At 31.4% G+C, this 60,736-nt stretch overlaps 4 protein-coding genes across 6 annotated transcripts in view; 1 reads left to right on the top strand and 3 right to left on the bottom strand.

The window, feature by feature from the left end:
- The window catches only part of Mp (collagen XV/XVIII-type protein multiplexin), a 335,627-nt gene extending 315,604 nt beyond the window's left edge, over nt 1–20,023 (top strand). The window contains exons 10-24 of the mRNA XM_070300508.1: nt 1,136–1,333; nt 11,066–11,095; nt 11,295–11,664; nt 12,258–12,649; nt 14,235–14,246; nt 14,529–14,633; nt 16,457–16,712; nt 17,006–17,080; nt 17,187–17,281; nt 17,365–17,457; nt 17,561–17,683; nt 17,778–17,792; nt 18,019–18,213; nt 18,308–18,423; nt 18,612–20,023. Coding sequence (XP_070156609.1) covers nt 1,136–1,333; nt 11,066–11,095; nt 11,295–11,664; nt 12,258–12,649; nt 14,235–14,246; nt 14,529–14,633; nt 16,457–16,712; nt 17,006–17,080; nt 17,187–17,281; nt 17,365–17,457; nt 17,561–17,683; nt 17,778–17,792; nt 18,019–18,213; nt 18,308–18,423; nt 18,612–18,909 — 2,373 coding nt within the window. The 3' untranslated portion in view covers nt 18,910–20,023. The remainder of the gene's footprint in view (nt 1–1,135; nt 1,334–11,065; nt 11,096–11,294; nt 11,665–12,257; nt 12,650–14,234; nt 14,247–14,528; nt 14,634–16,456; nt 16,713–17,005; nt 17,081–17,186; nt 17,282–17,364; nt 17,458–17,560; nt 17,684–17,777; nt 17,793–18,018; nt 18,214–18,307; nt 18,424–18,611) is intronic.
- A 3,595-nt stretch (nt 20,024–23,618) lies between these two features.
- On the bottom strand, nt 23,619–26,663 carry Hpr1 (THO complex 1-like protein Hpr1). 2 transcript variants are annotated; one of them, XM_070300491.1, is made up of 9 exons: nt 26,430–26,663; nt 25,630–26,322; nt 25,305–25,552; nt 25,136–25,162; nt 24,760–25,059; nt 24,518–24,667; nt 24,293–24,440; nt 23,987–24,220; nt 23,619–23,893 (listed from the first exon to the last, which is right to left on the bottom strand). In XM_070300491.1, the coding sequence occupies exons 1-9, from the start codon at nt 26,463–26,465 to the stop codon at nt 23,738–23,740; spliced, it is 1,992 nt and encodes a 663-aa protein (XP_070156592.1). In that variant the 5' UTR covers nt 26,466–26,663; the 3' UTR covers nt 23,619–23,737. The 2 variants fall into 2 exon arrangements, with proteins under 2 accessions (XP_070156592.1, XP_070156593.1); XM_070300492.1 differs by lacking the exon at nt 25,136–25,162 and having other exon boundaries at nt 23,620–23,893.
- Nucleotides 26,664–30,949: 4,286 nt separating this feature from the next.
- On the bottom strand, nt 30,950–37,666 carry Smurf (SMAD specific E3 ubiquitin protein ligase). 2 transcript variants are annotated; one of them, XM_070299881.1, is made up of 12 exons: nt 37,393–37,666; nt 36,258–36,296; nt 36,072–36,180; nt 35,859–35,992; nt 35,303–35,567; nt 34,739–35,223; nt 34,349–34,598; nt 34,063–34,223; nt 33,487–33,677; nt 32,950–33,347; nt 32,374–32,834; nt 30,950–32,280 (listed from the first exon to the last, which is right to left on the bottom strand). In XM_070299881.1, the coding sequence occupies exons 1-12, from the start codon at nt 37,445–37,447 to the stop codon at nt 32,093–32,095; spliced, it is 2,736 nt and encodes a 911-aa protein (XP_070155982.1). In that variant the 5' UTR covers nt 37,448–37,666; the 3' UTR covers nt 30,950–32,092. The 2 variants fall into 2 exon arrangements, with proteins under 2 accessions (XP_070155982.1, XP_070155981.1); XM_070299880.1 differs by having other exon boundaries at nt 34,063–34,226; nt 37,393–37,664.
- Nucleotides 37,667–40,921: 3,255 nt separating this feature from the next.
- Nucleotides 40,922–50,709, bottom strand: LOC138935381 (protein snakeskin). Its single transcript, XM_070299882.1, has 4 exons — nt 50,605–50,709; nt 47,031–47,085; nt 43,197–43,355; nt 40,922–42,094 (listed from the first exon to the last, which is right to left on the bottom strand). Exons 2-4 carry the CDS (start codon nt 47,073–47,075, stop codon nt 41,909–41,911), a joined length of 390 nt encoding a protein of 129 aa, XP_070155983.1. The 5' UTR covers nt 47,076–47,085; nt 50,605–50,709; the 3' UTR covers nt 40,922–41,908.
- Nucleotides 50,710–60,736: the final 10,027 nt, after the last annotated feature.

Here is a 60,736-nt window from a genome sequence, read left to right as displayed (position 1 = left end):
AAGCAGTGGTATCAACGCAGAGTACTCCATGCTTACGATTCTGCAATAAATTAACAATAAAAATACCACGTTTTCATTGTTAATACTCGAAATTAGTCTTAAAACAAACTTCTCATTATTTTTTATTACTCATTAATTACTTCTCAAGAAACTGCTTTTAGCGTAACCTGCCCTTTAGGCAACTTGAATGGTGCAAAGTACCGAGACATTTTGGACTTTCCATCTGATGGAGTTCCTCTAAGTATCCCTCCAAAATTTTGTCCATTTAGTGCCAAAGTCACAAGTGTTTATGTATTTTTTTAACATTTGTACTCTGATAAAATTCTGGTAAAATGGCAAATTATACGCCTACAGAAGTAGTCGATATTCTTATAACCTTTGGCGAATGTGGTAGAAATTGCAGACTTACTGCCCGTACTTATGCGGAGCGATTCGCTAAAAGCAGTTTCTTGAGAAGTAATTAATGAGTAATAAAAAATAATGAGAAGTTTGTTTTAAGACTAATTTCGAGTATTAACAATGAAAACGTGGTATTTTTATTGTTAATTTATTGCAGAATCGTAAGCATGGGTTCTCAGTAAGAGAAATCGAAGAAATTGAATTTCGTCGATTACAGCGCCATCTATCATGAATCGAGAAAAATGTTTCAGACAAATTGTATGTGTTTTTAGCCAAAGATTCCGAATATGCAATAAAAAATAGGGGTTCCCATTTAAGATTTCAAACTTGCCCCCCCTCACCGCCCAGGGGAAGGGGTGGGGGGGCTCATTTTAACGTCATTGTACGTCCCCCTCGAAATGACAAAATTTTGATTCTAAACATTTTTTCGTAGTGTGCTTATTTTTCGAGTTATTTGGCTGCCTAAGTTAAAATGGGTCACCCTGTATATTGTAATATCTCTACATCATAGAAAACAAACATAATGCAGCGATTACTATTATTATATAAGATTAGTACGAATCATTTATTATATTCAAATTCTAGAATTTCTCAAATTTTTTTTCTCTTTTCCGTCTTCTCGCGTTAAATTTAATGTGATTTCGGTTTAAAACTACATTAATCTCTGGCGCTTCAATTCTTCGCGGATATGCCATATCGTTTTGCTTAATTGCGAGGTTTAACATCCCGATTTCAGGGTGTGGCAGGACAGCCAGGGGAAAGAGGGCTGCCCGGCCCGTCCGGGGCGAAAGGTGACAAGGGTGATATTGGGATACCGGGGCCGGAAGGTCCCCAAGGTGAGAAGGGCGAACCGGGTCGGGACGGAATTCCCGGTGAAAAGGGCGCGCAGGGTCCGCCGGGACCGCCTGGGAAAGGAGAATTCTCTAGTTACGACGTAAGTAGATTACCATGCCTGAATGTGATCTGTCATGCCAAGGCTGAAAGCCGAGTTAAAATATTTTCCCAGACGCTTCCTCCGCGGCTCGCGCCGACTATTTCTGCTTACCCCGCGAGATTTTCTTTATACCCATTATTTCCAGCGACAAGTTGCAATCTGCATAAAACTTTCGTCGAGATTCTTTTTCTTTTATTATCTGCTTTCTATTATCATCAATTTACCAATGGCGCGCGCGGGCTGTTGTTAACGGAAATGAGAACGTGGCGATAATGATTGTTTATGAAAAGATTTTTTTAACAATGTGTCTCTAGCTGATATTGAATAACTTGTGTGTGAATTTTATACAACGAAATATCTACGTTTAGCAACGGAGCGAATATATTGTCATTATTATAAAATTAAAAACTTGATTAAATTCCATTATAATTGTCTAATGATAAAGCAGCAAGATAACGAAAGCAAACTGAATGTTCGGTTAAATGGCGATTTCTGCTAAATATAGCAGCGATATAAAAATGAAAATAGGAAAAGTGAAGAGTGATGCGATCAAATGTTAACACGAGGGATATGACATTGAAGAATCCTCGCTAAGAGAAGAACATTTATTGTGTACGCGATTTTAGCGAAATGGCGGAAATTCAAGTGCGCCCGACCGTACGAAGTCGTCGCAGATAACAAGCAGATAAGTATCTCCATTCGAGAAATTTTCATTATCCGCGTATGAATCTAGCTCAGTCGTATTATTCCCTATTTTCCCGAAACGGACACGCGGCGACGAGAAACTCGGAGGGAAATGGAGACCGTATCTTTTCCCACGGAATCGTCGGGCTTATTATCAAAAATATGCTATTTAAATATCGCATTTGGTACTATTTATTGTGCATGAACTCAGCAAATTATCCCAATTAATTAGAAAAAAAAACAAGCCTTCTTTTTTGTCATTTTTTTTTTTTCCAGATATTTAACATCTTTATATTTTGATTATTGCAGATTTATTATTCATTATTTTTAACTTTTTAGATGATAGATTTGAATTAACCATTATTATTTTTAAATATAGCTCGCATTCCAATTGATTATATAATATATAGTTATGTAATTACTATTTTTAATTAATAAAAATTGTTATTATACATCTAATTGAAAATTATCCGAATCATGTCGAGTTTGACATAATTTGCCGCAAAAGCCTCATAATTAAAATTACATTAAAAAAAAAAATTAATTAAAAATATGAAAACTTTAGCTTTTTTATTATATTAATAGAAAAAATGTAAGGAAAAGTAATATTATTTTTTTTTAAATAATAAAAAGATATAAAATTTGTTTTTCTTTTCTTTTTCGATAAGAAAAAAAAGATTTTCTTACATCTCTAATTGTATGTAATATAAAAATTACTTGGATGAATATCCTTTCAAATATTTGTGAACATTTATACACAAGAGAAAATATGTGCTGAATTTTGAAATAATTTTTTTTCTAACACTCTAATTGTGGGGTTTCGTACGATAAAAATTCAATCTGTTTATTAATTAAATCGAAAAGTGCGATGACAATAATAATTATGTCAATTAGGTATACAGGGTGTCCCATTTAAAAGGACCCACTCAAATATCTCAGAAACACTGCGTTAAATCGAAAAATGTTTCAAACAAAAGTTGTGTGGCTTCAAGGGGGCCGTAAGATGGTGACAATGATTTGACCTTGGTAAAGGTCATTTGAAGGCCATGTGAAGGTCAACTTTAAAATCTTAAATGGAAACTCCCATTTTTTATTTAGTATTCTTGTAGCTGACATCGAGAGCTTTCCAAAACACTATAATAAAGTATTTTTTCATTAAGTACTTTTTGAGTTATTTTATATTTTAATCTGACATATTTTGATATAAAAAATTAAATATTTCGTAAAATATTCAGTTTTCGATAATTTTACCGTAATACTTCTATGTACAGAATAATAAGACAAATTAATTATAGTGTTTTGGAAAGCTCTCGATGTCAGCTACAAGAATATTAAATAAAAAATGGGGGTTTCCATTTAAGATTTTAAAGTTGACCTTCACATAACCTTCAAATGATTTTCCAAGGTCAAATCATTGTCACCATCTTATGGCCCCCCTGAAGCCACACAACTTTTGTTTGAAACATTTTTCGATTTAACGCAGTGTTTCTGAGATATTTGAGTGGGTCCTTTAAAATGGGACACCCTGTATATACGTCGTTTTATCAGACAGACATCAGATATTTATAACACTAAGCATGTATAAAGTCCCGATATTCTCATAAAAGAATGCAAGTATCCAATTTATGTCCGGTTATCGAGAAGATGGCAGTATTATTGCAGTATCATCCACACTATCACACGTTTCGAAGTGCATGAAAATGCATTGCTCCCTCGTGCAGCCGCTTTTACGTATACCGGAACGACGACTACCAGCGACCCTATACTTCCTCTCCGTCTGTCGTACAGGACGACGCGACAAGAAATTCGTTGAATGGAAATGGAACCGCGTATCGTCCCGCGGGGAATAAGAAACCGTGCACGTAATAACGGCCGAGTTGTAAGTCCGATCCTCAACTTCCTCCCTTTTCTCGTCCACGTACTCTCGTTTCCCGGTTGCGCCTTCTTTCTCCCTCTCCCTCTCATTCTCGTCGCAATTTGCTCTGATCAATTCTTAACAACGCGGTGAGTCTCGTTCATCTTTTTTGCCAGCCACAAAAAGTAGTTATGAATCGCGCTGACGGGCCTACGATATTAAAATAGTGTAACGCATGTAGGTGCATCTGCAAGTGCACGCGCGATATCGATGGCGGTAAAAATTTTAGCGGCAACTCTCCGTATGAGTGATGCGCTTCGCAGGGATGCCGCATAGCACGAGAAATTCCTGAATTTTTCCCGTTTTTCCGATAAATAAACTCTTCTCTCTCTCTCTCTCTCTCTCTCTCTCTCTCTCTCTCTCTCTCTCTCTCTCCCCGACCTTACATAACGGAGCGTAGTCGCAGCATTTCCGCTTTTCTTCGTTTTCTACAACGTTTCAAGGAGTACGAAAGAAAACTCGATTGATAAGGAAAAAGTAAAAAAAAAATAATAATAATACATATATAAAAAAGTAAATAACTATATGACATTGGAACATTGATGTAAATATATTGCTTAGTAAATGATTTTTAAAAATTTTTAATCCTTACTTTTCCGACATTCCGTGATTTTCGGTGTCCCGATTATCTTTCGCGATGTTTCCGATTTTTCGTAACAACTCTTTCGTACAGACACACTCTCCCCATTTCAGCAACGCAGCAGCTATCTCGCGAAACGAGTTAAATCCATTTAAGATTGATATTCCACGCTGTCAAAGTCAGTGGGGAGGTCCAATTTCTGAAACGCTCTTCCGGCCACGGGTGGGAAAAGAAATCTCCGTGCTGTCGCGGGAACGTAACGATCCTGTCGCTTCCTCAAATCGTCAATTTACCCCCCGAGATACGGTCGTTTTTCACCTTGTTCTCTTGTTATGCGGCTCTCTCGTGGAGGTAAAGGGCATCGCATCGTTGCGTTTATCGGACCGCATCGTCCCGTTTTATCCACGACATGCACTCGTGTGATGCAGATGCGTCCGTATACCGTTGGAAAAGATCGGTTCGGTGACGCAATATTTATCCCGCTCTCATACTCGGCTACGAGACAGATCGTAGAAAAAAAAAGAAAAGGGAGAAGATGCAGAGAAGTTGCCTCCTTGCGTTACAATTTTCTGTTTTCGCGCCAGTGACGCGTCTCCAAATGTTACACCGGCGGGAAAAAAAGAAATTAACTCAGCCCGGCAATTGCCGAGGCGTTTCGCAAAACGGTGGTAAGATGTCTCGTTACTTTCCAATTTGAGAGCGCGAAAAACACCGGAAACTCCCTGCCGCTACAATCGTAGATTGTACGAAATGATAGTAGAATTAAAATATACATTTTGACTTTACAATATACTGTGACGCGTAAATCCAAGAAAATATAAAAACGCTAGCACGCCATCAAAGTTTTTCGATTAAAATGTATCGTTTTTTACGAGCGTCGATTTGATATGTCCAATATCATCCACGACGTTTTCAAATTTTTTTTTTTTTTTTAGAAACCCAAAGGATAATATGGATATGCCGAGGTATGATGCTCTCGAAAAGGATTTTATTTAATTGCTTCTGGTTTAAACAAATCTTAGGAAAATGGATATTGATCTTTTTACATTGGATGGAAAATTATTAGGTGTACAACTTTGCTTCCGCCGTTTTTTTCCGAAATTCGAGGCTTTATTGTTAAAAACTGGTTATACATTTATGATTCAAAGTATTGTCCACTCCCAATGATCGTGCCAATTCTTTTTGACTTTGACTCGGGTCTTCATTAAGTAATGCCTCCAATTCTGCATCTTCGAAGACCTTCTCTCTTCCACCGCTATGCCGGTCTTCGACGTGAAAATCACCGTTCTTGAAGCGTTGAAACCACTCACGACACGTTCTTTCACTAATAGCGGCTTCACCATAAGTATTTGAGAGCATTCGATGAGTCTCAGCCGCGGATTTCTTCATATTGAAGCAGAAAATTAAAACCTCCCGCAAATGACGAGAATTTGGCTCGTAAACTGACATTTTCAATCGAGAATAACTTTATGACGCAGACACAAATCGACTAATGTTTCTATGGGGTTATGTTGACAGATGCCCAAGTTTATTGCATGACGTCTATGATCTATTTATTTCGACCACTACTTACCGCTAAAGCCATCTATAGGAAAACAGCGGAAGTAAAGTTGTACACCTAATATATAAAGATACTTTAAACGTTTTGTATATATTAATACTTTGCGTCTACAAATCTTTTCCACTGTACGCAGGATGTTTCAGAATTAAATGTCCTAACTTAGAATATAAATTTAGGACAAAAAAAAAATTTTCCTCTGGAGATATGTCCTTAAACGCTTCGTTTATGAGATATTGACATGTATAAAGTTACGGATAGGAATAATAAATTTATTGTATAACTGCTAATACACATACTTGTTTCCGTAACTAAACATGTCAATATTGATATTATAAAATCGGTACACAAATATCATAATATAAAATTATTTCTTTTTTTATTTTTTATAAATTAAAAAAAAAATAAAGTAAGAGAAATTATAATTGTGTTAAAATTTTCATATTTTCTAATAATAAAGTAATTGAAACACACTATTAATTTATTTGTTATAATCTGATAATAAATTCATAAAATTTTATAAGAAAAATGTTTAGATGTCAATATCTCTTAAACGAAGCGCTTACGGGCATACCTCCAAAAAGAAATGTTTTCTTGTTTTGAGATTTTAAATTCATACTTTAAGTTAGAAAATTTAATCCTGAAACACATTGTATAATTTACCACGCTGCAGCATGTTACAGAAAAAATGATAACTTTTGCGAATTAGATTACGCTGTATACGCAATATATTTCCACGCTGTGGCAATATCGGTCATTCGGATACAAACTAAAGGAAACATACGTCTTTACGAGGTAACAAAATGGTAAGCTTCCAGCTTTTGCTCGGGAGTTGTGGAAAACCATGAATCGCGCGACACGCTACGACCTACATCGTCGGATATGCACGTTGTTGCTTGCAGAGCGAATGAGAATACGCATTGTGACAATAGGGATGCGCCGCTGCTTTAACGCCCGTTAACGCCAGCTGTATTCCATTGATAAAGATCCCCAAGAGACCGCACGGATAGCGTCCAAATCGTTATAATGTCCCAGATTGTCGATTCCAAACGCGACGCTCTCACGTTTTATTAATCTTATTCCGCGACGTCATTAATCCATTTGCCACCGAATGCAAAATAATTTAAGAACATTTTGAAATATTCTAACAGAAAAATAATAATTCTGGATTAACGAAATAGTATTAACTACATTAATCTTATGTACATATATATATGTGGTTAAAGAATAAAAATTATAAGATCGAAGAAATAAATTTACTTGGCTATTCATAAACTATACTCTTTTTTTTTTTTGTATTAAGTGACATTTGTGAGCACGCGTGTAAAAAAATTCAAACATTTTGCTCGGAGTATAAATTTTTTTAGGAAATACAACTTTTATAAAAATTAGATAAGAATACTATATCAACTGTACTATGAATAAAAAAAAAAAAAAAGCTATCTAAATAAATTTTTATAAAAGCCCAATTTTTTTCTGTATCGGTCACGTACTCTTCTGTCGGAAAATTATTTTTCACATTCTCTCCAATGACATTCGCACCCAATTTTATCCATTCGTACCGTTATAATAAAAATACTTTGCAAAACAATTTGCATCTTTCAAGATTTAAATTTTCATAGTGTCGCGAAATTATTAAAATTTCAGAATCACTCATGGTAAAATACCCTTTGAATTGCCCTACAAACTTTTTTTTTTTTTTTGGCTTAACAAAGTATAAAAAAATATTCTAACCTAAAATTCGATATATCAGATTAATGGTTACATTTCATTTCCGTCGTGTTACTTTCAGTAACAGATTCTCTTCTCTCGATAAAAAAAATTTTTCATCTATTTTTGTATGAAAATATCGAAAAGCTAATATCTTTAAATAATTAGAAATAATATATTTTATTAGCTACAAAAACATTTTTATAGTTTGAAGTATTAAATTATCGCGAATCAGCTAAAATATTATTCAAGTCTTTTCTAACAAGCTTGAAAGAGGTCTTATCTCTATATTTTTATATATTATAGTATCTCAATCCATTTGCTTAATATATAATAATTGTATCAATTATTAATATATAATAATTATTTTGATCTTGATTTCGTATTATTTTGACGATGGTGCATCCAGAATCTCCTTTAATATTGCACGGAAGCAGGAAGGAGCATTTACCAATTTAGTCCACAAATAACTTAATCGCAGTATCAAAAACAAGTTCATATTACATACTTCAACGACTGCGCCATCAATCGCGAAGACAAGAAACTAAAATGGAACGATTTCGAACGCGAACACGTATTGGGAAGAACAAGGCAAGAAATATTTCACGTCAAGATCAAAGACCTGTCATCGAAACAGTTCATGCAAAGACAGACACACACACACACACACACACACGCATACTGGCAACGGTTATCTTACCGGTGACCTCTCGCCCTGCCTCACCAGTCCTTCCTCGGATGTGCAAGAGCCCGATTTCCCCAGGGAATACAGAAACCAATTTCTAGGCTGTGCTACTGCATGCATCGACTAGGTCTGCGCTAGGAAGGATGGCTCAGAGATGCGCTCGAGTGTTGCATCCTAGTACGTCGTTGAAAACGAAGCGCTCTCGATAAAGCTCGATCGAGTTGCTCGCGGGTCTCGATGTGCGTTCATCGAGATGTTCACGCGCGCCGATCGGTTCGCGGCAGATGTTTCCCAGCGAATTCATCGCGGCTCGGTATTTGAATGTACAGAAACGGTGTAGAGGAGAGGAAATTCGAGAATCGTATTAAGGCCGGAGAGAAGTGCTTTAAAATAGAAGCGGATTTATAGATAAAGGCGCGCGGAAGCAAAACTAGGTACGAGTGAAAAGCGCCATCGAATTCCAACAAAAAAATATATATTTTATGCTCTTGTTTTATGATTTGAAAAGACTTTTATAAATTTTGCTGTCTCTCTCTCTCTCTCTCTCTCTCTCTCTCTCTCTCTCTCTCTCTCTCTCTATTAAATATTAATTGTATCTGTAAATATCTTGATTGTGTGTACCGTGCATTGAATATATACGCATGATATTAATATTAAATGTGTGTTAATGAATTATGAATCAATTAATGTTGTTGGTATTTGTTGAGTACATAATATGAAATTGTTTTTGATAACGTCCCATTTATTGCAAAATAAGGTAATATAACGCGAAAATAGTTTTGATAAATTTATAAAGATACGAATCCATAGACACGTATATTGATATAATCGAATATAGAAGATGAAAGAGTACCTGTACATATATATATACAGGGTGTCCCATTTTAAAGGACCCACTCAAATATCTTAGAAACACTGCGTTAAATCGAAAAATGTTTCAAACAAAAGTTGTGTGGCTTCAAGGGGGCCATAAGATGGTGAAAATGATTTGACCTTGGAGAATCATTTGAAGGTCATGTGAAGGTCAACTTTAAAATCTTAAATAGAAACCCCCATTTTTTATTTAGTATTCTTATAGCTGACATCGAGAGCTTTCCAAAACACTGTAATAAAGTATTTTATCATTAAGTACTTTTTTGAGTTATTTTATATTTTAATCTGACATCTTTTGATATAAAAAATTAAATATCTCGTAAAATATTTAGTTTTTGATAATCTTACCGTAATACTATTATGTACAGAATAATGAGACAAATCAATTAGTATAAAAAAATAATAGTATAAATATTTAAAAAAATTATTTACGATGTATTTTTTTAAACTTTTTTTTTTTGCACTAATTGATTTATCTCATTATTCTGTACATAAAAGTATTACGGTAAGATTATCGAAAACTGAATATTTTATGAGATATTTAATTTTTTATATCAAAAGATGTCAGATTAAAATATAAAATAACTCAAAAAAGTACTTAATGATAAAATACTTTATTACAGTGTTTTGGAAAGCTCTCGATGTCAGCTACAAGAATACTAAATAAAAAATGGGGGTTTCTATTTAAGATTTTAAAGTTGACTTTCACATGACCTTCAAATGATTTTCCAAGGTCAAATCATTGTCACCATCTTGATGGCCCTCTTGAAGGCACACAACTTTTGTTTGAAACATTTTTCGATTTAACGCAGTGTTTCTGAGATATTTGAGTGGGTCCTTTAAAATGGGACACCCTGTATATATCGCTATTCTGTCAATAGTCGAAGAAGTCTAAAAATTTCAAACTATTTGCAAGAAGCTCTGAATGATATATAGATATACACAGAAATCGCGGCGACATGATTTACAGCGGAATGCCATACTAATGCGAAGAAGAGAATAATTGCTTTTCAGAAAGCAGACGATATATAGAAAGAAAATCTTAAAAAGAAATTATTTTCCGCACAAACGTATTTCTCGCCCGTTTATTTGAAAAACTTGCGCGTTTAATTACTGATCAATAATATAATTAGTCTTTTCCTTTTCTTTTTACAAAATTATCTGAAACATGAGAAAACATATTGTAAAATAAGAGATCTATAAATACCACAGCATATTAAAATTTTTAATACAAGATTATTTTCGAATATTCAGCGTATATGTAATTTTTTTTTTTGGGGATATTTATATTTTTAAAAATATATATATTAATTATTAATAATCACTATTTTTGTCTTCATACACGCATATACATACTACATTCTTTAGAAAATCAAAACGTTTTTTTTTTTTTTTTTTACTCTATAAGAGAACATTTTCTTTTTGGTTTTTTTTTCTGAAAATCAATTTTACGTTTGAAAGGATTCAAATCACAGAGTGAGCATAGGAAACTCGTGCATTTATAAGAATAAAATTTACACTTACGATTCTATCGGCGAGATTCGATTTACGCTGAAGCAATCGTGAATCACGTGCCATTGATGATTGTTCGCGCAACAATCATTCGCTTCTAATCAATGGCAATGTAAACGCGCAGACAGCAATGTCGGGCCGGCCGCGAGGCTCTCAATTTCGCAACGTTATTCCAACAATCTAATAGGGAAATTTCGATTATTATGCGCATGCAGCCTAGTTGGAAACCTCGAAATATTTATAGGGTGAGTACGGACTTGGAGCATTCCCTGATTGCACCGCGAATATCTTTCCCGATACTCGAAATTCCCCTCTCGAATCATAAGATGCCAAGAATAATATTTATGCAACTTTATTAAAATCATTCATTATAAAACTTCATTAAAATTAATTCTCATTATTTAATATAATGCGATCACTTATTTGAATCCTCGTCGGATCTAGACGGAAGGAGGTATCACGATGAGGCCGGGACTCCCAGGACAGAAAGGTGAACCAGGCATCTCAGGAAGTCCTGGCCCTAAAGGTGAGGCTGGAATACCAGGGTCTAAGGGTATCAAGGGCGAGCCAGGGCACAAAGGTGCCAAGGGTGATCATGGGAAGGATGGTCCCAGAGGAATTCAAGGTTTCAAGGGTGAACCAGGCGTAGCCGGTGCACCCGGTCTACCTGGTGCACCTGGCGAGAATGGACGACCGGCGGAGAAGGGCGCTAAGGGCGACACAGGACCCGAAGGCAAACTAGGACCTCCGGGACCACCCGGTCCACACGGTGGACTACCTAACGGTCCCGGTGGGATAAACATAGGGGATCTTGGTGAGCAATCTTAAAAACTTTTCCTCAAAGATATTTCTCTCTTTCATGCACAATAATAAATACAATTTAATATTACATTAATTATTTATTTATTTATTATTTCTCGTTTGTCCGATTTTTTATGTAATCTCTTTTATACATGAAACATTATCCAATCGTTTTATATTAATTATTATTTTATTAATCCTCACCAACTACAATAAAGTCAATTTGGCATTAATAAGACATTAAATGAAATTACCTAAATAAATAGCGCTATAATTCGTGTCAAAAAAGATATTCTATCCTTTCTTATTTATGTTTCTATTATTTATTTTTAATTATATTTTAATAAAAGAGATACTAATTTTTAAAGACGTTAGAAAGACCTAAAAGTCTAAAAAAATTTCAATTTTTCTATTTTCTCTAATATTTTATATAATATCAGAGACATACCATATATGTATTTGTATGTGATTCTCTACACTCTACCGTAACAATTAAGGATTATAGGCCGTTATTAACAATGTCTTTTTACGATGAAGAAATTCAATATCTATTGTGTCAAGATAAAGGATGACAATATGTAATGTTGGAAATGTTATTTAATTAAGGATTCGGCACGAAGGGCGACAAAGGAGATACTGGAGCGCGCGGGTATAAAGGAGATAAGGGCACGAAGGGCGAGAAAGGCGATAAGGGTGATGTCGGTCCAGCTGGTATTCCTGGAATAAATGGTATTCAAGGGCCTCAAGGAGATAAAGGCGAACCTGGCAAAGACGGGATATCAGGATTACCCGGTATACCTGGCTCTAAGGGCGAGAGAGGCGAAAGAGGTCCTCCTGGAGCCACTACCATTGCCAATTCCGGCGACTATATCACTATCAAAGGCGAGAAAGGCGCCGAAGGAAAACGAGGCAGGAGAGGAAGACCTGGACCGCCCGGTCCTGTGGGTCCTCCCGGGAAACCAGGAACGATGGGAGAGATCGGTCTACCAGGATGGATGGTACGCACATCTCAATTTATATTATCTCATTTATATTACGGTAATACTAATTATGCAAAAATAATTACGTGGCAGTATCGATGAATGATTGTTGATAGTAATTAATATTATTTGTATAATATATTGTGTGTCATAAAATAATACGCATTAGCATATGCCATATTATTAGCAAATCTATATCGAGAAAATATACATCATTCATGCAGGGTTGGGAAAGTTACTTTATAAAAGTAACTCGTTACCGTTACCGTTATTTTTTCTAAAAAGTAACGAGTCGTTATAATTTCCGTTACTTTTTTACAATACAAACTAATAAATTATTTGGCATAAGAAAAACTTTTAAAAAATTGTAAGCAAGATTTCATTCAAGGTTTATTACAAAATAAATGATTAAATTTTATCGAAATTCTTTATTAATTTTTAATAAAATTTGTTGCTCCATAGTATCACCATTTAAATGCCCTCTTTGTGGTGTTAATACAGAGCCACCGATGCTAAACATTCTTTCTACAGATGCACTGCTTGGTAGAGCTGTATTATATTTAATAAAAAGTTTTTTAAGTTTTGGATAGTCGTTTAACATTTCTATATTACAATTATTTGATTTTAAAAACCGTTGCAATTCTTCTTGTTCAGATTCATTTTGCACCGTTTTTTGCTCAAAAATGAAAAAATCATCGTGATCGTCAGATTTTCCAGCTTTTGAAGAATTTTCAGTTGATCGGATTCCCAATAAATCCTCCAAGTAATTTTCAGCACGTTTTCTTTTTTCTCCGGTTAACCAGTTTAACTTAAATTTTGGATGTAAACATGCTGCTATTATTAATTCTTTCGTTTCAAATATTGTAAGAAATCTAAAATCAAATATAGTAAATTAAGCGACATTGTTTGTTTTATTGAAATTAATACTTTTGAATCAATAGTTTAAAATAAAATAATATTTTTCAATTAAATCCTTATTTAAAATTAAATAACATATGTATTAATCAAATTAATAAGTTAACTTTTATTTAAACCTTGCTGAATAGCTTCAACTAATGAATGGCAATCTATAAGGTCAGATTTATTGAGATTTTCTAATTTTCGTTGCAAGGTACTTAGAACTGGTAGTAAATGAGAGCTCTGCTTTTCCGAAAAGATAAAGCTCTCATTGGATATCGCGCGTCGCGTCATCGCACTGGTCTGCAAGAGCCATAAGTTGATCAATCACATTCAAGCATTTTTACAACATAATAAGAATGCTAATTGGTCGATTTGCTTACGGCTTTACGGTTAAGATAAAAATTTTATCACGCACAATAGCAAGAATAATATCTTAAATAAATCAAAAAATTTGAAAAAAGTAACGATAAAAGTAACTGTTAAATTCGTTACTCGTTACCGAAAAATGTAACGAACTTACTTTTTCCGTTACAAATAAAATTTGTAACGCCATTACCGTTACAGTTACCGAAAAAAAGTAACTGTAACGGTAACGGCGTTACAAGTAACGCGTTACTTCCCAACACTGCATTCATGTTACATTATCTTGAAATATGTTATCTCTCAACAAGGCTGTTTTTTTCTTTCACAATGCCAACCAAAGAACACGATGAAGGTGAGCCTTATAATAAAAAAAAAAAAAAAACTCCATTAAATCGTATCTATTTTGCATAAATATCATGCAACCTTTTTCATTATTCTTGGAATAAATAATTTTTTTATTGTATTTTCTTATAAGATGAGAAGTAAATTTAATAGTTAAATAATAAATATATATTTATTATAAACGCGCGCAAATAGATTGCTAAGTGTCCGATTGTATTGTTACGATAAAACCGCATCTCTCCGCATTAATTAAAACCTAAACGAGCGATTCATCTGTCACTGTCTTCTGCAGGGCCGTCCTGGGATACCTGGAATTCCGGGAAGTATCGGACCAATGGGACCCAAGGGAGAAAAGGGGGAGCCCGGCGCACCGAGCCCTTACGGTGTTTCCGTCGGTGTAAGTATAACTTGCAGTTTTCCAACTTGGTATCACCGTGTAAATTTCTCGCGCGCGCTAACTTTACATATAAATCTAAGTGCCCGCTAAAAAGTGAAAATCAAGAACGAAAAGTCAAACCGCGAATCGCTTGGAAAGGATTTCTCACGCTAAGTGACTCGTCAGTCGTTCGTCCAGAAACAACAAGAACAAGAAACTCCTCTTCCGTTTCAAACAGAAAAAATGCAAATATAAATAATAATTATTTCGTTTCTCTTGTCCCTCTCGCGTGATTTTAATCTGAGTTATAGCATACATATACATATATAAAGTCTATACAAATAATATATAAAAATGAGAGCAAAATTATGAAAGAGACGTGAGAGGGAAGAGAAAAATGAAAAAATTATTGTTTTTATTTCCGCTGCATTGTTTCTCTTTGAAACGAATATATACCCTTGTAAATGGAACAATAGAAATCTTTGAATAACAGGCGGCGGAATGCGAGTGATGGAAATTAATGTAGAAGTGCATCTGGCGTGCGTGGATGCTTTTTTTCGCGTCTTCGTCGCTGAATTTATTTGTTGCGCCAAACAGAAATTTTCTCCGCTGCGGCGCAGAGTTTCGCGAGCTGTCACACAACTGACAACTGACAAATAACGCATACTGATACGCGCGATATGGCGTCCCGCTTTGCTTGCGAGCTTGTATTTGTTCGCAACGTATTCAACCGGACATATCCGAATAAAATAATCCTTTTAAATGTTACAAATCTTTCGGTATTACAAAGCATGTAAAACAAATCAACAATTACACGCTGAATACAAGAAAAGGAAGAAATGTATATCACAAAATTTTACAGATTTTACAAAATTTCTAAATGAAATAATAATTTAAAAGCAGATTTTTAGTGTCGAACTTGTAAAATTCTTTTTCGAGATAGAAATTTTCAGAAGCCTTATTATAGACAGAAGGATCTAAATCTAATAATATAAATCTCAGAATATAAATGGAAAATGGAACTTTGTTTTTCAATTAAATCTAATTTCGTATAGATCAATTTTATTTGAAGAATAGAAATTTGATCTGGGGATTTAATTTTACGTTGGAAATTAAAAAGAAAAACGTCAAAGCTCATTAAGAAAATCTTAAAATATTTTACGTCTCTAAAATTTCTTTTTTCACGTAGGATTTCTAGTAATACGATAATAAAGAAATCGCAAAAATCGAGTAAATATATAAAAAAAAAATCTTTTTTATGGAAATTTTATAAAATTATAAATAAATATATAATTTCATAAAAACGTATAACTTCATAAAACTATATAATTTCATAAAATTACAAATAAATATATTACATATAAATAGATAACAATAAAAATCGATCATGATATCATTTTTCTAAGGGCGTGATGCAACTTTGATAGATTATTCCTCAAGAAAAAAACGATTACACGGTCAGGAAATAGAAAATTCCGATATCGTCTTCCCACGATCGAGAGGATGTCTCTCGCGCCTCTCCAGCATATAAACCGTCTCGGCTAAACATTCGTGAAGAAGAACGCAACGAAGGAACGTCGACAGAAAGCCGACGTGATACGCCTAAGCGATCGTTGCATCTCATTCTTCAGTATTTCCAATAAATCAACCGTTCCTGCTCCTGGCAATATTTTAATACTTGCTGATTCTCTACAAACTTATTTACTTGTCTGTCAAAGCGATAAGAAGCGTAAGAAGACCGATAATAGCAGCTTCTGAAATATAACGATATGTCTTCATAAGAAACTATCAATTGTTAAAAATATTGTGAATCTATAGATGTGCGTTTAAATATCTTTTTTTAGATTAAAGGTGATAAAGGAGTTGACGGTTTTCCCGGAATTCCTGGCCAACCGGGAAGAGAGGGTCAAAGGGGACCTCCAGGACCACCTGGATCTCCTGGACCACCGTCCCAAGGAAAATACATCCCGGTTCCAGGACCTCCAGGTCCTCCCGGACCCCCTGGTCCGCCTGGATTATCCTTAATCGGACAGAAAGGCGAACCCGGGATCGGTAGAAGTCACGTTTTCGGTGAAAGGGATTATTACGGCTCTAGACAAGGTAAAAATATTAAGAAATTCGATGAAAATTATAATAATTCAATAATATAGATGATAATCTATTGCGAGATATCACTGCTCAAAAATAATTACAACTAATTTTAATTAAGATCATTCGAATATCATATATTTAATATTGCAAATTAACAATCCATTTTGTTAATAACAGAGATACCTATTCTTTAAATCATTTTAATATTATTTCGTCGAGCACACACTTTATTCCTCCCCCTCCCCTCCCTTCCTATCGAATATTTATAAATATAATTAAATTTCACACTCGCATACCATAAGGACCCAGAAGTAGTCTGGACGAATTGAAAGCTCTACGTGAACTCAAGCAATTGAAAGAATTAAAAGAGCAATTAGGTATGTTAGTAATATGAAATTATAATATGCAGCGGCACCAGCGTTCTTTCGAATGCTTTATAAGATAGATTAATATTTAATTAATTTCGATAACATTTTCTTCAAGGGGTTGTCACTGCCGCTACAAGGGGGCCTTTAGAAAGTACAACGAAAATTGTGCCAGGAGCTGTTACATTCCAAAATACAGAAGCCATGACGAAAGTAAAATTTTGTGAATCAACATTTCCTTTCACGTACGTTTGAAATATCAACTTTTTAACACTCTCTTTATTTGTACATTATAGATGTCTAGTGTTAGTCCAGTTGGAACTCTGGCTTACATCATAGACGAACAAGCTTTATTGGTCAGAGTTAACAACGGATGGCAATACATAGCAGTCAGTATTAACATTCATTTATTATTGCAAATTTAACGCGCGCACAATATTTAACATTATACTTTTTTATAAAACTGATTTTTTTTTTTTTTAATTTATGCAGCTCGGATCACTTTTGCCCATCACAACGCCAGCACCGCCAACCACGGCACCGCCACCAGCAAATCCTCCCTTCGAAGCGTCGAACTTGATTAACCAGATACCCGTGAAAGCTGACGGAACGGGGGTAAGTTAAGAACTTGAGTGGATCTTGCGTAAAAAGGATACGTTTGTAGAAATTAATCGTATTAATTTCGAAAATAATTCTTTCCATGCTACAGTGGTATCCGCGAATGGTGAGATTGTACCATATTTAATTGAAATTATTCGTCCAGTTTCCATCCCCAGAATATAATACGTATTCCGCATTTGTTTTAAATTTCAAATCTAATAGAATTAATAATTTTTTAAATTAATATGTTTATAATTGATTGTAAAATTTAATCAATGCGCGTCCGATATTGCAATAAAATTCGATTGTGATTGAAAATCTTTATTTTATACAAATTATATATTTTTCAGTTGAGAATGGCTGCATTGAATGAGCCATTTACTGGAGATATGCACGGTATACGGGGAGCGGACTATGCTTGCTATCGACAAGCTAGACGAGCAGGCTTGAGAGGTACATTCCGCGCTTTTCTCAGCTCTCGAGTTCAAAATGTTGATAGCATCGTCAGATTAGGAGATCGGGATCTTCCTATAGTTAACATAAAGGTAATTACGACGAAAATATAATATTTATTTATTATCGTGTTCGACGCTCCTTATCAAATCGAACATTGTATTAAAAATAATCGAAATTGTTTAGGGCGATGTACTATTCAATTCTTGGAAAGAGATGTTCAACGGAAACGGGGCATATTTCTCTCAGAATCCCAGAATCTACAGTTTCAACGGAAAGAACATTCTTACCGACTTTACGTGGTAAATTATATACAATAATTTACAAAATGACAAACTAATTAAATGATCAGAAATTTACGCGAATAAGGTTACTTATCCGGGAGAGAATGTTATTTCCCCGGGTCTCGGAAATAACATTCTTGCCTTTATCCAAGATAAGCGTTTATTAAGATTGATCATTGAATCGACTTCGTTCCTCCGGATTTCAGGCCTGAGAAAATCGCATGGCACGGCTCTCACAAACTTGGCGATCGTGCGATGGACACTTATTGCGACGCCTGGCACTCGAGCAGTTCAGATCGCTATGGATTGGGCTCACCGTTGACTGGCGGCCGGCTGCTAGAACAAGTGCGATATTCGTGCGACAATAAATTCGCGCTGCTATGCATCGAGGTGACGAGCGAAATGGTGAGGAGACGACGGAGCGTCAACGGTCAACCGGAAAACGACGTCGAGATGACGGAAAAGGACTATGTGGAATACTTGGAAGAACTTATGCAATACTGAACACTCATTATCTCTTTCTCGATTATCACCGTCACTTGTAACGCGAAAACCAAGCCGTCATATCGATATAATACATATCGCGAAATAATAACGCGCGAACAACGACGCATCTCATCTTGTTTCCGAGATCTATATCTTCGAAATTCCAAAAGTATAATTACTTATACTTCCATCACGAGTACACTAACCATCTGCTTCAACCGCATCTCAGTTCTCTCTTCTCTCAATCTTTCTTAAAGATAAAAAGAAGACTGATCGTCTAGATATTTATTCGTCAGTGTTTCGTCGTATCGAGTATTCCTATCGAATATTCAATCTATCAGTCAGTACAGAGAGTTTCAATCAGAGTTTCGAAAATCTCTTTGTGAAGCCATCGCAGTTCAACATTCATTAAGCGTATCCCTTCATCACGATTAAACGTCCAAAAATATTTATAGATCGTTACGTGAACGATGTGATCTCGAACATATACGTGCACGATTCGCTGAGGCGTTTACGACGCGCTTAAGCGTTAAAAAATGTCTGTCTAGTTTTATTTCTTCTCATTAAACGTCACACGACAGGACATCACAATATCCATTCACCAATTTTTAATTCATCAAAAAACTATAAAAATTTAAACGAATAATTTTTACGATTTGATGGTTCGTATCGTTACGAAGATCGAGGACTTGAATTCAAAACAGTATTAACTTTAGAAATCAAATATTTTCGGGAAAGAAAATTAATTTAATATATAATTCATTCTCTTCTATTTTTTTTCTCTTTTGTTTATTATACATATAACTTATATCAGGAAACTCTCGCGTATATTTTTAACAATAAAATATTTTTTTAATTATATTTTTCAAAAAACTACCCAGACAGCACAAAACATCCTCAGGATTATCCTGAATATGTCCAGGATGGTTCAGGACATTTGTAGGATGTTTTAAGATATTATTATAAATATATTTATAAAAGTTTAATATGCATACATAATTATTTTTAGTTGTGTCGGCTATTTTATATAATTTAGAAATCTTAAGGATGTCTGTAGGATATATTTGCCCTGTCTATTATATTGGATGTCTTTTGGATTTTCAGAGGACATATACATGTGCAATTAATTGTTAACGTTAATTTCGTTTAATATTAATAATTGAATTTGATGCGCACATTTTCATATATCCAAAATTATTATTTATTTAATATTTCATGAGAAATGTTACTGTTCGCAACATTCAAAAAACTTTACAAACAATAGTATTCAACCGCTAGTTCGTTTGTTTACCGCTATGCGACACGCGAACTCGTATTTGAGATTTGGTCATGAGAATTATATAAAGCTTGCAAAAAGCAACTGACAGGAAATTACAAGTGTAATTATTTTCTATCAGTTCAATTTCTGATGCAATCCCAACATAGGGAATTCAGATATTGGATTGTTTAGCAAATATTACACAACTCAAACCAGGGAGCCAAATCTAAAATATTCATGCACAGCACGAAAGCCTCAAATATTAAAGAACGGTAAACTATTTTTAATATTAGATTTTTAATATTGGCAGTAAATAACAAAACATAATTTTAATTTATATTTAAATTTTAAAATTTGCTCCTTGAGACATACGAAAAATATCCCTAACATATCCTATAAAAATCCTTAGGATGTTCCACAGGATCTCCCTGGATTCTCCAGAGATTAATATACGGCTATCATTTACTCTTCCTCGGGACATCCAAAGGAGATCTGAGGATTACAATGGGATATCCTGAGGATATCCTACATGTATGTCCTGGATGCCCTTTGGACGTCCTAAGGACATCCTTGTGCTATCTGGATATAAATATGAATATATAATATGATGCATAATTCAGAATTTATAATTGAGAATTTAATCACTTGTAAGAGAATATAATATAATTGAGAATTTAGTTTCTTTTTTGTGTTTTACGTGATATATACAAAAAATTAATTCTCATATAATACTCTTTCACATTAGATCGAAACGATTTAATTTTGATTTCTCTGAATTTAAAATATGGTTTGAATTCAGATCCCAAATTGTTCATGTAAATCTCTCGTTTCTGATATTCTAATACAAAATAACTGACATAATTATACGTGTTCTTAAATGATTAAAATACAAATAAAATCATATTTGGCACACATGCATTACGAATGCTGTACCGTTTATAAACAAAAAATAATTACCTAACATTGCTCTAAATAAACCTAAACAAAGTTCGTACCCGCGCGATCAAGCTGCATTTACATTTTAGCATGATACATATTGAGTGTGTATGTTAGATATAAGACACATCGATTTAAGGAGTTTCAGACGACGGCGAGTCGCTGTCGAAGATTTATGCTCCGTGTATTAACAAATGGATTAACAAAAATAAAAAATTATTTACTCAAATCATACATCGATCGTTTTCGGAATAGTTTCCATGATCGATTAATTTATAAGTCTTGGAAGAAGAATCGTCACAAAGATTTTTGAAAAAATTGGGAACTATTACTTATACAGGGTATCCCACAATTAGACCGACAAACTTCAGATAGATATAAAGAACACCAAAATAAGCCAATTTTGCCAATAAATCCCTATTCGCAAATGAGTCGTTTTGACATTAGAGAATCAAAGACTAATAAGGAAACCTCGCAAACCCGAAAATTCTGATTTACACACATGTAAGAGGGATAAATGGATAAATTTAGAAATTTCCAGTTGCGGCCTAAAAACGATTCTAAGGAGTGAAATCACCCCTTATATATAACGGCTTTTTACTTTTTTTGATATATCTCGAAAATTATTCGAGATATCAATAAATGTTTTACACAAAAGTTTCATGATAATAACACCTCTATTTAACCATATTAATAAAATTTTAGAAAAATAATTTTTTTCAACGATTTTTGTTCTTGTTAGTCTTTGATTCTTTATTGCCAAGACAATCATTTGCGGGTTTATTGGCAAAATTGTCTTGTTTTGATATCGTTTATAACTATCTGAAATTTGTTGGTCTAATTTTGGGATATTCTGTATATACATCAATATGAAAAAAAAAAAAAAAATGAAAACTCGCGACTTCGTCACGATTCTTTTCTTGAAATAAACAGTCATACATGACTTTATCAGTTACCAAATATCCTTAGTGAAATCATCCTTCACGTATGAAATCATCCTTGATGTATGTATATATTAATAATTTTGAGTTCCATATTTGATGCGACATCTCATCCGATCCGTACATATTCCTCATCAGCTACTCTAAAAACATTTAACAAATAAAATTTAGCGAAGGTCTATGATATTGTTGTATAAAAAATGGATATAATAATAATTTATATATCTCTTATTCGCGTACGTTATTCTTTTCTCAATGATGTTGTTTGCGCAGGATTTAAGAATTTCTAGCCCTAATGTTACACCGAGCATAAATCGAATCTAACTAAGTCAGTGTCTATAACTCGAAGGAAAGATATACCTATATCGTTAACGTTAACTTAATTTATTACAATTACATAGAGACCGATCGTGAAACTATCATATGTATACTTAGGTTATCGACATGCTTATTAGCGTGTATATTTCTTACATGTATACGTGAACTTTTTTTAATGTCGTCAGTAGTAATTCGTGGCATCCAGAAACGTGCATACGGGATTATTGCGATGTCTTATTATATGAATTTATGCACAATCGAAGCTATGCATTTTCTCGTGCGCGCCTAATTTCGTATCTTAAGGCATGTACACAATTTCATGTGTGTGCAATCGATTGTCCTTCGATATAGTTTGCACTGAAAATGTTTCGTTTCCAAATTTTGTATTATTTGTACACTTTATTATTGTCTTTCTAAATAAAAGAGGAAAAGGAATCTCTTCTCGAGTTACGTCTCCTTCCTTTGCTTTTTTTAAATATATATAAAAGTAATGTACACAATTGTAGAATTGTAATTGTTATAACTTGAATATTTGATTGATATACAGGATGTCCGAAAATTCGCGCAACATTCTTTAAGAGAAAGTAGAGGGTGTTATTCTGAACGGAAAAGTCTTGTATCATTTTGCGATTTTCTCAATATTTAAAAAAATATTAATTGTAAAAGATCGCACACATAATTCGCGTCCTCCCACTGCTTCGCCGCGGGCCTAGTATCAAATGACAGAGGGACGCGCCTTCACGCCGCAAATTTCTCGCGGCACTTCATTGGCTGATCTTTTACAATTAATATTTTCTTAAATATTGAGAAAGTCGCAAAATTGTATAGGACTTTTCTGTTTAGAATAACATCCTCTACTTTCCCTTAAAGGGTGTTGCGCGAATTTTCAGACCTTCTGTATGTTATTTTGATATATATATATATATATATATATATATATATATATATATATATATATATATATATATATTCGGATACGAATATTTATGTTCAATTTAATAATATATATTATAGATAATTTAATTTTCTTCCAACTATTTTGGAGCTTAGCGCATTTTTTCTGATATCTTTATAATTTTATACGATCTTTTTCCATTTATTACAAAAGCTAAGTAATAAAAAACAGTTGTCGCTTTGCAATCATTATAGTATAATTATTTTTTATTTTTTGCAATCAAATTGATATTGTATATTGTAATAACGCAAATTTAAGCAGTATAATTGCGGAGATTAATGATTTTATTGTATATGTCTAAATTAAAATACATATTTGATGCAAGGATCGACAATTTTATTACAAATGGGAATGTTATCATACAGTTCTTATGAATTGTGCATGGTTTATGATTGTTACAATTATATTTCTATCGTTAAATAAATTAAAAAAGAATATTTAAGATTTGAGCACTGTTAAAGCTTCTGTATATTTTAAACCTTCTAAAATGTAAGCTAAATTCTCGACCGACGCATCTTCATCCTCTTCTGCCCATATTTCGAGCATAGTCTTGCATTGTTCATACGATGTTGATTTGCTTTCAAAAAAAGTAATCTAAAATAGATATCGCATATGTTAAAAAATTGTATTATTAACCCGTTAAATCACATTATAGTATTATAATTAAAAATTAAATTATTTATATACCTCCTCATTTGTATAACCAAATTTCGTCGCTAATTTTTTCCAATCGTTTTTTAGGCTTTCCGATAATTTTCCTACCATCTCTGGTGTAACTTTATTCAATTTTCTGGCTTTTATATCGGCGCTTTCGGAATCCTGCTCACTGTCCTGCTTCAAAACGTCTTCGTTAAATTCCTGATCGTTAGATTCTGATGGTGGAGTTTCTTCGGTTTCCAGTTTTATGTCAGACTGTGTTTGCTATGGAACACAGTAATAAAAAAATCAAGATTAAACATATTTACAGAAAGATAATGAATATTGAATACTTACTGGACGATCTTTGGCAATCTTTTTTATCATTGTCTCAAGATATTCAGGCAATTTATTTATAGGATAATTGCCATGAACGAAGAAGTGTGGGCTTCGTCTTGCTAACAATCTTAATGCTCTCCAACCAAAATTACCATCATTCACTTTCCTGTATAGAAAATATACAAAAATGTTAAGAATTGCTATCAAAGCAGATACATGTAACAAGTATTTACATGTATTTACTTGTATTTATCATCAACCATCGCAGCAGGATCCAGTTCCATAATGGCATCTTCAAAATATGTTTCTAAAGATGGGAGAAAGTCTCTATCCTTTGATTTGCATGCTTCGAGATTGTTAGGACATAGATTCCACAATTTAGTAAGTTCTGGGCTATCGAGAAATAACGTAAATTTAATTATCTAGTTTCAACGCGCGGGAATATTAAAATTCTCTGATTCTTTCATACAGAAATATCTATTTACTTTCCCATATGATATTTGCCAATCGCTTGCGCATCCCTAATTACATCACCAATTCTCCGTTTCGGTCTCTTTGGTTTTCGCGGTTCTTCATCATTACCGATGACGTCCGACACCGGTCTCTTGAACGGCGGACAACCCTCATTTTTCCACGCGTTCCAATGCTCCTCACGTTTTAAGATGTTTTTCACGGTCTCCGTAAACGCGGGTCCATCGGGCGGTGTTTCAATCAATAGAGTGTAGACTTGTTCTGTGATAGTCTTTACCCATTCCACCTGATCTGGTTTGAGTTCATGTGTCTCACTTAAAAACGAGAAACATCATAGTGCTTTGATAACACGGAACATCTCATGGAACATTTAATTTAAGAAAAGCAGACCTTGTCTCATAGCCACTGGCAAGGAAGCTTTGAAAAACAAACATTGTTTTATGACTATTCAGAAATATTGTACTAGTGTCATATTATCGAGCAATTTGTTAATTCAACAAAAGGAGAAAGCTTATGAATACATCAAAATATTTGTTGCATTAGTGCATAAAATACTTACGCCTTGAATTTTACAGTGCTATTCAGATACTGGAAAAGAATGAGAAATTGCAGCAATACGTATCGTCTGAAATTTGAGTCAGACAGCTGCAATTCCAATAATTTCTGATTAGTCAAATATTTTGCAAAGTAATGGGTTTCCTTGTAAGAACCTTCCATTGAAGAATCCATCTTTATACATGTTGTAGGATAACTACGCTGCTCCTCCAATTTAAAAGATGCAAATGCCGATAGCACATTAGATGCATGCTAAAAATGTATATTTTTTAGTAAATCATCTGTAATAAAAATATATATAACTGTTTGCATAGAAGATATAAACTAACAGCTGAAAAAACTTTCCAATGCATTTTATTATAACACTGATTTGGATTCCTGAAAAAGTCTTGTAAAGCCCAAAATTTTCTGTATAAGTTATAATCAATTGGTATTTTATTTTCTGACTTGTTGTCGTCTTTAGTTATTTGTTCCAGATCATCCCCTTCCACTTTTTCTGAACCAAATTCTGTATAATTATCTAGATTAAATTCACTGACGATATTCAAACCCGATCTCTCAGAAAAGGGAAAGAACTTTGCAAGGAATAGCAAAATTCTGCCGCAAAATACAGTCTGTTGTGAACGTGACAATCTCCTCAACAAATCATTGCACATTCTTAATAAATTGTTCTTGCAGGCAGTGAAGAACAGATCCTCCTTCCATACTGTAACATTGTTCTCGACGAAGGTAAACAGTTGTTCGCATTTATCCAAAGTCATCGAATCGAAGATGTCACCCAACAGCATGACTGGCATACTCGCTGTCGCCAGATCTTTTCTGCATAGCTCTATGCAGAAAGTGATGTACAATTCCAGAGAACGAACGTTGCCCGAAACGTTTTCTGTCAAAATTACCAACAGAGTGTCTCGGAGCGCCTGATCGATCGCCGCTTTTCTGTCGCCATCGTTCGCGCAGCGTTCGATGCATTTCTTTTGAAACAACGAAACGTCCGATAGCTTAAAATATTGCTGCAAATAATCCTGAAGAAGAAGGAACAAGATACATTACAAATGCAAGTCTACAACTCTAAATGAGAATATTAGAAAAACAACGTTATACTCATTAATATTAAATGTTTTTCACTCACGCTATAATCTTTTCTCAATATTTCGAACATCGCCATTTTTTATAATTTCATTGCCATGAATTTTAATTGAAAATTGCTTCCGGTTATTACATATTCTCACTGTTTTCAAAATGGTCCAAGAAATCGTAAGATCAAAGCCATAGACATAGTAGATCGAGTGTTGAGAAATGGGAGCCGAGGTGCACGTAGAAAACAATATACTCTGTCTCATGCCCCTTCGTTTTCTCTCGCTTGCACGTAGCATGACGAAAGAGAGCGCTAACCCTGTGCGAGCGAGAGAGAACGCAAGGGGCACGAAAGAGAGTATGTCCTTTTTTACGTGCATCTTTACCCCCACTCCTTAAATAAAGGCAAACGCTCGATCTAGATATACTATGTCTATGGGTGAACCTTTGTCTATTTTTCAAAATTTACCGTTCTTTCAATAATACAAATCCATTGGATTTTTAACTCTTTATCAAATAGAATAATAAATGTAGAATTATTATAAAATATATTAATGGAATTACAAATGTAATAAATAAGATTTATATATACATACATATACATACATATATATATTGTAGTTTTGTAAATATAAATAAAAATATATAATACTGTATTTTCGAGGGTTTTGAATAGAAAGTTATGCGTAAACTTTATAAGTATTATAAAATATTTATTATTTTCCTTATATAAATAGGTTAATTGTAATATTGACGTATTTACAACATTAATTGATCACTAAATAAATATTGACCACGACTGTACATAAACTTATAAAAAAAAAAAATACAATTACAGAAAAACCTAAAAATCTTATTATTTTATGAAAAAAGTATTCAGTATAAGTTGTAATCATCACAGCTACCAAAGTTGCATTATACATCATGACACGATATGTATGTATATATATATACATATATACTTATATATATATATATATATATATATATATATATATAATCAAATATATAAATATTTATGCAAACCATTATATATAATTATATATAGGCCATTTTTTCCCGGGTATTGAGAACATCCAATAGATATCTCATATACATTAATTTCTGTACGAGTAATGACTCGATTATTGTCCCTATATCGATATCTTTTTTGGCTTGAAAATTTTGAACTACTCTCAAAAAAGAAATATCGTGTACATGTGGGCACGGTTCATCTCAAAATAATGTTGGCATCAATCTACAACTAATAATACGAGTTAGCCAAAGATAATAGCACTTATTACGAAGAATCAGAGGTTGACACCGGTTTGACCCGCCTAATCGGTTTTACCCTACTTTTCCCTATATACAAGCAATAATAATTTATTATATATGATGTTATAACGACGAATCAAAAGTCACATAAACATTAAAAAATCTATACTTTGAATATTTTATTAAAATATACATTTCGTCCAGAATACAAAAGGAAAAATTATGTACACTTGTTTTCTGAAAGGCTTGCGCAATAAAATGACCATTAGTAAGAAACATGAGATTTTAGCTGTAATAATAATACATTCGCAGTAATATATATAATATAGTATGCATAATCTCCCAATTACCAGCACGAAGGAGAGAGGATCATTTATAATCTAAAATTATAAATAATAATATATTAATAATATATTAATTTATGATTTATGCAAATTTGTTCACAGAGAGAGAAATACTAAATATAAATCTTAATTTTTAAAAAATACAAATTATTTTCAACTAGCGCAATAAGATTTCTCATATTCTGTCTTTATAATCGATCATTTATAGTCATAAATAGAAAAAAGAATTTCTATAACACAATCCTAAGAGATACTTTAACATTGGCTAATTGACATCAAAAAGAGAGTATCTATAATTGTTACTGCGAAGTTATTTATTATCTTTTTTTTCTTATAGTGTATGTATATGTGTTTTAATTCTTTATCAATATATCTCTTGTTATATTGGTAAAGTTTCAACATATATATACAAAGCTGTATCATTCCTATAAATAGATACATCATTTTTGTGTGCAGATTTTGTCTAACTAATTTTGTTAATCTATAAAACCAGCAGAATTGATAAAGGATTAAAAAGATATTCAAGATCACCGCTATTTCGAATAAAATTGCAGGTTCTAATCATAATGTATTTAAGTTTGTGTATCTCCCTTCTAATTTATAAACTTCTCGGCAATATTTACCTCTTGCAAGCAAGTTTATTTTGTGCAATGTACTAATATGCAATATATTCATTTATACGCATGTTATGTGAATCCTAAATATTCTCTCTTATTTTCTTTTTTACTTCTCTGTTTTTATTCATAATTCCTTTTCTCCCAATATTCAATAAATAACAGAGTAATCATATTTTGTCATTCAATATAATAATTTTGACTAAACATATAATTTTCCTATATACATATATGGTTAAAATTATAATATAATTCACAAAGTATATGTATATTGTATATATACAATATTCTAAAGTATCTAATTTTCGATGTTAAATATCACCCATTTACAATACACATGTATAACATGCAATTCATTTTAGAAAGAGACATTAACGTAATGATAGATTAGAAATTACAATAGATTAAGAAATTGCAAATTATTCATAATATTCTAATTCTTTTGAGATGTACTTAATATATAGATAATTCCTTTTAAATAAAAGATATTTAATTTTTCAAGATATTTCTTTGGCTATTTTTCATATTTGAATTATAATATTATCATTACTCTGTCATTTCTTTTTCATTCACTCATATGACAATCATATCAATTTTATCCTCCTTTCAAAGCAAATCACATCCCAAAATATTGTATAAATACAATTTTTCCCTTTTATCATTAACGCCAACAACAAGGCACGTTCAGGCAAATTCGTTTATTGCTATATACTGACAAGATAATGATCAAAGAAAGCAGCAAGAAAATTATGAGAGAAGTCTATTGGTACTGTTAAAAATCTCTTCTTCTATGTTTAAAACGGTTTTTTAAAATAAAATTTTGATATAAAAAAAATATCTCAGATGTGGAAATAAAAATTCATTATTCTCAATATGCATTGATTCAATCTCAATAAATCTTTGCATTTTTATCAACTTTTTCAATTGCCTGTAGTCTGATGTTAATCTGAAATTTGTCGCAATCTCTAGATATCGAAAATAGTTTCTTTGCTTAATTATGTCATATATTTGGCATAGTTATATATATCTCGTAAAAAATTAGTAGATTTACTTTTTTAGCATATATATATCGCTGATAGAATATGTATTGAAGCATTTACTGTATCCGAGAAACAGACTATGATTCGTGTTGAAATAAAGGCAACAGAATATAGATATCACTAGAGAAATGTCTCAATGTTCATGCGAGCTTTCATAGCGCTCCAAGAGCTATTCATTATTCTACTTGTGAGTCGCAATAATTACGTTTCCCGTTATAATCATGTTCAGTATTATTATATATATATATATATATATATATATATGATATCATGTATACAAAAGTGAAATAACATAAAATTATGCACCAATTCTCAAAATTCGAAAAAGGAGACTTTAGGTGCCTTTCACACTATGGTTTCCATCTATGATATGTTCCATCACAGTTATGTGCATGATACAAGTATATAATAATGTAATAATTATATAAATCAGTGATTTATGCCTGTTGTATGAATTAGAATTTTACAGTTTTAGTATTATATGCTGGACTGAAATAAAGATTTCATATGATAAATAAGAGAGAAGTAGCGTTATATCTTACTAAAAATAGCTTAGTAAGATATATGGATATGTTTCGTAAAGTTCTCAAACACAAAAGTCAGTTCGATCGAAACATTTCAAACTTACATAAACCCGTCGATTGAACTTTTTCCTTAAATAAGTATGCTTTAAAATTAAAGCCAATGTACACGACTGTAAGTGTCAATATTAAAAAATCAGCGTGATTTCATTGCAGAGCCATACGTGCACAACCGGATACGTCCGGTTTACGCGTAAAACGTTACTTTTATTACATATTAGTCTATTATACTAATTTCTAATAAATTATTTACATCTTGTCAATGCACTCGATAATATCAACTCTTAACAAGCAACAAATGATCTTGTTGCGCAACTTACACAGCGATAACATTTGTTGATTGCATCGCAAAATCTCTGAACGAAAATGTTACAATATATTACAATCCTGGAGAGTAAAAATGTAATTAGTTTCAAAACATCAACCTGCGCGCATAAAAAACAGATAGTAATGATGTCAAATAATAATAAAAAAAAATAAAACGTAGGCCAATTTATTTTTGCAAAGAGAGCTATTTGATAAAAAACATATATCATATATTTGTTACCCCAAATTAATGATTCAACACAGAATTGAAAATATACTTTCCAATAATAATATTATTATTGTTTCTATACTCTCCATAAATCACAATAATTTTTTCATTTAAGTTAAACATCTGCGTTCAGAATTATTATTATTATATATATATATATATATATATATATATATATATATATATATATACACACACACACACACAAACTTTCCACTTCTTCTCTAAAACACCAAGGCCGAATAATACATTTCAGAATACTAGATTGCCAGCATTGTGCCTAGTTGATGTCTATCTCTACTAGAAATTCAACGAATTTCATACGTATATATCATTTCCATTTAACACACTAATTCCTATTATTCAATAGATAACTTATATAAAATTAATTGACTGTGCAGTTTGCTAATGTTATTCATGTGTGATAAGAGCGAAAATTAAAAACTTCCAAATATGAATCGCATTGTTAGTTGCGCGAATTGATTCCCTATGTCATTTATTATATTTATAACCGTGAGATTCTTGATGCTATTTTTTTCGTGTTTCAATAAAAAATCTGTACAATATATAAATATCATATAATAATAACTGCAACTTTTCAGGAGATTTTATCTTCCATAAATACTTGCATGCATACTCCTACATTTATATCATAGTTCGATTAATGTGAATCTAATTTTAATAAACTTAACAAAGTTGATGACTTTAATTAATAAAAAATGTAAATCAATAAAAATCTTGATGAATGTACACAGATATAAAAAAACAGATTGATCAAAATATTTGTTATAAAACTGTAATGCTCTTCGCACAACTTGAATTATTGAACCAAATAATATTTAAAAAATAATGATTTTTTAAAAATCGTTACTCAAATTTATGTTTAAAAGTAGACAAATGTCATTGGATATGCAAAGTACCGATCATCATGACTTATAATTGCAAAGTCATTCATATTTGTACAAAAGTCAACAAGATATCATGCTGATATCTTACATAACACCTTCTTTCTATAATTCCCCTAAAGTTCATCTTGTGTGTGTGGTGTTTTATCAATGTAGAATGTAGAGAATAAACATAGTATTTTTTTTTTTTAGAAATGGCAAAATCTGTAGAATGTTACCTATCACGAAAATTCACTTTCACAGATTGCCTAAACATGTTCTAGCATACAGAAATGATCATGGTAAGTCGACAAAGGCTGCGGTCGAGAAGATGCTAGAGATGCTTTGAAGCATTGCATCAACCAATCAGAATAAAGAAATCTTTACTCTTTTTGTGCTGATTGGTCAATCAAACGCTTCGAAGCATTTTTAACGCCTTCCCGACCGCAGCCAAAAACATATCTTATTATTCGACTGCAAAGCCACAAGTTTCTTCAACTGCTTGTGTGAGTTTATCAAGCATTTTTTGATAAGTTGGATAACTTTGCGGTATGTCTATTCTATTGAAACAGGTATGTGCTTTTGGCAGATTTTCGCTCGGTGCATCAACGGCGTGTATTGTGAAAAGTCGAGGACCCGCCGCTCCAGTCGATCCTATGCAATCAAAACACGATACAAAATGTTATACTACAATGCGATATATTTAACGTGAAGTGTCTAAACAGCTGATATTAAGTGAATATTTACCTTGTAAAGCCTTGAATCCTTGTAACGGAACTCTGGAACTGCCGGTAACGAACTGAAGTAATCTTGCCCTCATTTCTTCACCATATGACTCTACTATCTGCCAAAACCATTGAACAACCGGCGTATCGGGCGTGCAATGTTTGAGACGAGTATGCATTTTCCAATCGTTTATGTCAATAGTGCCCAAACCACCAATAACTAATTCTAATTCACGCTCGTCAAACGGTCTTAGTAATAGAGGAGGTATCAATTCATGAAATCCTTTCTGTAATGCTAAAAATTGTTGCTCAATACCTCGCATGAATCGATAGTTTACGTATAAACGGACGTATTCCCTCTTGTTTTCTTCCGTCACCGCAATGTCTTTACCACCTGGTTTTAATTCATGATTTTTCAACACACCAAAACTGCTGTGTTCTACAGAAAATGTGGCATCCAACACGCCATCTATGCTATTTTCCCTAATAACAAAAAATATAAACAAAAATTTTTTAAAATTATCTGACATTTGTTTCCAAAGCAACAATACATAAATTTACATTAAATATTAATAGCTTTCCTAAAAAAAATGCTTACAGCATCCATGTAAGGCTCCTGTGCAGTTCTGGATCGACCCCTTCTATATCATTCAACGTTATACCTTTGTTAAGCAACATTTTATAAAACGGAGTCGTGAAACCACCATCAATGTGATGACCATGAAAAACGGCGATGCCTATAATTCTTCCGGCAAAATGGAAGTATGATAAATGTTCCGGATTTATGCCTGAATCCGGATTAATTTGCAGAGTGTAATTATCATCTCTTGAATATTGAAAGAGTCCGTATTGCGGATTTAGCATCTCATGAGACAACAGATATAACCACTCACGCGCCACGCCACCGTAATCCAGACCTTCTTCACCGCGAAATTTGACCATGAGTCTTTTACGCATATCTTTCGGGCGCATTTTCATTATCAGTCTGTACGATTCCTATTAGAATAAAGCATTGCTTATAAACATAATACTCTTGTAAAAGGAAATAATCTCTCTGAATTTTTTATATTGATAATCAACCGCGCTTTAAAATAAAAAAAAAAGAATATATAAATAATTTTTAAAAATTGCTTACTTCAAATATCTCATTTCTCGATACTTCTAATCTACAATGTCCACTCTGAGGTTGAAGCGCATTCAATTCCGCTCGAAGACATTTTAACTTCGCTACCAAATCACGTTTATATTTTGGAAGAAGTTCGTTATCCATAAGCTCTTTTGGTAATTCTGACACTGTTTGAGCATTTTGAGATGACGTACTTTCCACTAAAATTTAAAAAAAAATGTTTTATGTACGAGTATTAATAACACTAACATGGAATTAAGTTTTAATTTTTACAATAATGTGCTCTGATGAACAAAACTCTCCCAAAATGGAATGGCATTCTGTCCAAAATGACAAAATAACACTGAGACTGATTAACAGCTACACAGACGTATTCATAGATAAGATAAAATTGTAAGACAGCACATGTTCTGTTTTGTTTTTGTTTGAAAATAAGTAGATTACGTGATCTACATTGTGCGAATGTTATCAAATATGTAAAATGTACACAAAGCAAAGACTCAAGTATATGTATATAAGACCCTTAAAAAATTTTTTTTTCTTTCTTTCAATAATTTTTTTTTTTTTTTTAATTTGTGCACTCACTTGTTGGAGAATTATTGTTATTCCCAATTTCATTTCTTGTTGACTGCTGTGATGTGTTAGACTGGATCATTGACAAACTTGTATCCGTTTCAGTACTTTCACCCGTTACAGAACTATTTGCATTATTCGTGGTTTGGTAGTTCATATTATTATTTTGTCTCCTACTATCAACAAAATAATAATTTTATATATATATATATATATATATATATATATATATATATATATATATATATATTGTTGTAATCATAAATATATTCTTTTGTTTAATATGTATTCTATTTACTTTAACAGTTTGCTTATGATTTGACTGGATAGCCTGGGATCGGTAAATTGCGTTGTTCTATTATTGTGATCTACGAAATATACCCGTCCGGTCTGAGTCTGTCTCATTTCCCATCCGCTAGGAAGAGGCCCAAGTTCGTTCGTTAATTCGTTAGCTTGTAAGTCACGTGGAATCCTCGGATCATGCCAGGTAGAGTATGCAGTTGGTACATGATAGAAATATACTTGACCTTGTTGGGTTTTCCTCATTTCTATATATATATATATATATATATATATATATAATAAAAAATTTATACTATATTTAAACTATATTTTCTAAATAATTTGTTGTATTTTATTTAATAATGTATCGTACTTTTAAAAAATTATACTGTCATTTGATTCATACCGTAACCACGAGGTAAGTCCGGCGGTTGCGGAGGATCAGTTCGTCTGTCGCTATTTGACACATTATTTCTATTTCTGTTGCTACGAATAGGCCTTCGCGTTTGACTCCCGCTATTGGGACCACGTTCTATCCTACCGTTTGTGTTTTGATTGCCATTTTGTTCATCGGTTCCTCTAACAACACGCCGATCTCTTACGGACGATGCCGGCGACATCAGGTTTCTCATATGATGATTCTGTTGCTGATTACGATTTTGCTGTTGCTGCTGCATTGGTGTATTTCTCGGGGTATTATGTGCCGAGTTGTCTCGACTAGGTGTTTGATTGGGAGTCCCGTCTCCATTATTCCGTTCAGACGACGTATGTCTTGCAGGACTCTCTTCATTTCTCACATTTGGCGAGCTCGTGCTACTGTTGGGAGACGTTGGCTCTGACGATAGCAACGGAGGAGGTTCCGGTGTTGTCGGTATAATAGCATTATTAGGCCTATAAAAGACATTAATTTGAGAATGAATTTCATACTATACATTGTATTTCAGTAACATTCGTAGATATCAAGTATTACCGAACATTTGGACGGATCCATTGCGTGCTTTTCGTGTAATGATTTACATAATAAAGTCGACCGTTTTCGGTTCTTCTTTCTTCCCATCCATCCGGTAAATCATTTGGACAGCTCAAATCACCAAGCACATCGACCACAGCATTATGACCGATCGTATTACTTACAGCACCATTGTGACCGTCCCGTGACATTAAGGACACTACAATCTGCCCTTTTACAACGTCTGTGTCATCCGAACGAGCCTTGCATAGATCTAAACGTTGATCTAAAAGTATACATTGCAAATAGTAAAAGTAATCTTTAAAAAAAATAATTGCAACATATGTAAAACATTTTCTTCTTATAGAGATATTCGATATTGACTTCAAAAAACAAGTGTAAAAAAGTACTAATATAGAATTATATTGCTTTTTTATTGTAAAAATATCGCTACTTTTGAATTCATGTAAATAAGCCTAAACAATATTTAGACACTTTGGACTTGGATTTTTTTAGAGACAGGAATCAAATATAAATGTAAATAATAATGTATAATATAAAACAAACACAAACATACATCCTGTATCTTTAAGTCTTTGGATGGTATTTGATAATATGCAGACACATCCTAGAAATCCTCCACCCTGTTTTTTATGAAATTTTCTGTAATTCCATACAGATATAGTGATTCCATCATTCTTTCCAATGTATCTGCATAAATAAACAAATGATTTTTTTTCTTAACACTAACACAAAACATATTTTATGTTTAGTTTAAAAAAACACTCACAAATCATAATGTTGATTCCATTTAGGATCAAGCGTAGCTTTACAAGTATCTGTACTGTGACATTGTCCAGAACCATCGACAGTTATCTTAGCAAAAGGATCGGGTAAGCCTACAAGAAAAATCATTCCTGAATTTTTCATTTATATCTTTATATACTAAACACTTTATAAAAAAAAATAAACTTACGAAATAAATCCTTTCTAGCAAGGTTACGGGCGCATAAGACTAAAACATATAAAATCATGAATATATGCTTTTGTAATAAAAACTAAATACATATATATTTTTTAAATTAGTATTTTCATTTCATATATTGTAAATTTGTATAATATATATGTATATATTATAATGATATATTATTATACATATAATTTAATGAATTAAATATATTATTTCCAAATTTTTCCACATTAATATAACATTTAATCGATGAAATTTCAAAAAATTTGATAAGACAGAATTTGATCTAATAGTGATAAGTGATCTAGAACTTGCACTGTCCTTTTATATCTGTTACATATAAGAAGTTATTAATATTCTTTGAGTTACTATAATTGAATATTACTATATCTTCTTTATCATGATGAGAGAAGTCTCAATTTAAGCTTAATATATCAATAATGTTATAACTCGTATAAATTGTTGATAATGGTCTTTATAATATATGAATAGAAGATATAATGCGAGAAATAATACAATATATATAGAATCATAAAAATGTTTAAAAAATAATATCATAAAAATAAGCCTATTCTTCCTGCATATATATATTCTTTCCAATACTTTTAATTTTAAAATATCCTCATTTTATATATATATAGAATCAGAGATTGAATATAGTAGCAGTTGATCATGCTCTGCGTTAAATTCACATAGCACATAATGTCCCACAAAGTTCTTTTCATAAGCCTTGTCAAAGATATTATTGAGATAATGACACATTAGACAGACACTTCGCGACTATTCACAATTAAAGTTTTCATCGGTCTCCCGGAGAGTGCTCGCGGTGGGGTCGCCCCCGCTGCCGGAGAAAGTAAGCACATAACCAAAAGGGCGAGGAAGCCACGACGAAACTTGTTCAGGGTACGCAAGAGGGTCCCGAACATTTTGACGTTTCGCATCGAAGCCTCCCCCGCGGAAGGACACGGCGCACATGGGGCCATATTGAATGATGCCCGAAGAAACACAGGCCGAGCGTAGATAGGTGGGTAGATAAGTAGTAGGTACTGTAGGTAGGTAGATAGGTGTTCTCGTCGTGCGTGCAAACCGCGACTTTCACGCATAACGCCCGATGATGTCGGTATAATTAATCCGCACTCACTCGTCAAACGGATCTTCATGGCTCCATTCCTCCTGCTACCGCCTGGATTCGACATCCTGCACGCACATTTAACGCTACGCACCGCGCATCGGCGCTATAATTGATAAATAAAGTACGGATCTTGCCCTTGCCAAGAACGGCGCGACGGCGACGATACAGCTACTCCGTCGCATCACGCACACATGCGCACACACACATATACGCATGCGCGACAAGCGGCCTCTCATGACGCGCTATACACTACGGTCGCGATTGCTAGAATCGATTGCGATTTCGAGACATCTCGAATCGAGATCTCGCATTGAGATCTCGATTTAAAAATTAAAATTTTTAATGTAAATGGGCAAAGCATTCTTATCGTGCACGTAAACAATAATATAAATATAAAACATATATAATTCCATTTAAAAGATATATACGTATATTTGTATACAGGGTCTTTCAAGTCAAATCAATAAAACTTCAAGGTCTAATAGAAAACTGAGTTTGGAACAAAAAAGTTCCTACGAACATAGGTCGCTTCGTTAAAAGGTTATATACTTTAGGGTATAACCTTTGACTATATAAGTATAGACCGCTAGTAGCTAACTTCACGCCTGTTCCAAGATCTACAGCGATACCAGTATCCAAAAACTAAATAATGTACAGTTTGTGCCATTGGGTTTAAAAATTATAGGTTAGCTGTCAGTCGGTTGTGGGCGTATGATATAACGCAATTTCCTAGCCAAGACACATATAAAATTATATATATAGCAGAGAAAATTTTCAATATCAATAGAATAAACAATACTTTACATAAATAACATATTTTGACCTATTTAATTGTACAAAGTAACGAGAAATCTTTTGATATATGTATATCTAGTATTCTTCTTCAATTTGAAGAACATACAAAAACGTGCGATATTATGGACAAGCATATTTACTTTTTAATTAAATTAATCATTAAAATATTTCTAAAAATTAAACTTTATTATTAAAATATTTAATTTGGATTTATATTCATCGTTTGTAAGACAAAATACTCACAGAAACTATTAATTTCAAAGGTGAATAAAATAAATACAAAAATAAAAAAAAATATATATATATATATATCAAGTTCCATTTTGTTTCTTCACATACACATATTTGTCTTCAAAGATTTTCTTTTGTAATCTATATAAAAATTTATAACCTATATAAAAATATGAAGACTTAAACATAAACATATGATACAACACGTGGATATATTAATGACTATTTGAATTTCGTGCGTTTTTGGGTACTGAGATGTTGGAAAATGTCGGCTCGGAGTCTTGCTATAGTTTATGCATATAGTCAAAGGTTATAACTAATACACTTCGAAAAATCACGTTTCTTTTGATAATTTTTTAAAATAATTTCAGAACCCCTTTATTCATTTGAAAAAAATAATAAATTAAATCTGATAGATAATTAAATAACAAACTAAATTCGCCAATTTCATTTAATTCTGATAAGATATTAAAGAAAAAAACAAGCTCAAAACAACGAAAAAAGCAGAAATTTGAGAAAAAAACCACCTTCCAATGGTCTTTGTGTAAATATTACATTCGTAACGCAACCATTGCAAATGCAAATATAAAAATGTTCTTATTAAATTTTGATCATAACTAATTACTTATATAAAGAATTTATTAGATATAACTTTTTATAAAGAAGCCCATGTTTATATTATATAAGGTTATAAGAACATTTTTGTTCCAAATTTAATTTCCTATAAAATCCTGAAGTTTCATTGACTGATCTGGAACATCCTATATATCCTATATATACAGGGTAGCCCCGAACGTTCCAGCCAGACTTTGATATCTTATAGGAAATTTAATTCTGAACAAAAAATTTCCTACAAACATTTTTCGACCCATGTTTATAGGAAATTTTTTGTTCAGAATTAAATTTCCAATAAAATCTCAAAGTCTGGCTGGAACGTTCGGGGTCACCCTGTATATCACATTCATATATTTTTTTCATTATTAGATTAAGTATCCTGGTGCAGACAATTTTTTTATTTTTATGTTTTATTTATGGTACGATATATTTTTATATGCTAAATGTATATATACATTTATGAATGGATTTAATGCTGAATTTTTAATGCTGAATTTAATAAGACATTTAAATTTCTAACAAGATTAATATAATGTAAATAATTCAAATAATCTGCTATAGAAAAAATGGACATAAAATCATATATGGTATATGTGTGCGTATGTGTGTATGATCATATATATGTTAATTTTTTCTTGAGTTCGCATGGAAATTTTCTAACAAGACAATTATATTACAATGAACTTCTGCCTGACATAGTCAAGAAAATAATTGATATTGATGAGAGCAGATGAACATTTTTATTTTTACTTAAAAATTCTGGATTAGCTCAATAAGAGAGAATTAATAAACGAATGATCGATTAGTCATTTATAGAAGTAATGGATAATCATTAAATGGCCTACTAAAACAGACTGAAATAGTCAAGAAGAGAGTACTGCGTCCTTAAAAAAAAAATGGAATATAATGAAATGTAATACATGTATACACTGTGCTCCAAATAAAAGAGGGAAATTTATAAGAGAGAAATAATGCGATACATATGATTGATTGGATAGAAATCGAAAAGTCAGCTGATCTTAATTGATATTCGACCTATTTCACTATGCTTTTTAAGAATATATATATAATGTGTGTGTGTGTGTGTGTGTGTGTGATGTGTGTTTTGCTCTCTTTTACGATCTACTTTCCCCAATTTATTACAAATCTAAACAGAAAATATTTTAGACTTTCTTGTTAGAGTCAAGCATTCTCTATCCGCATTAAAGCAATTCCATGCTCCATTAAGTCACACGCGATAAAATATACATATATATATATATATATATATATATATATATATATATATATTCAAGATTGTTTTTTTCGAATGCATTATGCAGCGCTCTTGCACACTAGAGTGAAAGTGAAACTTTCTGTGCTTTGTTGTATAACGTCACGTCTGGTTTGTGCAACATGACAAGACCGTGCGAGTTGCATTCAAATATTTTTGTGTTTTGCAACGAAGACGATGGATGAAAGAAAAAAGTGTCAAAGAAATGGTACGGAAACACTACACAGTTGAAAAATTTCTGTTAAACTTAACAAATATCGCATATCCCAAACGGTTCATACAAATTTGTGTGTTAATTTAACGTTATATGGATATGTCAAACGGTGACACTAATACTATGTTAATATTTTAACATAAAACGAACTTCAAAGTAATTTGAAATAAATTTTGTATAAAATCAACATATTTTTAATGATAAAATTAAATTGTTAAAAATGTTATTGACGGTCTGTAGCCACTTTCATTTCTATTGTACAATAAACAATGTTTTCTATAAATTTTAACAGATAAATCCTGTCACTGATAATACGCGACATATTTATTGTGTAAAATTAAAAATATGTGCACATTGTGTGTTATTTTTACACTTTTTTCAGTTGTTTTAATAATTTAACATTTGAAATTCAATTAACACAACGGCGATATGTTTAATTAACATGAATATGTTGAATATTTAACACAAAAATTTTAATATTTTTTAACAAGAAAACACAAATTTTCTAACTGTGCATATATATACATATACATTCTCTCCGTACTCCTGTTCGTATATATATAATCCTTCTTTATTATAGAAATCTTTGCGTAAAAACGTACAGATAAAAGATGAATATCCGCGAATACTCGTGAAAAGACGATGAACGATTCGCCGCGATAAATATTTAGTATCGAAATACACGCAAATGTGTCATATATAAAAACATATCATGATATTTATTGTTTTTCTTCATTTTCTTTTTTCTGTCGCTGCTGCTCTTGTTAGAGTCTAACAATACCATAACTTAAATTTATGAATGTCTAATGTCAGTATATTATTATTAACGATTATGATATCAACTGGCCTGCTTCTACGAAAAGATTGCCCCTTATTAATATTAACATATATATATATATGTATATGAGAAACACGCATATATATCATCTTTGTGATCACTGCACGTTTTGTACTATCATCGGTGTTAGGTACTATCGGAAAAATATATTATTTAAAACTTTGGCTCTTAAAAAATTTCTCCTTATTCACAGAAGAAAACTGCCTAATTAATAATTTAATTTTAAAAAAAATTCTAAAGATTTTCAAACTACAATTCTCTCTAACAAGTCATCGAATTAAATTAAAAAAAAAAAATATATGCGTGTAAAATAAAGAAGATATTAAAGTGATAAAAGGCACGAATCCTGGATTTCGAGAAGTTTGATAATGCCATATGATCCCTGTGTAAATGTTTCCCATATTTGATTACCCGGCTAGAGAAAAAGCTTCTTTCATATATCAGGAAACTTCTTGGCAGTATATCCTTTATAGAAAAGATTTCCGTCGATCGCGGAATGTGGTTAACACCGATAACCGGCCGTGCAGTCCCTCTGTTGTACTTGAAAACTATTCAGATTTCAATTCTCTCCCCGAAACGTAAGGAATGCATCTACGAGGAAAATAGCGCCCTCGATGATACTGAGAGAACCCTTGGCCAAACCGGTATCACGAAACGACGTTTTGACCCGTTTGTCGAAGTAGTTGATGTTGAGCGAGCCCGCGGCGACGAATAGAGCGCATCCAATGAGCGAGAAGAAGAGGTCCTAAGAAATAAAAAAAATCGCATTTGAAAATCATAGTTTTATTGTTATAAACTCTAAACTTGGCGATGTATCTTATATACTGGGTGGCCCATTTTAATCCATCCAGTCGAATATCTCAAAAACCAAGCCCGGAAGAGAAAAATGTTTCAAACAAAAGTTGTGTGGCTTCAAGGGGGCCATAAGATGGTGACAATTATTTGACCTTGGAAAATCATTTGGAAGTCATGTGAAGGTCAACTGTAAAATCTTAAATGGAAACCCCCATTTTTTATTTAGTATTCTTGTAGCTGACATCGAGAGCTTTCCAAAATACTATAATAAAGTATCTTTTATTCAATACTTTTTGAGTTATTTTATATTTTAATCTGACATCTTTTGATATAAAAAATTAAATGTCTCATAAAATATTCAGTTTTCGATAATCTTACCGTAATACTTTTATGTACAGAATAATGAGATAAATCAATTAGTGCAAAAAAAAACAACAAATAATTGTTTAAAAAAATACATCGTAAATAATTTTTTTAAAAACTATTATTTTTTTATACTAACTGATTTGTCTCATTATTCTGTACATAAAAGTATTACGGTAAGATTATCAAAAACTAACTATTTTATGAGATATTTTATTTTTTATATCAAAAGATGTCAGATTAAAATATAAAATAACTCAAAAAGTACTGAATAAAAAAATACTTTATTATAGTGTTTTGGAAAGCTCTTGATATCAGCTACAAGAATACTAAATAAAAAATGGGAGTTTCCATTTAAGATTTTAAAATTGACCTTCACATGACCTTCAAATGATTTTCCAAGGTCAAATCATTGTCAGCATCTTATGGCCTCCTTGAAGCCACACAACTTTTGTTTGAAACATTTTTCTCTTCCGGGCTGGGTTTTTGAGATATTCGACTGGATGGATTAAAATGATCCACCCAGTATATATCTGTATGTCTATGAAATTAAATATACTAATAATTTTTCTTCAATTCTAATTTAATTCTATTCTTAATTCTTCTTCTTCTAGAATAAAATATATATCTTGCAATATCTATCAAAATACAATATTTTATCAATAATATAGATCTGCTCTAACACATACCACACGACGGTTGACCGGGGTTCCCATCACGCTACCGATGAACAAGCCGACCAAGATAATCAAGTATCCGCCGAATGTGCCCATTGTTATCATCATGGTATGTTGATCTTCCATATTGAAAGAGTGGTAGTGCAGTCCGATAAGGATGCACACCAAGAGCTGCGATCAGAGGGAGACAATTAAAAATATAGACAAATACTTTTCCGACTATGCTCTAAAATTTGTCCCATTTTTTTCTATTTATAATCTCACTCATTTTCTATAATTATAATAACAGTTCTTTTTGTTCGCCAAAGTAAAGATGTCGCTCGCGAAACTGGATCGACTCAAAGAGAGTCCGTCGACTCTTTCGCGCGCGATCCCATTATAAATAAAATATTGCCCGCTATTGCCCCAGTTAGCAAACAACTTTTATTTCCAGGCAACAGGTCACAGCTCGTGAATCGAATTATTCGATATAATTCGTCGATTAACACAGTTATAAGCATATGAATAGAATAAACCTTTTCAGTATATTGTTAACTATGATAAGACACAATATGATAAGCTGATCAATATTGATTTCAAAATGTCAAAACCAAAAAGTTTTTCAAAAACTCTTAAAGCATCTACAGTCATATGAAAACATTTTGTACATAATATAATATACAATATATACAGTACAATATATATATATACAGGATGTCCCATTTTAAAGGACCCACTCAAATATCTCAGAAACACTGCGTTAAATCGAAAAATGTTTCAAACAAAAGTTGTGTGGCTTCAAGAGGGCCATAAGATGGTGGTAATGATTTGACCTTGGAAAATGTTATAAAAAAATTTTAGTATAAAAAAATGTTAGTATAAAAAAATAATAGTTTTTAAAAAAATTATTTACGATATATTTTTTGATACAATTATTTGTTTTTTTTGCACTAATTGATTTATCTCATTATTCTGTACATAAAAGTATTACGGTAAGATTATCGAAAATTGAATATTTTATGAGATATTTAATTTTTTATATCAAAAAATGTCAGATTAAAATATAAAATAACTCAAAAAGTACTTAATGAAAAAATACTTTATTATAGTGTTTTGGAAAGCTCTCGATGTCAGCTACAAGAATACTAAATAAAAAATGGGAGTTCCCGTTTAAGATTTTAAAGTTGACCTTCACATGATCTTCAAATGATTTTCCAAGGTCAAATCATTGCCACCATCTTATGGCCCCCTTGAAGCCACACAACTTTTGTTTGAAACATTTTTCGATTTAATGCAGTGTTTCTGAGATATTTGAGTGGGTCCTTTAAAATGGAACATCCTGTATATATATATATATATATATATATATATATATATATATATATATATATATATATATACACACACACACAATATATATATTTAAACTTTTCTTTCAATAAAAAAGGATAAATTTTTATTTTTATAACATGAAACATCTTCTTGCAATTACGTTAATATATAATAATGTTTGAAAAAATAATTAAAAACACATAAGTAGAGTACCATCTTTTTAAATAATTAGCAATCAATAAAAACTGAATAAAAAATTAACTTATCAATTAATATTAAATTAATTATATTAAATTAACTTATAGAGACACTTCATGTCACAATTACATAATTTTCATTTGTAAATCATCTCTATGGCGTCAATATTAAAAATTACATCAATCGTCCTTGACGCAATGAACACATGCCTGAGCCTGAGTGTATCTTAAAAAGCTTGAGGCTAAATCACCCACGTATACATCGATAAACACGCGATACTACACATCGCAATACTATGCGCCGCATTTACCACAGCCAGATTTGTTATTGAAAAGTACCATTATGGTATACATATATATTAGCGATATAAATATATATTCTAGATACGTGCGTTAAGTAAAGAAAGCAGCGCAATAAATTTTTATTTATACGTTTTGATTAGTCAAAATATTAATTCAAGATATACATTTGTATCTTGCTAATTTTTTATCCTACGTAGAATAATTTTTAGAGAGAAAGACAATAATAATGCTTATCCTGTATAAAAATACAGAGAAAAATAAATCATGTTTATTCTTCTAGAGAATATGTATATTTTTTTATTTATGGCTTATCAAAAAAGTCAAACATTCTACTACGGTTTAACTAAAATATGATTGCAGAATGATTGCACTCGTTAAGAAACTTTACGAAGCAATCAAACAAAAGGAGAGAACTGAAATTATATTTAGGAAACATCTGCCGTGGTGCAGTTGAGATATTGCGAGTTTGATGCTAAGAATGAGCGCTAATTCGCCAAAAAAGATAGATAAATATTTGTCAAGATAAATTTTTCTCTATATTAATACTTTTATGTAATAAAAGTAAGATTTTCCAAATTATTAATTCATCCTAGCATTGACTACTTAAAAATTTTACATTTCGAATAATTATATGAATATACTGTTGACAATTTTAATTAATGCGAAATAAAGTATATGATGTATTTCGGTACAATATATAATAAAACTAATTTTTTTTCCTATCGCCAAAAAACACAACTGACAATGAGAAACGCTTACCGCGCGAAAGGCGTTAGTCGTTATGACCCGTAGCCTCAAAGAATTATAACGGAAATTCTCATACAGGTCGACTTCCGGACGACACAGAGCGGACCATAATAAGAGAAGAGAACGCTCTTGTGCGGTAATCAGCGCTGATTATGTCACTCTCCGTTCTCGTCGTCTTACGAATCGCGAAAGATATGCAACGCGGAATGCTGCGACCAACAACAGTGCGACGCGCGCATACTACATCGATCTCAGAAAAGCGCGATCCAGATGTACGCATCTCTAAGTTAGGTCGATCGATCGTAAGGAACAGCGCAGTACCGTTAAAAATAAATTTGAGAGCGCTCTTGATGGAGTTCTTAAGCGTCGTCTACAATACGTGGAGTAAGCCTGCCGTAAGAAGTAAGAGTAGGTGTAAGAGGGCTACTTCCGGTTTAAGTGAGCTGGAGTAAGGGCGTAAAGGAAATAAATTATTTTTATTTCCTACTTCTACTACAGCTCTTTACGGTACGCTCGGCCAATCAGAGCGCAGGAGGAAAATGGTCACTCGAGAAGTACTGCTTGGTTAGGTTAGGTTTCGTTACGTTTACTCTATCGTATTGTGGACGGAGCCCGCGTAAGCAGCTTACGCCAAAAATCTTATTCCTATTCCTACTCTCTTACTTCTACTCTTACTCATATTGTAGACGGGCCTTTAGAGAGGAGTGTTAAACGAGGATACTGTTTCTCTTGCGGCTGGAAATACATATGTGCAAGAAACACCGACAAATTTATGCAGTTTCGAATCGCGTATTTTCTCAAGAATTTTCACATAACTTTAAACGCTGAGAATAAAGGAATTCTTTGAAGAATAATTCCTTTTTATATCGCAACAGTTTACTAGTAAATGTTTATTTTGTGTTTCAGATTATGTTAATTAATATCTTGTAATGTGACATCATAGATCAGCTGTTGAGCTTCTTCATTAAAAAGGAACTTGATTTACGATATTCATAACACTTTTTTAGCTATAACGCTGTAGAATTTGTTATCAAAGTCAGTTAAATAGTCATACAATTTATATTGTGATTTATCATCCTCCCCAAATAATTATGTATATATGTTATGAGTACATGTTAATGTGTATATTAAAAATTTGCATCTTACATAAGAAAAAAAATAATATTATGCTCGAAATTAAAGTATGACAAAATGCCAATTATTAAATTAAAGATACATATGTATGTGTGTGTGTGTGTGATCTTATACATATAACACTAAAGATACTTAAATTTATTAATATACTTACAAGTTCAAAGGATTTTATGATCGACAACCTCGTGATAGTAACCATTTTATCTGATCTACAAAAGTAAAAAAAGAATATAAATTATAATTAATCTCTCATTTCATTTGTTTAAATATGTTTAAAAACACATTTTTGTGTACATTTGTAAAACACGCATCTTGAATTATATAATTAATAACGATTGATGAATATCACGATGGATATGCGTTCTATAAAAAAAAAATATATAGCGACTATAAGCACAGAACGTAAGTCGCATGAAAGCATAATGAATCATAAAGAAGAATGAAGACATGAAAATCGATAACTAAACTAAAGTCATATATAAACGAGACCGGAAATGCGTAGCGTTCGATTAAAGTGAACATTGTTGTGAGCCTCTATGTATGTAGAAAAATACGAGAATATTGCAAGATAATAATGCCCTATTTGATAAGGCATGTTACGCTTTCGTGCTTTAATAATATAAGAAATTTTACACACAATTAATATAATTGAATAGTTGAGTTATAACTACGATTATTTTAATATGCGATGACTGCAGTTATCATATTTTAATATAGCTATGAATTTAAATTCAACTTTCTAATTATCTTTTTCACGTTTACCTTTTTATATATAAAATTTCTTCTCCTATTATCTCTTATGTAATAAAATTCGGTATCATTTTCATGTGACAAAATTTTTACATACAGGGTATCCCATTTTAAAAGTTCCACCCTCATAACTTTTCAGGATCAACGTTTGAAGGAGAACGACTCGGATAAAAGTTGTAGGGAACAAAGGGGGCTATCTAATAGTGACCTTGGATTTGACATTAAAGGTCATTTTCAAGGTCATTTGAAGGTCAACTTCCATTTTTCAAACGGGAACCCCTATTTTTCATTAAATATTCTTATAGCTTATCTCGAGGGCTTTACAAAACACTGTAATAAAGTATTTTTTCATTAAGTACTTTTTGAATTATTTTGTATTTTAATCTGACATATTTTAATATAAAAAATTAAATATCTCGTAAAAAATATTTAGTTTTCGATAATCTTACCGTAATACTTTTATGTACAGAATCGTGACGTTACAATAACGATCAACAAAATTAATACTTTATTTAGATATATGGTATAATTCTCGGGATACGCGTTATTTATAAAGCTCAAAATTTTCTGAATTGTTTCTAAAAGATACACACTCACGATACAATTACGTGTATCGATACGCAATAAATAAAATAATTCGTACTTAATTACGTCAATTGTAAAATAAACTTTACGTCATTTCTTACTGAATGACATATGTGAATCGGCACGACCATGACATACCCAAGATAGATAGAATGCAACGAAACTGATAGAAATAACGATGCGCTCTGCATATCAATCTCGTGATTGAAGAATAAATATTCATCGGTGTGTGTCAAGCAATAAATTTTTTAAATCGTAATTGCTTGAGTCATCAAAGCGAAATTAATATGTTTCAGCTTTGTGCGATAAGAGCAAAATATCTAATAAATTGTCATATAATAAAAAAATTATATCATATATATATATATATATATATATATATATATATATATGTGTGTGTGTGTGTGTGTGTGTGTATGTATATATAGGGTGTCCAATAAAAAGTGGTCACCCCCTTTTATCTTTTAAATTAAAAGAGACCATAACAAATATATATCAAATTAAATGGTTCAAACTGAATTCTATTGTGAGGATAATACTTGCTTACAAAATCTATCTCGGGGAGGGATGTATAATTTTCTTATAACAATGTGGATATGAAAATGAAAAGGTAAACGTCGCCTGCGATATATTTTAAGCCGTTATATAAAATATTTACATTAAATCATACATTGTTTTATTCGTTTCAAACAGCGCTACAACTTTTATCGCGTCGAAATATTCACATACTTCTCCGGTCGTTAACACAGACAGCTTTTGTAAGCAACTAATATGCTCGCAATAGATTTCAATTTGAACCATTTAATTTAACGTTGTATAAATTTGTGTTATGATTTATCTCTTTCAGAGATCTTTTTAAAAGATAAAGGGGAATGGCCGCTTTTGATGAGACACCCTGTATATTTTCAAAATCAATAATTTTCATGTCCCAATTAATCTATATGAAGCTTATCAAATAAGTTATTATTAATAAATAGTATAATAAATATTTTTAATAAAAAATTATTATTAAATAGCTAAAAACGCGCGTATATATAAAAGCTATATATTAATTTTATCATACATCACAAAAGGAATTATCTTCTGTAAAAGAGAATGAATATTAAAATTACATAATATTAAACATATGTAAAAATAATATTTAAACGATTTAAAAATTAATAACATTCTTAATGTCAATTTGAAGCGGCATCGTTCAAGATGAAAATATAGGTCATTCGGATTGTTTGTTCTCTCGCATACGTAATTAAATCGGAAACCTGATATGGGTAACGAGATCTCAAGTTATTATTCTCAATAATCTGCGATTTCGAACACGTGAGTGATGTAAATTAAGCGTTGAGGAGTAAATTGCGATCATATATCGCGTAAGTAAAAAGAACGCATTTCTTATACCCAAAAGGAAGGCGCACTTTCACGTTGCTTGCCATTGCCTTGACTCCATTTTTATAATTTTTTTCAGGGTTCCTCTCTCTCTCTTTCTCTCTCCTGAGCTAGAGTACGTTTTTAAAAATGTATTGAAAAGAATATTCATGATTAAAGGAAATCTTATTAAACTTCTTACAAAAAATGGTAAAATTAATATCTTAACATTTATATATTAATTTTGAATGATATGTATCTTTATGTTATTGAAAATATTCGCTGATAATTATTTTGTAGCAATTAATGGATTATAATATTATCAATTAAGAAACAAAATTGCATAAAAAAAAAAATGCCTCGAAAGTTATAAACAGCAAATTTATGTTTTTATATTATACACACACACAAGCATGCATATATATATTCTTTTTTTTGTGTCTTCTTATTTTTAATTAATAAATATTTTTCTTCATTTTGCAATTATAATATCGGTTAAAAGATATTGTATTGCGCGTACGAATGCACGATTGTAAACTTTTAAACTCGTTCGCTTATTTTCTTCGACGAACTGTGTCATATGACATCATTCACGTAACTCATGACAAAAGATAAGTATTATTAAAGCGAAATAATGTTTTTTTTTTTTTCCCCAATAGCCTATACGTCTCTCTCGGTTCTTCAAGAAATTATCCAAAAGTTATAATTTTTTTGCAAAATATACCATAATTTTTGAACATTTATACGGCGGAGCAACGTTTGTTTTGTTATTCTAATATCTTTACTCCGATCGGTCAAGACCCACGAACCGGCGCACAAAAGGATAGCACGAACAAAGAACCTCGAACGAGACGCGTCGGAAGCGTCTTAAAAGTCTCATGGAATATGACAGCGTATTCGTCAAGTTTCCGATTTGTAAAGATCGTGAGAGAAAGAGAAAATGATTCCGGAGCGCGTTCATTCATTCACGCGTCGGGCGTGTTCGGTGTCATATATATAATATATGTATATATATATAAATATGTACTTACGTGTGTTTGCGCTCTCTATTTATCGGACGATCGTGGCTGCTTCGCGAGACGAAGGTTCAACGACGACTGATGCTGAAGACCGACCACGTATTATGGAGACGCGTTGGGGCTAGCCTCAATTTTTACGATTGACGGAAATACGCCGACTTTTACGTCGTGGGTTTTACGCATCGGACAACCACATTGACACTTTAGTCATAACGCTCATTTTGAATAGAGATTTCTTTTGGCTTTAACAAATGTAGAAAAAAATATTTTATTGTGTGGTTTTTAATATAGAATAATAAAATTGGCAAGTGAACGTGGTTATACGATAACGAAATTGATATAAATATAAAACACACGATTGTCGAAGAAATCGTAACGCAATTGTTATGAATCTATTTACACACACAAATCCTATTTTTGTAAATATTATTATACAATTTAATTAACTTTAATTAATAATTATAGAAGTCTTTTTAAGAAAGAGAAAAAGAATCTAAAAATTAGTACAAAATAAGTAATCTTATTTATAAAAATTTTATAATTTAAAAAAAGTTAAATAAATCAATATTTTGTAAATTATAATATTTTCATAAAGATTATCTTTCTGTATTATTTCTTCAAAGCTTTACATGCTATGTTGAGAATTGCTCTTTATAAAATACTATAAATATTAATATACTGGGTGGCCCATTTTAATCCATTCAGTCGAATATCTCAAAAACCAAGGCCGGAAGAGAAAAATGTTTCAAACAAAAGTTGTGTGGCTTCAAGGGGTCCATAAGATGGTGACAACGATTTGACCTTGGAAAATCATTTGAAGATCATGAAGGTCAACTTTAAAATCTTAAATGGAAACTCCCATTTTTTATTTAGTATTCTTGTAGCTGACATCCAGAGCTTTCCAAAACACTATAATAAAGTATTTTTTTATTCAGTACTTTTTGAGTTATTTTATATTTTAATCTGACATCTTTTGATATAAAAAATTAAATATCTCATAAAATAGTTAGTTTTTGATAATCTTACCATAATACTTTTATGTACAGAATAATGATACAAATCAATTAGTATAAAAAAATAATAGTTTTTAAAAAAATTATTTACGATGTATTTTTTTAAACAATTATTTGTTGTTTTTTTTTGCACTAATTGATTTGTCTCATTATTCTGTACATAAAAGTATTACGGTAAGATTATCAAAAACTGAATATTTTATGAGATATTTAATTTTTTATATCAAAAGATGTCAGATTAAAATATAAAATAACTCAAAAAGTACTTAATAAAAAAAATACTTTATTATAGTATTTTGGAAAGCTCTCGATGTCAGCTACAAGAATACTAAATAAAAAATGGGGGTTTCCATTTAAGATTTTAAAGTTGACCTTCACATGACCTTCAAATGATTTTCCAAGGTCAAATCATTGTCACCATCTTATGGCCCCCTTGAAGCCACACAACTTTTGTTTGAAACATTTTTCGATTTAACGCAGTGTTTCTGAGATATTTGAGTGGGTCCATTAAAATGGGACACCCTGTACATATAATTAATACATTTTTATGTTTTAATAAAATAAATGTTAAAACTAAATAATAAATAATAAATAATAAATGTTAATAAATGTTAAATAAATGTTTAAACTAAATAAATGTTAAAAACACATTCTCCTCTTTTCAAATAACTAAAGTATGTTGGTATAACATAGTATATTTTTTTTTTAGTTCTTATTTTAATAATTACAATATTTTTTATGTCTATTTTTCTCATTTATATATTAATAGTTGCTAAAGTTAATGTTTTAAAAATATTTCTTCAATTAATTTTGCTATCTGTCTTTGCAATTAAATAAACTAATATTATTTTTGTGCGGATAATTATAATATTATTAATTAATTTCAATTGTCTGACTATAAATTAATCATGTATTTATATCATTTTATCTTATCGCAAAAATTTTATTCAATAATTATTTGCTTTGCTATTTCACAATGATAAAATTGTGAATCATTACTACTTGAAGATAAAAGAGAATATCCAGGAATCGGATCGTTTGAGGATTACGTCGATTCTATACCTCGAGCCACCTCTGACATCATATGTTACTCATTACAATCATATGATGATGTCACGTATTGTAACGATCTACATAGAACGTGATGCTGGCTCTTCAAATTTTATGACATATGAATAACTTCCGGTATATTATAAAAGGAGGAATTTATATAACACTCTTGAAAAGTATTCTAACTTTTAAGTGATCAATATCAAGAATTGCAAATCTATTATCTCTCTCGATTGATTATTCTTTCTCAATTGAGGAGCTCGTAAATAAAGATTCTGTGCTGCAGTTCTGTGGTAGAAAAACCATTCCAAATGTTTTTGACACTAGAACTAAAACTATACGAAGTAAAATATGAACATTTGGCATGTTCGGATTTTATAACAAGTAAATTATTTGTTAAATAATAAAATGATTATATACAATATTTATTTAATATATAACATGTTGTAAAATTTTATATAAATATAAGTATGAATAAGAAAGACATTCAAGTAGTCATTCTTACAATCTTTCTTGTTAGTAATATATTAAAATTAAAGTAATAGTAATAGTAAAGTAGTATATTAAAACAGCAACTTATATATTCACATATCGCCAAAGTTTGAACCTTTTTCAAGAAAAGAAAATTTTTTTTTAAGAAAGAAACAAATTTTTAAAATAAATTTCCAAGAATTTTTTGTCAGAAAACATCAAAAGAATTAATATTTGCACAAATATAATTTACGGAAGTATATGTTTTAATGTGATCCAGATATATCATTGACTTCGTCTTGATGATCTCTCATTTCGTACAAATCTTTTTTTGCGTAACTTTTTTTTTTCAAATTATAATATAAATTTTTTTAATTTTAGATAATAAATTTTTTTTTAATATGTTTGTATAAATTGTTATTTTTTAAACTTCTATATTTATAGCGTATGCGTAGAGAGTTGAATATTTTTTTAGAAAACTATTTTAAAAAATCTGATGTTTGCAGAGCCAATCAATTACAATATTATGTATAAAAAGCCTGCGTCACGAGTGAACCCAGGTATGTTTGATAGAGCACGAGATTTTTTTTTTGCGGAGATGCAGAGTGTGCATAGATATGGAAGAAAGTCGTTTTGAGCATCCTCTTCAATAAGATAAGATTAAATATTAGCTGTGTTATCTTTTGCATAAATTATAATAAAAATATAAATTTAAAACAAAAAATAAAAATTATAAAAATATTAAAAACAAAAAAAAATATAAATATAAAAAAGCTCATTTGTGGATCCATGTTTATTAAAATTTTTTGACTTGTTTTTGATCATATTAAATTCAATATAAATTACCTAATATAAATTTAAAATAAATTTTATATATAATAAAATAATTCATAAATGTAATTAAAGATAATACATTTGTAATCATAATTTTCATGTTTCATGATATTTTTTTGTCACAGATAGATTTATTTCTATATTTTAAATATTTAGCTTTTAATATCGCTTTGTATTTTCAATACTGTATTTGATCAATTTTTTTTTTTTTTTTTTTTTTTTTTTATCGATAAATAAGAATAAGATAATTCATTATAGTTGGTAGACAATTGTTTAAAGTTAGTATAGTGTAATGTAAAAATTAAATCTTTGATACGCATTTAAATTATTTGGCGTATATAAATTTCAGTCTTGCAGAATTACATATTATATATAAATAAAATGCTAATAGTAAAAGTATTGGGCAATCTCAAAATTACACAGTAAAATTCAGCTTTCTTTAGATTCAATATTCCTAATCGATAAAAAAAAAAAAATGCGATATGTGTCTGATTTATTCGTAAATTGATGATTATACTTAAAAAAGACATACATTAAAGATATAAATTTAAAAGTTTTTTTCTTACGGTATATTGAAATTTATGCGCACAATATATAGCGCTCTTTTCAGACTTTAATATTATTAAAATTGCCCGATTATTTCTTGCTTTTATTTTTTTTTATCCTACTTCAATATTTATTGATAATAAATGTCTATATAATCTCTTTTAGGAACACGAAGCTTGGAAAAATGTGATGCAACGTGTGCGCTAATTTGTAACACAAATACAAATATGTAAATCCGAAATTAAAAGCTAGAAGAAGTATTTACAGAACTGTAAGCTAACCAAATAATAAGAAAAGATAATAAAATTGTGCAAGATGTGCATGTATTTGTAAATTATTTTTATATTTCACAGATATCATATTCAAATTATGCATACATTTAGATGCATTAATAGTATTCGATGCATTCACAAGTATACTTTACGATACGCAATTTACCGATTTTAATTGTCATATAAATTAAAAAAAAAACATTATATTTAAATTTAATAATTTTATTAATATTTTAATGATATATAAAATAAATATTATAATAGATAAAGAAAGTATATAATTATTATTATTAGTTATCGATTAATTATTCATGTCTTATTAAATTGATCTTTGAAGTAGAAAAAAAAGATTGTTATTATTATTAATAAAATAAATTATACGAGCATAAATTGCGCATTGGAGAAAACATTTATTTTATAACCAGCTTGGTATTGTTACAAATTGACTGTTTTATTCGCAGAGCTGATCAGCTGATTGATATTTACCAGTCTCTCAAGATGGCGTAATAGATGCTGAATTTGAAGTTTCAAAGAGACAATGAGATGAAAGAGATATATACCAGCACAATTACTATTCCCAATTTATTCAATTAAACGTTGAAAATTCCTCCCAGATTTCACATGACGTGAATAACTTGAAACTCATGCTTTGGTCTACTTTTCATTTTTATTTTAACGTAATTGTACCAATCGATAAAACAACAGTATAAAACTGGTTCGTCGTCTATCTCCTAAAAAAATCAAATTGATAAGTTAATAAATATTTCCGAATTATTATTATAGAAGAATTTTTAAATAAAAGAGAAAAAAAAATTCCAAATCTTATATTTGCTTCAGATAATTTCTTTTTACATGTTAATATATTTCTTTACATGTATATAGTATTGTATTGTATGTATATATATATATATATATATCTGTGTGAAAAATCTTTAAGAAAACATTCTGTTGATTTTTCGATAACCTTAGAACTGAAACGACCATAAAATATTATTCTATATAAATAGAAAGAAAGATAAAATTTTTCTCATACATCTGAACACAAAATGCTCCTTTTTCTTATATTGCACAGGAAAACTTGACCTGCTTCAAAAGCCAAAGTGTCGATAGAATTGTATAGTAGACAGAATGAATTGTCATTCTTACGGTACTATCGGTGATCGGAGCGGAGACAGATAAATCTCTCAAAGAGGGAATCGGTGCCAGTTCTACAACCAGCTGTCTGGAACTATGTTTATCCATCTCTTTTCCATTTATGGAATTTTCAGTTACGTCGCTATCCATACTAGAATCGTAGCTTTGAGTATCACTCGATATACTTGTATCTTGCTCCTCTCGAATCTGCAATTGCAAATAGTTACTTTATGCGTGCGTGTGTAATTTCAAATAAATTATTTAAATTGTAATCTTTCTTGTAATTAAAATAAAATTATAGTGTCTGCTGATAATGAATTTATTCGAAGCTGTTTCTAGTTTCCAGGAAAATTTTAAAGAATTTTTTTTGAAAATTGCAATATAGTGAATAAGTGTAAAATTTACATTCTGCATTTTATAGATTTTTAAATCAATAGCGTATGATGGAAATACAATATATTATTGCGTTAGGCAAAGTTGATAATGTAAAAATATTTTGCAAATTATTGAATGTCAACAAAACATGTGCTTTTTTTTTTTTTTTTTTTTTTTTTTTTTTTTTTTTTGCATTTACGCACCCATTGCCATTGGTCGAAGAGAACCCACGCTTGAATCAAATACAAAGTCATGATGAAGATTGATAATATACACATTACAAAATTATGAATAAAGATGGGATGCTCCAATATTTCCTCGTCAGTAAATTCGGTAACATCGATGTACATATCAGCGTGTTTCATTTCCATTATTCCTGTCACAAGCATCAGAATAGCCGATGTCGCGCATATTGCGAGAGGCTTGCGAGTTCATTATCATAACAAGGCATAATTATTTAACATATGTACGCAATTTTATTAATTAATTGTATGCGTGTATTGAGATAATTATTTTTCCTCATTGAATAATTAATTTTGTACTTTTTTTTATCGAAAATAAAATATAACGTTAACTACTGTTATTATAAGAAAAAAAAAAAAAAAAAAAACTTACGACATATACAATATTGTCATAAAAATATTTAAATTTTTATAAATTGTCGAATTATCTCGTAAATTATGTTACGAATAAAAAAAAGGCATATAAGCATTGATAGTCAATTGAGAACATGGATTTCAGATTCAACAATTCGAAAGAATTTTTAGTATTATATATTTTGCTTTTAGATTGTAATTTTATTTAAATAAATAAATTGCTTATTTATATCTAAATTATGTAGAAATAAGAATATATTGCACAGGGAACAATTAAATATACTTTCGCGTACTTTGAAAGTTTTTTTAAGCATTTTAGAAGAAAGACTTACTATCGTAGGTCTGTCAGGCAATATTTTTCTAGCAAACCAGAAGATCGCAAGAACAAGGCTCATCAGTATGCAGATAGGATACACGAAGAAAATAGGATTTCTTACCTCCGGCAATGCCGGGATCGTGTCATCCTTTTCTCGCGCACATTCATTTATATAATGATGTACGTGATGAAATATCTCAATGGCCGATGCAATTATCTAGAAAGATTTTAAGATGTAACAGTTACGCGCATACACAGTTGAAAAACTTGTGTCAAAGTTAACAGATAACAACACTTGTGTGGACCGTTTGAGACATGTCCCAAACGGTCCACACAAATTTTTTTGTGTTAATTTAACATAATATAGATATGTTAGATAGTGAAACTAAATATTATGTTAATATTTCAACACAAAATGAATGCAAATTTCATAATAATTTGTAATAAATTTTGTGTAAAATCAATTGTTTTAATAATTTAACATTTAAATTCAATTAACACAAGAGCAATATGTTAAATTAACATATAAATAAATTTTAATATATGTTAAGTATTTGATACAAAAATTTTAATCGTCATATTTTTTAACAAAAAAACACAAATTTTCCTGTGTCAAATTGAAAGTAAAATATAATATAAGTAAAAATATAAATAAAATATAAGTAGAATATATTACAAGAAGATATGATAAAATATACGGGGCAACAAAAAAAGATACTGCAAGTAATATAATTCTCACAGGCGCCTGTGTGTGTGTGTGTGTGTGTGTGTGCGAAAAATATTCGTGTCGCAGATATTCGCTGCTAGATATATCGTGTTAATAATGCGCTCTTAGCAGGTTTCCACTGATCGCGACAAAACTGTCAGCTAAAATAGAATGCGGGAGGTCTCCGGTTTTCTTCCTGAAATGATTAAGATTTGCAGAGAATCCACGTATCGACACGCATATTTACACGTGTAAACGGGTCCTATGCGTATGTTTCCTGTTCGACACATGTCGTATAGTTTTACATAATAAAAATATCAATGTCACGATTATCGCGAGATGATTAATGAATCGCGCACAATGACGAGGGGATACGGTCTGAAAAACTGGGTCGCGCGCGCGCGAGTTGCATTTAAAAAAAAATCTAAAATAGTTTTATCTTACACACGGTATACGGCACGTAAAGATAGCGATGCTATCTTGCGGTATTACATGTCGCGTTTTTTTAATCATGCAAAGAAAGTAGATCGCAGAACGATTATATCACTCTCATATGTTTGAACTCTGTCTGCTTGTAAATTTATTTTATGTAGCGAATATTTCAACATTATGTTAAAAAATATCGTAAAACGATAAATTCAATCGTTTATTTTTATTCATTTTCTTATATTGATATATCAAATGATGCATCTTTATTTGAACATTTTTTTCAATATTCTTTCTATCAATATATTAGGTGTACAACTTTGCTTCCGCCTTTTTCCTATAGATGGCTTTAGCGGTAAGTAGTGGTCGAAATAAATAGATCATAGACGTCATGCAATAAACTTGGGCATCTGTCAACATAACCCCATAGAAATATTAGTCGATTCGTGTCTGCATCATAAAGTTATTCTCGATTGAAAATGTCAGTTTACGAGCCAAATTCTCGTCATTCGCGGGAGGTTTTAATTTTCTGCTTCAATATGAAGAAATCTGCGGCTGAGGCTCATCGAATGCTCTCAAATACTTATGTTGAAGCCGCTATTAGTGAAAGAACGTGTCGTGAGTGGTTTCAACGCTTCAAGAACGGTGATTTTCACGTCGAAGACCGGCATAGCGGTGGAAGAGAGAAGGTTTTCGAAGATGCAGAATTGGAGGCATTACTTAATGAAGACTCGAGTCAAAGTCAAAAAGAATTGGCACGATCATTGGAAGTGGACAATACTTTGAATCATAAATGTATAACCAGTTTTTTACAATAAAGCCTCGAATTTCGGGAAAAAAACGGCGGAAGCAAAGTTGTACACCTAATACATACAATTACGCATACTTTTCTTTTAATTATACTTTTCGCAAATAACGCGAAACTAAATTACTAAATATAACGCGTGATTACTCTTTTTTTTTTTATTGTCTTTGATTCTGAATAAAATCTAAACTAAATAGTTTAGAAATAAAAATATTATGTCTGCTCACAATTAAAGTAAATTTGTCATCATGTTCGATTTCTTACGAATTGAACGCAATGTAGACTGGCGTGTACGACATGCGATAGATCTGTCCTTCTCTGAAACTTTACTTCATCATTGTGATATATAGCTGCAAGCTTGGCAGCGTCTCGGAGTCTGCGAAGTTCCAGCGCGGCTTCATGCTCCCTGATCGATTCTCTATTTTTAGTTTGACTCACCATTAAATCGTTAATAATTAACTCAAATTGTCGGCAGATTCCCTTGTCAATGTAATCTGAATATAGCGACTGAATTCGATATTCTTGGGTTACCTGACAAATGAACAATGACAGAAATGACATTCGCAATTGATTTATACCAGTATTAATATGTCTTTGTCAAGAAATCGAAATTAGAAACGAAGAATCAGCGTTAAAGTTATGACGTTCATATGAAAATAATTCTTAAATAATTTCAGCAGATAAATGCAGAACAATTTTGTGACATAATAAACTGAAGTGTAAATAAGTAATATAAAATAAATACATTTACATTTCTATTAACATATATCCATAATATAAAACACGAATATCGCATATAATTATTTTTTTTATTACTATAATATATATTTGTGTTCTCGTTGTTAATTCGTTAATCAAACACTTGCAAGAATTTGTAGCGCCACGTCAAACACAGTCAATATATTGGATTAGTCAAAAAATTAATTTGAAAAGGGTTGTATTATATTTTAAAAATCTGTAACTTGTAACCGCTTACGTTGCAATACGACTTACGCTATTATCGGATGCTCGATGTGTAACCACAGATAAATACGGAACTAAGAAGCTTTATTATTTTGTTTATCCTTGTGAATTGACGTTGAACATGTAATTATAACAGAAGATAGTATATTACACAATATTGGTATGCGTATCCAGCGAGAGTATGACTTTTTTTTCTTTTTTTCTCTTTTTTTCATTGCCTATTCATACAATCGTCATTCTTTCGATGACATCGGAAAGAACATGCGGATGTTTCGTATAATAGCGTCTCTTGAATGGCGCCTCCGTTCCTTTCTCCACTGTCATCCAGACAACCTTGATGATGCAAACAGAAAAATTCGAGATCTTTCTTCGCTTCTTTTACTGTTATTACTGATTCGATAAATCTGGGGATAATAGACGAGACGTCGACAAGGAAGAGAAAGAAATCAATTTTTCAAATAAAATTTATCTCTCTCTTGCGATCGCGTTAAAATAACCACAGACGAGAATGTCTCTTGGCTAAACAGGTGGTTTTTAAATAACTTTTTGTGTTACACAATTTTTGCTGTATTTCGCTATTCTCTGTCATCGCAAGCATATGTTATTGCTTAATAAAAATTATAAACGCTTAATAAAA

This window comes from Polyergus mexicanus, unplaced genomic scaffold (assembly GCF_030449975.1).
Source record: "Polyergus mexicanus isolate NDT 795.1 unplaced genomic scaffold, iyPolMexi1.0 SCAF_8, whole genome shotgun sequence".
NCBI lineage: Eukaryota > Metazoa > Arthropoda > Insecta > Hymenoptera > Formicidae > Polyergus > Polyergus mexicanus.
The sequence above is the reverse complement of the archived record's forward strand: the minus strand, read 5'-3'. Positions and strand labels throughout refer to the sequence as shown.

Coding starts and splice junctions, on each gene's coding strand:
- Hpr1 (XM_070300491.1), bottom strand. CDS start 26,465: ATGGCGATGTTCGAAATATTGAGAAAAGATTATAGC. Junction 24,441..24,517: donor ATGGTTGATGATAAATACAA/GTAAATACATGT, acceptor TTTTCTATACAG/GAAAGTGAATGATGGTAATT. Junction 23,894..23,986: donor TTGGTTATACAAATGAGGAG/GTATATAAATAA, acceptor TATCTATTTTAG/ATTACTTTTTTTGAAAGCAA.
- Smurf (XM_070299880.1), bottom strand. CDS start 37,447: ATGTCGAATCCAGGCGGTAGCAGGAGGAATGGAGCCATGAAGATCCGT. Junction 35,568..35,858: donor AAGACTTAAAGATACAGGAT/GTATGTTTGTGT, acceptor GTATACTTTTAG/ATCAACGTTTAGATCTATGC. Junction 34,599..34,738: donor GGACTTACCTCGTGGTTACG/GTATGAATCAAA, acceptor ATATATATATAG/AAATGAGGAAAACCCAACAA.
- LOC138935381 (XM_070299882.1), bottom strand. CDS start 47,075: ATGGTTACTATCACGAGGTTGTCGATCATAAAATCCTTTGAACTT. Junction 43,356..47,030: donor TCATAAAATCCTTTGAACTT/GTAAGTATATTA, acceptor CTCTGATCGCAG/CTCTTGGTGTGCATCCTTAT. Junction 42,095..43,196: donor CCCCGGTCAACCGTCGTGTG/GTATGTGTTAGA, acceptor TTTATTTCTTAG/GACCTCTTCTTCTCGCTCAT.